The following is a 72,089-nucleotide window of genomic DNA, read 5'->3' as shown; positions in this document are numbered from 1 at the left end:
ATTTTCCAAGAAAACCCATAAACAATGCGAAAAGTCCAAAAATGAAACCACTCTGAATAAATTAGCAATAAAGTTACCAGCGGGAAAAACTGATTTATTCAGAGTGGTTTTATTTTTGGACTTTTCGCATTGTTTATGGGTTTTCTTGGAAAATTTATTACTTAACGGTTTTTTCCTGATGGAATTATATAATAAATTTTACCTCCAGGTGTCATTTTATCTTTTTTGTTTTGTTTAATTTCGATTTTTTGATATTTATACTATCTCTTGTTCCACGGTGTTGCTTTTCTCGGATGACTTCTCATCCAGAAGCTCACACCTCTTTTTATTGAAAAAGGTGTTCCTTGTAACACCAAAACACATGTCTGCAATTTTTGTGCTTTATGACGTTGGATTACTGATTTTTTGAATATTGCATGTAGTTCTGCCTCAGCCCTGGCTCAATTGCTGAAATTTATTGTTAAATATGAAGAGTTTTTTTTATTTTTTATTTTGTTAAAGTTTTTGAAATTGAATTTAGCCAGAAAAGCTTATTTTATTTTTTGAATATTAAAAAATGGCTTTTAAGTTTTGGTTAGTTTCAGTGCTAGATCTAGAGATCTAGTGACACATATCATGAAATAAAGAAAAAGAACCATTCTGAAAAAAATTGGTCATGAAAACGTGTCAATGTTGGATTGCTTAAGCAACCTAAACAAATTTTACTGTTACTAGCATAATTTAATTATTAAAAAAGTAGCACAGTAGTATATCTTTTTAACGCCGACCTATATAACGCAATTCCCTATAAACCGCACAACTTTTCAGAAGTAAACAACAGGTTTTGAAGTTTAAAAAAATCCCTCTGTTTTGCTTTGCAATCATAAAAATTAATAAGAAAATTAAATTTTGAAATTGTTTTTCATTTCTCATATTAATTCAAAGCTTTTAAATGGAAATTAATACTCACAGTAAACAGAAATTACTAGATGGCTCTTGAAAATGCAGCTATTATGCAAACCATGAAGCTAGCAGAAGTGCAAGATAATTCACTTGTGAAACATACTTATTTGTAAATTAAATGTGTATAATATTAGTACTTTAATACTCATTGCAGATAAAACTCATTCAGAAGTGCTAATATATAGCTATATTCTGAATATTAGTTTCAAAATTTGTGAAATGCTCTATATAATGCAAAAACCTGTATAACGCAAAAGCTCTGGTCCCAAGGTGTGCATTTATAACGGTCTTCTACTGTACAGTTAAAATTAAGCTTTCCAACATTTTTTCGACCTGCCCCTACATTTAAAATTGTGACGTTCCTCTATGGTGTTTATAGTTCATAGTACTGAAATAATGGATGTTTTAGCATAACATTAAATTATCATTACTTGGTTTAAACAAACTTTTAAACAGCATTTAAAAATTAGAAAAAAAGGAGAAACCTCTAAAAGTCAAAATAATTAATAACTCATTCTCATACTGTTTTTCGATAATGTCAGTGCACTCCACTTTCGATAGAAGTACAGAAGTACTAACATATCCCTTATTTTTATTTATAGGTATGGATTGGCTGAACACTAGTAAACCAATATCAGTGACACAAGATCTAAGTGGTAAGGTCGCTATACTTGACTTTTTTACGTTTTGTTGCATAAACTGCATTCATGTGCTGCCGTATCTGAAGGAGGTTGAAGATAAAATGGACCCCAGTTTTGTAGTTATTGGAGTGCATTCTCCTAAGTTTCCTAATGAAAAAGAGCTTAACAGTGTAACAGAAGCTGTTCGGAGAAACAAAATTACTCACCCTGTTTTGAATGATCCTGAAAGTATCTTGTGGAGAAGATTGGGTGTTAGTTGTTGGCCTACTGTTGTTATCATAGGTAAGTAAGTAAATCAGAAGAGGATCTTTTTTTCCAAAAACTTCTGTCAGGGGCGGATCTAGGCAGAATTCTCGGAGGGGGGCCATTTGGAAAAATATGATGCTTTGGAAATTTTGGAATTTTATAAATATCATAATAGCCCACCTTTAACTAAAGCATTTTTAAAGGAATTTTCACTAGGCGACAAAAGTTCAACATAAAGGCTGTAACCTTCCCAATAATTTTCTTATTTTCTTAACAAATATGTGCATATAGCGGCGCCTCAAAGTAGTAATTCTTTAATCAGTATTCAATACTGTTTGTTCTGAGGCGACTGCATAGGACTTCTGATTTAAAATGAAGCCGATATGAATCAACTGTAAGTATAATATTAACTCCAAAGTAAAGGGGACTCAGGGGATTTCTCCCCCAGAAAATTTTCGAGTTTGAAGTCTTAAAAACGCATTTTAGACGATCTTTGGTGATGTTAGGGGGAGAAGAAGTTTGGTGGCACTGCCCTGTCTATTTTTCGAAATTGTAGTCCTGAGAATGCAATTTTAGGCGATCTTTGATGATGTTAGAGGGAGGAGAGATTTGAAGGCCCATCTAAGGAAATTTTCCCGATTTGTAATCTTAGAAATGCATTTTAACCGTCTTTCGTAATATTAATTGCTCGCCTGCACCCCTCCCCCCTTCCGCCCATTTTTCTAAATTGAAACCTTAAAAACGCAAACATTACCTCCAATAATGTTAAGAAGAGGGGAGGTTCAGGGGTTCTCGGGCAGATTTTTTTTTTGCAAATGTACAGCTAAAAACTCAGTTTAATACGATCTTTTCGTGACGATACGTGAAGGAGAGATTCGAGGGCCCACACCATGAATTTTTTCTTACTTGCAGTCTTAAAGATGCATTTTAGTTATCTTTGGTAATGGTAAGGGAGAAGAGATTTGGGGATGTTAGGGAGGGAGGAGATCTTCCCCGGAAACATTTTAAAACTCAAGCGTGTAAAACAAAATGTAGGCCGATCTTAAAAGGCTGTTGGCGAAAAAGGTGAGGTGGGGGACCCTCCCCTGGAAACTTTTACAAGTAATTTTTTAAAACGCGGTTTGTAGACAATCTTTAGTCATATTAACAAGAGGAGTGGTTTGGAGGGTCCCATATTAAAAAAGAATGAAGAATAATGACATAACACAGCATTAAGTCAGGTTAAAACTGAAATCTAACTTTTACTTAATGCGCAATCATTAAATGTATTTTCTAACTTTTCACTAAAAAATTTTCGTTCGTCTGTTCGGATGGAATATTGAAACACGTAGTATAACAATTGACAGGCCAGTAAAAAAATACTTTTTAAATATTATGTATATAAAAAAATGTTTCTTTTAAAAATTTCCGTACAAATCTCTTTGTATCTTAAGCTTAGAACTACTTCATTTCCAAAATACATTAGCGTAGGTTTTTCACAACGCAAATTTGTAAGCAAAATTTGTAGTTTTAATTTGAACATTAGAAACGCTAAGTTTTTGAAATAAAAAAACATTTAAAATATGAAAAAGAACAGAACAAAAAGCGTAATATCATACAAATTCTTCGGACACAAAATTTCAGTGGATGGCAAAGTCTTTGAAAGCAAGTGTTTGCCATAGGAAGATTTAGGATTGAGTTCCTGGGGGGGGGGGGGGGGTAGGTTTTTTTTTGGAGCAATATTAGTTGTAATCAAGGCTGGATTTAGATTTAATGTGGCCCTAAGCTGTTTCAGCTTTTCTGGGATCTTTTGTAAACCCGGACAACTTTTCTGTAGGTGGCAAAAAAGGTCTAAGTGCCCCTTCCCCCCCACTATGCTTTATACATATGGTACATGAAGGGAAATTGTGTTCCTTTTAAGTAGGGAATATACCCAATTAGGTATACCAAATATAATATACCAATAGAATACACCCAATTTTAGGGGGTACGGGGGTTTCTCCCCTGTAGGAATTTTTGTAAAATATATAAAATTCTGCATTTTGAAGCCTTATAAGGGGTAATTCAAACCACAAAGTTATCTGAAAAAAATAGCAAAATACTCTTTTGCCAATTACAATAATACACAATAAAAATTGTTTTCGGGTGGACAAATCACTGGCAGCAGTCTTTCCTCAGAGAGAAAAAGAGAGGGAGAAGATGATAAGATTATGTTTTATTTGCTTACATCGGGCTGTTGGTTGAATTCAATTAGTTTTTGGTCACACCTTTAACCCAACCACAAATACAACAATGAATTAAATACAAAATGATCAATTATAAAAAATGCTTTTTAAAAAATGGTGTACAGATTTAGAAAATAGATAACAGAAGAGCACCATGCTGCTTATTTGGACAATTCATAATTTATACACTTTATAAGAAATTAAATTAAAGCACCCTTTGCTTAAGAATTTCAAAGACTCATCTAATCCATTTCAAGGACGCGAGACCAATTAAAATTATTTAATTACAAGCTGTGCAGAAAACGGAAAGGAATAGAGGTGGTGTTTTTTTCCCCCGTGCTGAACAGATTAACAATATGCAGTAGAAGTAAGATAGAAGCAAGCAATACAAAAGAATATCCGAAATACTACACTGCATTTGGGATTAAATAAACAGCAAGATGTGAAACATGTGAGTCACAAAAATTTATCTTAAGTAATATGTTAAAAAAACGTGATAACCATGATTTTTACATTTTTGATGCAGGATGAGGCAAAAACTGAATTTAACATAATTCAGCATTTATTCCTCTACTGTCTATCCCCTCCCATTTGCTATAAATGTTTAAATTTATGGTTTGTATCCAAATTTTTCAAGGTTTTCAAGCACTTTAAAATGAAATTTATTTTTTCAAGTCTTCCCCCCTTTTTTTGGTAAGCAACAAATCATGAAATTTGCTGGAGTTGGGGGGGCCTTCAACAAAGCGGGTGTCCTAAGCTATATAGCTTAGTTATACTATTTGCCTATAAACTATATAGTTTATAGGCAAATTCGTTTTTTTAAAATCTTAGTTTCAGTTTCTAATTTGTTGAAATAATCCTTGATTATTTTAAGTATTGCAGCTGAATACATAGCTCGTTCAGTCGATATTTTTGCTTATATACTTGCCCTAATAGCTTTCAGTTCAAAGTAGTCGTTTTCAACACATTGTAGCATCTCAGTGACCGCTTTACTACTTGTAATATATGGTACGGTGCTCTCCCCCCCGCACACACCAGAAAAAGACAGTCGCTATTCTCATCATTTTCGCTTCTGAACTATTCAAAAAAGAAAAAAAATCATGATTTTTTTAAAAAGATTTTGGAAGGTTTATTGCTACTATGTATAAAGTCCTCTCAAGACTGGAGGGGCATTGCCCCCCCCTTCGCCCCCCCCCCCCCATAAATCCGCCCATGGTGTTTGCCACATCCATTTCTCAAAATAGGATATTATCGAATTACATATGAAACTAGACAGAAATTTTGTATAGATTTCAAAATCGTGGCTGTTTTTTTATCTGCCATTAACAGCAAAAAAATGCTTACCTTCCAAAGAGACCATAAACCATCCAGCTCTTCTTGCTTGCTTTGTGAGAGTCTCTCTCTCTCACCACGGTCATAAATCTTCCTCAAACACTTCCTAACACATATCCCTGTTTTTTCACAATTAACCGAACTTCTCGTTAACTGATTTCGATGTTTACCGGATTTTGTGTAAGAAGACAAGTTTTTTTGTTTTTGTGTTTCAGAAAATATAGGAACTAAAGTACCCCCATGGGGGAAGTAAACACATCTAACAAGACGAGTCCATTATGCTAAATAAATCCAAATATTTTATATACTTGATCTTTTGAAATTTTTGTGGGGTGGTCATGCTCTCCCTCTGGCATTGTTTCCATTCTTGTTAGACTTCACATGAATTACAATACATTTTTTTTTTTAATTTAAGCTAGGAAAAAAGAGTTTAAAAAAATATACTTGACACTTCCTCATCGTCGTTTTATGGCTCTTCTGTGTTGTTTTTATATTCGTGTTCGACTTCACAATAACAAGGTTATTTTTTATATTTAGCTCTAAAAAGGTTTTTGACTATTTTTGGAACTTTCTTGGGGTGGCCATTCCCTCCAAAGCAGAATACTACTAAATTTGCGACGTACGTCGCAGAACAGATGCCTGAGCTGCAGAACAATTCTGTTCAAATGTGAGAGGAAAACTGATACATTTTCTGCAAAAATTCTGCGAATTTCTGTGAAATTTCTGCAAAAATCATGGTGCAGAAAATCTGCAGAAACGGCGGTGCAGAAAATCTGCGGAAACTACAATGCAGAAAATATGTAGAAACTGCAAATTTTCTGCAAATACCTTCCAACTCAAGATAGAATTTTGCAGAAATTCTGCAGATTTCTTAAAATTAGAAGAAAATCTAAAATTTTCAAATTACGATAATTTGGAGGAAAGCTAGCGATGTTGAATTCGATAAGTCCTTTGTAGGGACTTTCACGATCGATCTTCATCCACTGCAATTTCGTCCATACACATATTTTTTGGAAATATGCCAACATTGAAACACGTCCATCGCCGGAAATTGCGTGTTTTGTTTGAGATTTCAATTCCTTTGCATCCAGAAAATATTTCAATCATTTAGAAAGTTTTGAAATGTTTTATTATATGTAACCCGAACTTTTATTCCTTATTTTATTAGTTTATTTATTTAGGAACATTATTTTAATTGCTCCTTCATGCCATGTAAAATTAACCAAAGAAATGTAGTTGCCACCCAGGTTCGGATTTTTATAAAATTTTGTATCTTTGCTCTGTCTATGTACTTTAGAAATCGAACTATTTTTGGAGAATCTCAATCGGTTTAGGTTTGACACCTTGTTAAAGTTTTTTTGATTTTATAGTTTTCATGATCAACTAATTTTCCAAATTCAGTGTTCTTTAATTAGTGATTTGATTGAAAGCTGTGATGTTTCCGGAAAAATCTTATTTCCACAGAAATAAATAGCAACAGTCCAGTAAAAAAAAAAAACTCCGATATGAAACTATTTTGATTTTTGGCACCCAATTTGTGAAAAATGTCACGGTTTTTCGCATACAATGCTTGAAGTACTTTCAGAACAATTTTGGTGAAATGATTTTACGTTGCAGAACATCCTAAAGTATTCTGCTTTGGGGCCATTCCCCCCTCCCCCATTGTTGACCTTATTGTGAGACTTTGTATGCGTTATGAAGGAAATGTTTTGCATTTTTGATGAAAAAAGGGGATTTTAACTATTCTTTAAATTTTCTCGGAGAGGGCCATGGCCCCCATGGCCTGCCCTCTGGAGCCGCCCATGACTTCTGTAAAGTTACGACATGTATACTTGTACAAATAAAAATAAATTCTGCAAACAGTTGTTTTGAGGTTATAAAAGCAAACCTCTTTATCAGTGCATGAAGAAAAATGGATCACAAAGTTCGATAACGGACCATTTTTTTGTGATCCATTTTTCTTCTTGCTGGGATGAAGGGTGAAGCAATCAAAATTTTCAAACATCCCAACAATTTTAACAAAAAGGAAGAAGGAATTAAGATAAACGAACTATGACATGCTGCACTTAGACGGATTATCCCGAGAGATACTTTTAGCGAACCAGAAACAGTGACGGACGTCCAGCAGCTAATCCCCAACCAGAATGAAGAGAGCTCAAGTTTCAGCCAACCAGAAACAAGGACAAACGTTCATTAGCCAATCCTGGCCCAAAATAAAGGGAGAGCTATCTCTCCCCACATAAATTGTGACAAAACTTCGAAATCTGCATCAGTTGATAGGAAGTCGGCTTCCCTGGAAGCTTCGACCATGTAAACACTGAAGATGATCGCCGCAGATGCGGTTGAAATGTTTGGGGAAACAATACTCAGACCACGGCACAAAAGCCCGGAATCTTACAACATTATTGACACCGGCCGTGAAAGACTTCATTCTTACATGAAATGGTTTGCTTTTATGACCTGAGAACAGTTGTTTGCTGAAGGCTTAACCTGTAATTGACACCATTTGCAGAAGTTTGTATCAGCATTCTATGACATCATGTTATATTTTGTTTGTTCTGCTAAGATATCAAAAGCAATCTTAAGTATGCACGATAAAATTCAAATTTTTGAAATTAAGAATGCAAATCAATTCACAGGCCATCAATTTATTGATGCCAAAGAACCATCGATGACAGACTGCAGGAAGGCCAATGGATGTTATTTTTCAAAGTTCATTTGGAAAGGAAAATGCATGCTTTCAAAGTGTTTTCATTGAAACATGTATTTATGCAGGTTTTGGGAAAACTCGTTAAACCGCCACTCTCAACTTCCGCCAGCTTTTGGCCAGTCACTGAGGTTGGCGGTTTAACAAGGTTCGACGGTATGTTTGTTAAATAAATATAAGATTTTTTAAGTTGTAATATTTAAATCTTCACAAAAATTAACAGATAGTAAATGCTAAAGGCCTGTATACAATGATACTGTTAAATAATAAATAATTATTAAAATAAAAAAGTTTTCAATTTACCGGGGGGGGGGGGGTTAAAATGCACTAAAAAGTAGGAACAGATCCAGAACTTCTAGCAGATTGTTTGGAGAATTTGATTCTGGTTTTTAACAGCTATCAAAATATTTGTAGAGCATTTAAAAGGAAATACATTGGACGCACACTACAGATGATTGGTGCATTTAATAATTTAACTAACAATTTTATTGCTTTGCAAATTGTATAAACTGATGTTTATGTTTTCTTATTCATAACTACTGTTTTCATTTTTTAGTTATGTAGCACATGCACCCTATGTTTTCCCATTTTAAACCTTGCAAGTTTTTTTGATAGCTGTTAGAAATTCAATCATTAGAAGTTCTGGATGTGTACAGGGCCTCAAATCTACATGAGGCTTCAAAAAATTATACAATTTTTAGAGCGTTTTGAAAACATGGTTAGTTGAAATTTTTTTATTTCAGCAGTTATTTTCTGTTATTTAGTATTGTGCAATAGCAATTTTGCATTTGATGTTAAATATTTTATTAATAAGACCACGACAGTGGTATAATTGACATTTATAGAGTTTAGTTAACTTGTTCAGTTAATAAAATTAGCCAAACAAATAAAGCGAACAGTCAACAGCAGTGTAACCTGGAAAATATTTGGCTATACTTACTTTTTTATGCACAATATATCGTCGGCACCATGCTAAATTAAACGCATGTGAAAAGTCTCGATTTCTCAAATTCGATGGTTTGCCGTAGTATTAAAAAAGGGCTATCTGCAGGTTATACTTTTAAGTACTTCAAACGATAGTTTTACACATAAAGTTATTTATGAAAATTAAAACATTAAGAATAACTAAATGTTTCTGGCTGAAAAAAATTGTTTGGCTCTCTTGAAAAAGCCCAATTTTCAAGTTCGTTAATTTAGCATGGTGCGACAATAGGTTCTATGCAAACAGAGTATTTTTAATTTTTAAATGTAAATGCCAACCATACATATCTCTTCAATATAAAAAGCAAATGAACTGCCAACACTTAGTCAATCACAAAAGCATTGCCAGAGATGAGCTAATCAGAAGTAAAAACCCATATTTACTGAAAGTTAGTTCAACCAAAAACTTTATTTATATTTTGTCGTGCTGCGTAGCACAACAATTGCTCATATTCATGTAAATTTAAGTAGTAGAAAATCGTTATAATGCACACTTTGGGACTAGAGGTTTTGCATTATGTAGGTTTTGTCTTTATACAGATATATTTCATAAATTTAGAAAACAATACTTGGAATATATGAAGATATTTGTACATTAGACTAAGTTTTTGCTTCAATGAGCATTAATTGTGCAATTTAATATATAAGGGTACATTATAATTCAAATAAATATGTTTCATAATAAGAATAATAATAAAACTATCTTGCACTTTTGCTAGCTTCATGGTTTGCATAACAGCTATATTTTCTAAACCAATCTGGTTAGTAAGGTAATTAAGATGGGAAGTCGAAAAATTTGTTTGAAAGACAATATAGAGCACTTTTTTAATTAAAAAACTTAGTTTTGACTTCTGTAAAGTTGTGCATTTTATAGAAAACTAGAGGACCCAACAGACGTTGTTCTGTTCAAACTTCATAAATTGAAAAGTTAAAAAGTTTAAATGAACTATCAAGTGTTTGAACCGTTTTGTCGAAAAAAATAGGTAAAAAGAAAATGTTTTAAGTTGTTTGGTGTCAGAATGCATATATTCATTACAACTTGGTTTATCTAAAGCCCACTGAGCAGTTGTTTTATTAACTATTTTTTCTCTCGTACTTGATGGTTTGTTCTTTCAGCCATACTCAAAAGATAAAAAGCGTCCTCAGATATTAAGTGTAAAAATTAACTACCCATCTAGAACAAACGGGAAATTCCGCTGCAGCATCCCCCATATGAAAAAGATAACGTTTAGAAAAATGATAAAGGTAAAAAGAGTTCTCTGAATAAGCGAAAATCACTCATCCCTCCCCCCCTCCCGATGTAAAATAAACACATTCTTCAACTGAAATGACTAAAAACTCTTTAAAAACGAAAAGCAATTCTTTGCAATTTGAAATGATTTGCCAAATAAACAAAAAATACAATAAATTACATTAACAGTAGCTTTAAAATGCAAACAAATGATCACGCAACTCTATTGTTTATGGCCGAAGTCGCCAAGCCACCACATTACTGTAATCCAGTCGATCAGTGAGCGAAGCCAACTCCTATCGATTAGCGGTCCGATCTTTTTAACGAAAACTTTTAAAACTTCAAATATTGTCTAATTTGTTCTTTCCACCAAAGATAAAGATCTTCCACTGAACTGATCTTTTGTGTACAGAACTACCCTGTTGTAATTTATCTGGACGAAAATAAAATTTGTTTCGTCTTTAAATTCCATCATTTTTTCCTTTTAATAATGTTCTGATTAGTTAGATAATCTTTGAAGTATTCCTGACATTGGTGCCAAAACTCAGATGGATTTCAGCTGAGAAACAAATGTTGCTAGGTATAATACTTTCTGATCATTTGGTTAGGAAAAACTGAAGCACTGATCCGTTCACATGGTTCAACTACGACGACAGAATACACGTTTCGCGTGAACCTTGCAGTACGTTACTTTAAAATATATTACTGGACCTAAAATCGTTGCTTTCAAGAAATGAAGGCTTCACTCTCACTCTCTACGTTTTATCTATTCTCAGTTGACATATCACACTAGGAAATTTCATTGCAATAAGCAGAGCTGGCTTTCGCATTGTCCTTTGGCAACGGGTTAAATATTTATTTCAATTCTCGCTCAACAATAGGTTAAAATAAATATTAATCATTTGGGAGATATAACCATCCAATGTTTAAATTAATTAATTAATCAAAAACGTTTCCGATTCGATCCATCGCGCTTCGAAACCATGCTTGCCACCACTTAATTACACACAAAAAATTTGATCACAATCGATCCAGCCGTTAAAAAGCCTTATGGTGACAAACGTCCTCACAGAACATTTTTATATATTAAGATAGTGTTTTATAGGTCAGTGTTATACTGGTAATCTACTGTATTAAACTAGTGCATATATATTTCTTTACAGTTTGTCAGTATTGTGTCATTTTCTGCTGTTTTAATTTAATATGAATGGTATTTTGTAGGTCCTTCTCATGAAATTCTCTTTGCTTTGGTTGGCGAGTCACAAATTGACAAAATATCTTTTCTCTATGATTGCCTATTGGAGTATTACAAGATTCGACAGATAACTTTGAATTTGATTCCTTTTCCCACATCTACTCTTCAGGAGCCCAAAACAAAATTGCTCTATCCAGGAAATGTTTCTTCACATGAGGAGTTGATAGTTATATCCGATTCTGGCCATAATCGATTACTAATATTGGAAGAAAATGGACAACTGAAAGTAAATTTTCTTTTGGATAATTTTTTTGTAAAATTCTCTTTTTTGATGCTTAAAAATGATAGATTTTTTTTGGGTAATTGCTATTATTGAAAAAAAAATGCTTTTTTGGTATTTGCTATGTTTTTTTGTGCAAGATTAACTGATTCTATATTTAAATGCTTTACATTTTTCTAAATCTCTTGATTAAATAATTGCTTTTATATTCTTTCAAAATCTTCTGATTAACAAATGTTACATTTCTTAGTATTGATCAGGTGAAGAGGATTTTCGCCACTTCTTCTTTTTCACATTTTCCATAAATCAACTTTTGGAGAGGGAGAGAATTGAAGAGACCATGTTCACAACACACAACTAATTTATTTTCTACACACTGAAACAGTATACATGATGGGCAGCCAATTAGCCCTTTTTCTCCGAATAGCGGTCAAAATTATGCCATAAAATGCTGTCCCGCTATTCAATCAGGAGATTTTCCAGTCATGCTTTGACAACTGTCTATAGCCATATAACCCAGGCGCTCTCATGCATCTGCGCAGAAGGCAATCGCGGAAAGCCCCATTACGTAATTATGGAGATCCCAAGTTATTAATCTTGGTCCTATCCTGAATCCTGTCAAGTGTTATGCAATGTAACCGCGTGGAGCATATAATTTCTTACATCAGGTTTTGTATGATAAATATTAAGTGAAATCTGAATTGGTTCGGCTAATGCTTTCAAGTTTAGTTAAGTATGACAAAAAATAGCCAAATAATATTAGCTAATATTAGCCAAACCTGGCAACCCTGGTACCAATGTTTCTAGAATGATTTTTGTGAAAGTAGGGATTAAGGGTTGGAAAATTAGCCTGTATTGGCCTACGTATAGCCAACATATTAGCCTGCCTTGGTTTACGTAACGCCAAAGCATAAAAGAGTCGGGTTGAGCTTAAAAATAATGCTTTATTTTTAAATGCAATGCATAAAAATTGGTAGGTACAAGCAATATAAGAAACATATATTACATTAACACATACCTATTTACAACACCACATTTGGCACAACTAAATTACATTTTTTTTTGCTCTTTAAAAAATGTTGTTTTTCTGGCTGCCTTGTTCCATCATCACTACTCAACTGCTGTTTGGTGTTGAAAATGATTCTCTAAGGAACCATTTAAGTGAAATTATTAACTAGTCATTGATATTTAAAATTTTTGAAGGACTTCAAAAGGTATTTAACCAGATATATCTGACCAAAACTTATTTTGAACTTTGATATCATCAATGGTAGAATCATTGTACATGTTTAAAATGTCTTTGGCTTATGTACATAGAGAAATATTCGACTGCATAATGCAACTGTTTTCATGTTGTCTTACTAGGGGAATTAAGATTAATTTGGGCAATAATAAACATTGCAATGCTACAATTTGAACATTGGTCGATCAGATTTAAAGCAAAGAGCATCTATTTAGATTTTTGTAAAAAAATAAATATGAGTATTTTGTTATGAGGTAGAATTACTTTCTATTTTGATTGATGTAATTCTTCTGATAGAATGGTGCAGTTACATCATTCAACTTGAACTATGGATGAGATTTGCAATGGGACTGCGGAAAAACTGTAGGGATATGAGTCATGACAATCCAAATGAAATTCTTTCTCCTAAATGAATGGTGCTGCATAATGGTTAATTTTGAATATGGTTAGTGGGATTGATGATATAGAAAGAAGAACAACAAAATAGAGCTTAGGATCAATTTGGTCAAATTTATTTCCTTGTAGTCCAGGGAATGATGCAAACTGAGGACTTAACTTCCATTGCATCAAAAGAGAAGGTTGAACTATTTTTTCTTCACATTCAAGAAGAAATAGTTCAGCCTATAAAAAGTATCAGCAAGCCATCATTGTTCCTGATCAGATAAATTGAAGAGAAAGCAGGTACAGAAAGGAAAGGAAAAACAATGCTAACAGGACTCAAATTTTATAAACAGAAAGATGAAAACCACACACACACACACACAAAAAAAAAAAAAAAAAAACTGGACAGTAACAGAGCAATTGGTAAGAGGATCACCTTATCAGTTACATTCACCAGAAGAAAGGAGGATATCAAGGGGTGTCAGATTTTCAAAAAGAAAAATAGCTGCTAACTCTAATTGAACTTGGTATAGAAGACTATTTACTAAAGTGATGAGAATGAGATACCAGTCAAAGAGCATAATACTTAGTTACTAAAACGGCAAAGTCTCTATTATTTGATATAAGGAACAAAGATTCCCCTACTCTTTATTCCTTAAACATTGGTTGAAGTTCACTAATTACCAATTTATTTGGATATTCCAACCAATTTAGCACTCTAAATCAGCAAACCCCCACGGTCCATAATTTTGTAGCTAATTTCAAGATTGTAGGTGCTATGGGGTCTCCTGGACATGGAAGAGTGTCTGACACAATTTCTTTGACAAAACATTTTTTTTCTATGTATAGAGAAAAATTATAATTTTTTTGCAAAGGCAACACAACAAAATATAATTCTGGTATTGAGCTGCTTTTAAACTTTTCTCCGAACTTATAAAACTTTTTTTGCAACAAAATTACATAAGTGCCTTCTTTTAGTATATTTTAAAAATAATTTTGTTTATTATTATATTGATTAATGGAAGTTAATTATTTGTCTTATGTGTGAGATATTTGGAAAAGCAGCAAAACAAATAAAAATATCAGCATAATTTGAATATACATAACATTTAAAATAACATATTTATAATCTTACATGTTAAAAAATAATTAATATATAAATTAAATCATAAACCTTTCAAATATTGTGCAATATTTATTATTATTTTTAAAGCTATAGTGTCAAATACTATAAAATACGAGTAACTTACCTAACTAAAATCAATGAATTATCTAAATACTTAGTTCTCAGTTTAAGAGTTTTGATACTTTAGTTTACTATAGGTACTGGTGAAAAAGGTGACAAAGATGGCTCATTTAAATCATCTTCATTTGATAATCCCCATGGTACAACTTTCTTCAAAAACAACATTTATGTTGCTGATACTGGAAACCACAGCATTCGAAAGGTAAACATATTTGTTTTAAAGTCTGTAAATAAAAAGGGATTTAGCACAATAATTTGTTTTTGTAGGCCGTGCATACTGTACTTAATTTTCTCTTACGTAGTTAGTTTTATATTCTCTTGAATTCAAAATGCAATTTTTCCTGCATTCTGTAAATTTTACTTTGAACTCTGTGATTTGTTTGAGTTGGGTTGGTTTATTTTAAACTTGTCAAAGGCTTTCTGAAATCAATGAACCAGAATTAGGTTAGGTAGGCATTAATGTATATGATTTAAAATATAGTTTTACTGATTAAGAATAACATTGAGTGTTGCTTGTCTGCTAAAAATATTCATCTCTCCCAAATGAAAAGGAAAGATTGGCACAGAATTTGCTTGAAATAGGTTAACTAAGACATTAAACATTTATTTATATATATATATATATATATATATATATTGCTGTTTTTCCTGAATTTGAGTATTGAAAACTTGTAATTGACATGATCAAGCAGTAGTAGTAGTCATATTTTCCAACATCAAATTAATAGTTTGTTTTATTTCCCCATTTCAGTTGTGGAAGCACATCTATAGTTGGGATAATCCTAACCTGACAGTATCGCAATACTGTGATCAGGATCTGTGCATCCTTCATAATACTGCCAGGTTAGGTTTTCCCCAACTGTAGTCATTACGTATCAGCCAGTGTGATGGTTAAAAATAAACCTTTTGGAGTCTAAATCTGAAATTAATAAAATAATTACCAACAAATGCATGTGAAATTTTTTTTAATGAGCCCATTTTCATTCTTGTGTTCAATTTCAGATAGATTTAGAAAAGAAATTGGTTTATACTGTTTATAAAGAACCGGTGATCCATGAGGACAATGAAAATAATTCACATTTTCTTTCTCCTTGGGACATTTGTGTTGGACCTAGAGTTGGTAAGTGATTTAATATTCAAGCATTATTTAAAAACGATTTTGAATAGTTATTGTGCAGGATACTTCTAGCAATTTCTTTAAAACTAAACTTGGACTAATACAGTGTCCAAAATTATAGTTATGCCCAGTAAGTTGTTTAATTAGCTGTAACTTGACCATCCTCTGCTCCTAAGTACTGACTATTTCGATTTGGTAACTTTAAATTATCAAATTTTTTTTAAAAATCAATGTGTAATCAGCTTAAAATAGATTGTTTGTTATCAATTCGGTATTTTTAATTTTATAATAACAAAACTAATGAAGAAAAATGTTAAGTGCTCATTTAGAAGTAAAATTTAAATGCATTCAAATATTATATTATAATTTTTTTTATGTTGATACCAAATGCATTTATACTGAACAAATACTTTTTTGTACAGTAGAATACCTTTATAATGCTGACCTTTAAAATGCACAATTTTTTAGAAGTAAACAATAAGTTTTTCAGTTCCAAAAAAAAAAAAAAAACTTTGCCTTCAAACATAACAATTCTTTGGCAATTTAAATTTTGCAAGCTTTTTATCTTCCCATCTTCATTCAAAGCTTTTAAATGACAATTAGTATTTACATAAGAAGTACTAAATTATTCTTAAAAATTTGGCAGCTGTTATGCAAATCATGAAGCTAGCAACAATGCATCATGATTACGAAACATACTTACTTGAATGACAATGTAAAAATATTACAGAAGTTAGAGTTTTAATACTTACTGTACTAAAAACATTCTAATGTGCAAATATATTGATATATTCTGAATATAATTTTCTAAATTTGTAAAATGATTTATATAAGGTCAAAAGCTATCGAACTCAAAACTTCTTTTCCCAAGATGTGGATCTTCTACTGTATTTTATGCATTGATCATTTCTGAAGATGATTGTAATTATGAAGAAGAAGAAATTAACAATGAAATCAAATGAATCAGATGACACTAATGTTACTTTGCAAGGCTCTGAGAAAAAGTTTGCCATTGAAAATGATTTGAAAAATTTAATAATTTTTCAAAAAATAAACTTTAAAGCTTGGACTTTTTTCTAGAAAATTGTATTAAATTTTTTGGGTTCATGCATAAGACCATGTTATGCACCAAAAATACTGCAATTCAATCATATTTCTTTCATTTTGTTTTATTACACGGCTAGTTCTTCAATAGCTTTTTTCTTAGTTACATCATCTCCTAACTCATTTCCCATTGGTTCTAATTATTTTGTGATGCTTTAATCATTGAACAATTATTTCATTACATGAGTAACAATTCATGAAATCATGTATCTCAATTTTATGAATGGTTGTTGAAGTGAATAGTTACCTCAGGAGCTATTGAATGTTAATTCATGTTCACTATTTGTTCTGCCTAGAGAGCCTACATATTAACAAATCAATAACACATAAAATATAAGACTTCATAAAATTTTGGTAGCTATAATTTTTAATTTATTAAATAGGCCCTTTTAAAAAGTACATGTCCTCAGCTGATTGCAATGCCCTCGGATATTTACAGAGCTTTACAAAATTAATGTACTTAGTGACGAGCAATGTATTAAACTTGCTGTAAAAGAATTGACAATTAATTATGTAGGGGAAGTTTTATCTTTTTTTCCTTATGTGCTGGAATATTTGAGGATTTATTTTAAGTTAAGCATTTTAAAAATCTGCTTTCGATATTTATTTTCAGGATCTGACTTGATAGAATTAAATACACTCTATATCGCAGTTGCAGGTTCTCATCAAATTTGGGCTATGCATTTTAAAAATGCAGATTTGTCCAGTTGTGAGGAGTAGGTACAATATTTTCTGTTCATCAATCTTAATAATAAATTTTACAGTGAATTAAACTGTTGAAATTTTGTTTTAATGTTCTTGTTGTATGATTTCTAAAATTATATTTATTTATTTCTTAATACTTATGGCAATTATTCTTTATTAGACTTTGTATGACATTATAAACATTTTCAAATTATTAAATAATTTCTTGATTTTAACATCTTAAATTCGATTTTGGTTAATTTAATGTGTTTCAATGCACTACCATATATACTCGCGTATAAGTTGAGAAATTTATTACAAAAAGAAGTTTAAAGTTAGTTCATGGGGATCGACTTAAACGCAGGGCAGAATTACCGAAACTTTTCAACAAAAATTCTTAGAAAAAGAAAACACTTGAAAACGTGAACATTTTCCTGATTTTAGTCCATCCTTTTTAAGCAGATGCTAAAGAAGTAAGTACTTAAGTTTTACATGGTCTGACAGTGAAAAAAATGCTAAATAATTACAGTAAACGGCACACTATGCGGAAAGTGCGGGGTGAAGCGAATGGTGTCTTTTTATTGTAGTCAGATTGTATCTTTGCTTTGGAAGTGAGAGGATCGTCTGTGTTCATTGAGGCGTGTGCCTAACCCTTTCTGTTTTGATATATTTTGATATCAATTAGCTTTAGACTTCATTAATAAATTTATTTTAACTTTAATTGCCTGACTTCACTACCCATTTGGAACCACATTCGTATTCAGGGGATCGCCGTATTCGCAAATTTTCCCGAGAGTTGCTAATTAAAATTATTTTTTAAAAATAATGTAATATGGCTGCAGCCTAAAATTTTATTGATATAAAATCAAAGGAAAAGCAACAAGTAGAAAAAATCGTAACGGCAAAATCGAACCCTTTACAAAAATCGCTATCGAAAAAGTGAACCCCTTCGGTAAAAAAAATAAAAAATAAAATAAAAAATAAATAAATAAAAATCAAACGTTTTTAAGCATAAAAATTTCCATCACATTTCATTTTCCTCCTTTTTATAACATTTAAATTCAAAATTAGCAGCAAATCATTCCCAATTTTCTCAGAAAGTTGGGATTTGACTTATACGTGGGTTTTCAATTTTCCCTTCGATTTTCCTCCTAAAAGTAGGGGTCGAATTATACACAATATCGACTTATACGCAAGTATATACGGTAAGTGCAATGACATACCTATTTTTAAAATCCCATTCTTCTATTTATTTTTTTTTAAATTTAGGAAACCAAAATGTGTGGTGTTTGCTGGAAATGGCAAAGAAGAAAATCGGAACAATGCTTATAGATTACGAGCTGGTTTCGCTCAACCCTCTGGTATTTCATACTCACAGAAGAACCCTGGCTTTTTATTTGTTGCTGACAGTGAGAGTTCAACTATTCGCTCAATTTCTTTAACTAATGGTGCTGTGAAGACAGTTGTTGGAGGCAGTATTAATCCATTAGTAAGCAGTAAAGCATGATTTTTGCATGTAGAAGGATTTTTGGTTTGTGAGAAGGAATAGTTTGCAGTAGTAGGACAAAATAATCTGTAAATCTTATCTTTATTAAGATTCAACCCATTTTTGATAAGGTGCTGCATATTGCTCTTAGAATTTTTTCTTATTAGAGGGGAAACTTTTAATTCAATATTGATCACGTATTGTCTGACAAAAAGGTTAAACATTTTTTGGTGCAATAAAACTTTTGAGTGATTTTTCAGAAGGTTTCATGTTAGAGAGAATATTGCTTATCATACAATTTAATCTACTAAACGAGTGGTTTGATATAAGAGATCAAGTGAAGCGTAAAACCACCCAGGACTTGGTTTTATCTTTAACTGTTTTAGAGTTATGATAGATAGAAGGAAAAATGAGTCAGAAATATTTTTGCAGCGAGCTGCAAGCTCTAAAAGGTTGACGAAACTCAAAACTGAATTGTCCCAAAAAACTAGTAATCAGCATCTTTGAACGCAACCCTTTTGATCTAGAATCAGTCAAAGTTAATAAACACAAATCCACCTTACTAGTTTTTGAATGAAACTACTGCAAATTGTATTGGCATTCAAGTGTAGCCGAAATTTTGCCTTATTTTTTGAAAAATTGCAAACAGTGTGTGTACAAGAATGAGACCATGAAGTTGTCGGTCCTTTGGTGATCGCCAGTCGTGTAACTAAGGTCCTACCCACTATATGTCCAAAACACTACTTTTTAAGAACCATTAAAAAAAAGTGGGTACTTTATATTATGATACATAATTATTAAAACTAAACATATGTCAAACTCCATGTTGCAGGTACAAGACATTTAACCAATGTCCTAGACGCTTGCTTCAACATACTTCGCAGCGAACTTAAGTGTCAAAGACGAGAAACAGACCAAAGTTAAAAGCAAGAACAAAATTTATTGGAACTGATTAAAACATGTTAAATACCTTTGAAGTTACACACTCGTGAAAAAACTTCCTGACTGCTATAACACCAGTAGTTTTATAGATTGTTAAAACTCTGTTGCCACAAAAAAGTTAACATTAGAAAAAGTTTAACTTCATTTTGAACATGAATAAACTAAGACGAACACAAAAATATTTGAATAGAATTCTAAAATTAGAATTCTTTAAATCTAGTTCCGACATAATGGTTCATTATATTCAAATTTTTCAAAATTAAAAGAAAAAGGCTAAAATTCTTTAAAAAAAGTGCAAATATATACATAAAAATGTCTTACCTGTACAAATTGATTGCGCAATATTATATCATATTGATTGAGGGGAGGATTTTTTTTTTCCTCTAGATATTGCATGATTGGTAATGAACGTTTACACCAATTTTTAATGTTTCATTCTGAAAAGAATTGCGCAATGAATTGAACTGATTTTTCTATTTTAGGATCTTTTTCAATTTGGAGATGTTGATGGTAAAGGAAACAATGCTAAGTTACAGCATCCTATGAGTGTGTGTTCTCTTAAACAAGGTGTTCTTCTGATTACAGATACATATAATCATAAGGTACAAATTTGTTTACCATTTGAAACATCGTACTTTAAAGGTGCTTCTTTAAATTAATTTTATTTAGTAAATTTTTTTAAATCGACAGAAGATAGTGATTAAGTGATTCAGGCACAAATTGGATCCTCTTTGGAATTGCGGCTCCTTCACAAAATTCTATATCGTAATTTCATGTCTTAAAATTACACTTTCAGAAAATTTCATTTGTAAAAACAATTTTTTCATCGTTTTTAAGCTCAATCAATTTGTCTAAAATCAGTACCTATGTAAGGATAAAATCTCCAGCTTCTAAATAATGCCCAGTGAAGTCCTTTAGGTTGAAGGAATTTAGGAATAGATTTTCAATAACTAAACATGATTTGATACGATATGACAGGATTTTCTTTCGCAAAAAGTAAATAAAAGTAAAACACCAAAAAATATTTCTTTTTATCGCAAAAATAAAAAGGTTCACAAAAAAATCTCCCCTCCCCCCCAAATGTGGACTTAAAATAAAACGTGAATTGATCCCCTTTAATTTTTAAAAAATCAAAAGCCATTGATATGCCATTTTGTTGTGTAACAAATGAAGAAATGAGATATTATGTGTAACAATGATTAAATATATAACATCTAGGCAGTTATGTGTGTTTGATTCTTTTTGGTCAATCAAATGATTGAATCATAATTTTATCTGTACATATTCTTTTTGTTTAAATATTTTTTTCATGCAAATTGTAGGTTAAACAGGTTGAACTTGAAAGTCGAACATGCAGCACTTTGACTGAAATTGCAGTTAGCAACAATAACAAAGTTAATGAAAATGGTCAACCATTATTTAGTGAACCAAGTGGAATATGCACTACCAAAGATGGAAAAGTTATTGTTGCCGACACCAATAACCACTGCTTGAAATTGCTTGATGTTGACTTGAATATTATAAATGAGGTAAGTTTTCAATCTTTAAATTTATTTAAAAATTGTTACACTATTGATGCAACATGGAACAGTTACTTGAAAAGTGGTTTAGATTTGCTTGGATTAAAATAAGTTATTTGAAAAATACATCATATACAAGCAATTAGTATTGTAATGTGTGCTAGCAAAGCAGGTAGGAATATTGAAAACTAAGTACTGTATAAAAGAGAAGATAACGAATCAAGTTAAAATGGGTTTTGTATTTTTATGTTAGTTACTTGTACAACTAGCTACTTTTAGCGGCCAATTGGTTTGCCCAGTTAATTACCCAGTGACACCTGGGGCGGTAATTTCTGGCATCAACCCCCTATAAACGAAAAAAAAATGTTTCATAAAAACATAAATTTCATACAATTTTCAGAAACCACTACATTTATGTTATTACTAGCAGTACCGGCACAGCGATACCAGTGCTAAAAATTTAAAGAAAATCCATTAATTAAAGAAAAACAAATTACATCAAAATTACATTTGCAGTAGTTTTCAAATGTAAAACACTCCATAATTCATCGCCAAATTCGCCAAGCGATTTTGGCCAATCCGCCAATTTATTTTTCAGTTGTTCTTGATTTACCGTAAAACTTGCAGTCAAATCAATTTTTAATTGGTCTTGATTAGCCGCCATATCACTCTTTACAGAGTTGATTGCATCAAGAAGTTGTTTTAATTGATCATCCATTGCGAGAGTAATCACCATAAAAATAAAGTCCAAATTCAAACAGTCTTTATGAAAAAAAAATGTCCAAGGTCACACTTACTCCAAGAAAGTCCTGAAGAAGCCCCACGTTGGGTGCCACGTTGTTTGTTAAGAGTTCGTGATACAACTTCCAATTTTCTTGAAATGAAGACACAGTTCTTGAGAAAACACAGGAGATTTATTTACAGGTTAAGTTACTACAATAATTCTAGGTGAAGAACAATGGAATAAACACCGAATTTAAGCAGATTACAACATATTAATCATAAAAATAATTACTATTTACAGAATTTGTAACACTATGAAAGCTTTTTATATAACTTGCCCGTAGACACATATGTACAAAGCCATTGCGAAATCTAAAAAGTAAGGGGGTGTATGAAATTGATGTATCTAACTTATCTCAAACACAGGGGAAAATAATGGTTTTCAGTTTTTTGGTTTAAGAGGAATTCTCTACTAGCTCTAAGTTTTGACAATATGAACCTAATCCTGAGTATAATATTCACTCTATGATTTGCTGGTGAGGGAGTCCGGAGGAGAATGTTAAAATTTTGTCTTAAAAACGTATTTCAGCTGAATATTTTTCATAAACTTGCACTGCCCCCCCCCCTGCGCTTAGTGATGCCACTGATTCTTGGTATGTAGTGTGTGTCAAAGTGGTATAAGGTTATTGATTCAAGGGAATGATTTTAAAAGAATGAGTTTGGACATGAGTAGCAGTGACTAATATTTGACTTGCTTATTTTTAGAGTATGAATATGCTTTTTTTTTTGTCAAATGATGTAAAACTTAATCTAGCTTTTAAATTTAACATTCTTTTTGGCCAAAGATTTAATTATTATTGAACAAACTTAATCCTCTTTTTGGTAATTGAAGGTGAAATTTTTTAAAAAATAAAAAAATATCACTGACAATTTTTTTAAGTGCTCGAATGTTTCCATGACTTTTGTTTTATAATCAGTCCATCTTGAAAGTATTAAGTTGTTAAAAGAAAATGTGTAATCAATATGTTTATAGTATTTAATAAATAGCTTGATAGGATGTTTTTAAATGATAATTAATCATTAACATTGTTATTAGCAATAGTATTTGTAAATTTCATGAGTGATTAAAGAAGATTATATAAACATTGTTTGTTCTATGTTATTGTGTAGAAATAACAACTTGATAATTTTTCTAGGTTTTTAGGCATGCTTTCTAAAAGATTAAATTATTTGACTAGAAAAATTTGGCTTGAAATTATCTTTAGACACATTTTGCTTGTATTTTAGTTATAATATTCCATGATATATGTGTGTATGTGTGTGTTTTACTATGTAATGGAACTATTTTAAATCATTTTAGTTCCCCATTATTTCGTCTATGCAAGTCAAAAAGATTAAGCAACTGACTATAAGTAATATTGAATTTCTTCCTGAAAATGAAATTGATGCCGTGCATCCCAAATGTAATATTCACTTAACTTCAAAAGGAGAACTTCAGTGCTTTTTTCATTTGTTGTGTGACAAAAACCTCACACTGAGTGAAGAAGCTCCTCAACCATGGGAAGTATACTTCAAAGGTAATATTTTAAAACTATCTTTTGTGTTAAAACTTTGAGATCCGTTTTATTCCCATTATAATTTTTATTTATATATTTTATATTGAAATTTTAATATTCAACACGTTAATATTATGTTGAAAATTAAAATTTCAACATAATGTTGTGATATGTTTCAACATATATTTGATTTTTTTAAACCACTGTGAGGCACTCATTTAAGGAAACATTTTTGTATTGATAAAGCTGTTTTTAGAAGTGTCAATTTTTTAGAAATGCAACCTAATATGTATATTAAGAAAAATGAAGGGGAGGAGTGGTAAAAGAAAATATGCTAAAATAAATCAGATTACTTAATTTTAAAAGTAATTAATGAGGAAATTTATTTTTCACGTTTTAATATTGTCTATTTTTTGTTTATTCAAAAGACATAGTGTAATCTTTATACATAAAGGGCTAATCTCTGTCCGGATGTCCGGGGTAAACTTCAAAACTACTTGAGGGATTTTAACCATTTTTTCACCATAGATAGCTACATAATCGGGGAACAACTTAGGCTATAATTTATTGCTAAAAAACTTACTTTAAGAACGTCGTGTTCGAAAACAGTAAATGTCATGTAATTTCCACATCAAATGATTAAAGATTAAACCCATTGTTTCGAAAATTCGTTGCCTAACAACAGCAATATTAAAAGTAATCATAATGTAAATTTTGAATCAAGGCTTCTCTGGAGCAAGCATGGCATTGCTTTCTTAGGAATTGCATCCTCATCTTTATACATAAAGGGCTAATCTCTGTCCGGATGTCCGGGGTAAACTTCAAAACTACTTGAGGGATTTTAACCATTTTTTCACCATAGATAGCTACATAATCGGGGAACAACTTAGGCTATAATTTATTGCTAAAAAACTTAGTTTAAGAACGTCGTGTTCGAAAACAGTAAATGTCATGTAATTTCCACATCAAATGATTAAAGATAAAACCCATTGTTTCGAAAATTCGTTGCCTAACAACAGCAATATTAAAAGTATTCATAATGTAAATTTTGAATCAAGGCTTCTCTGGAGCAAGCATGGCATTGCTTTCTTAGGAATTGCATCCTCATCTTTATACATAAAGGGCTAATCTCTGTCCGGATGTCCGGGGTAAACTTCAAAACTACTTGAGGGATTTTAACCATTTTTTCACCATAGATAGCTACATAATCGGGGAACAACTTAGGCTATAATTTATTGCTAAAAAACTTAGTTTAAGAACGTCGTGTTCGAAAACAGTAAATGTCATGTAATTTCCACATCAAATGATTAAAGATAAAACCCATTGTTTCGAAAATTCGTTTCCTAACAACAGCAATATTAAAAGTATTCATAATGTAAATTTTGAATCAAGGCTTCTCTGGAGCAAGCATGGCATTGCTTTCTTAGGAATTGCATCCTCATCTTTATACATAAAGGGCTAATCTCTGTCCGGATGTCCGGGATAAACTTCAAAACTACTTGAGGGATTTTAACCATTTTTTCACCATAGATAGCTACATAATCGGGGAACAACTTAGGCGATAATTTATTGCTAAAAAACTTAGTTTAAGAACGTCGTGTTCGAAAACAGTAAATGTCATGTAATTTCCACATCAAATGATTAAAGATAAAACCCATTGTTTCGAAAATTCGTTTCCTAACAACAGCAATATTAAAAGTATTCATAATGTAAATTTTGAATCAAGGCTTCTCTGGAGCAAGCATGGCATTGCTTTCTTAGGAATTGCATCCTCATCTTTATACATAAAGGGCTAATCTCTGTCCGGATGTCCGGGGTAAACTTCAAAACTACTTGAGGGATTTTAACCATTTTTTCACCATAGATAGCTACATAATCGGGGAACAACTTAGGCTATAATTTATTGCTAAAAAACTTAGTTTAAGAACATCGTGTTCGAAAACAGTAAATGTCATGTAATTTCCACATCAAATGATTAAAGATTAAACCCATTGTTTCGAAAATTCGTTGCCTAACAACAGCAATATTAAAAGTAATCATAATGTAAATTTTGAATCAAGGCTTCTCTGGAGCAAGCATGGCATTGCTTTCTTAGGAATTGCATCCTCATCTTTATACATAAAGGGCTAATCTCTGTCCGGATGTCCGGGGTAAACTTCAAAACTACTTGAGGGATTTTAACCATTTTTTCACCATAGATAGCTACATAATCGGGGAACAACTTAGGCTATAATTTATTGCTAAAAAACTTAGTTTAAGAACGTCGTGTTCGAAAACAGTAAATGTCATGTAATTTCCACATCAAATGATTAAAGATTAAACCCATTGTTTCGAAAATTCGTTTCCTAACAACAGCAATATTAAAAGTATTCATAATGTAAATTTTGAATCAAGGCTTCTCTGGAGCAAGCATGGCATTGCTTTCTTAGGAATTGCATCCTCATCTTTATACATAAAGGGCTAATCTCTGTCCGGATGTCCGGGGTAAACTTCAGAACTACTTGAGGGATTTTAACCATTTTTTCACCATAGATAGCTACATAATCGGGGAACAACTTAGGCTATAATTTATTGCTAAAAAACTTAGTTTAAGAACGTCGTGTTCAAAAACAGTAAATGTCATGTAATTTCCACATCAAATGATTAAAGGTTAAACCCATTGTTTCGAAAATTCGTTGCCTAACAACAGCAATATTAAAAGTATTCATAATGTAAATTTTGAATCAAGGCTTCTCTGGAGCAAGCATGGCATTGCTTTCTTAGGAATTGCATCCTCATCTTTATACATAAAGGGCTACTTCTGTCCGGATGTCCGGGGTAAACTTCAAAACTACTGGACGGATTTTAACCATTTTTTCACCATTAATAGCTACATTATCAGGGAACAACTTGGGCTATAATTTATTGCTAAGAATCTTAGTTTAAAAACAGCGTGATCGAAAACTGAATGTCATGTAATTTCCACATCAAATGATTAAAGATTAAACCCATTGTTACGAAAATTCTTTGCCTAACAACAGCAACATTAAAAGTAAACATAATGTAAATTTTGAATCCAGGCTTTTCCGGGGCAAACATGAGTCTAAAGTCATTTAAACATTTGGAAACTCACTTTTTGCACACTTAGGTAAACATAGTAGAGAGCATTTTTTCTTTTTTTTTTTTTTGTGTGTGTACTATTTAAGTAAATAAAGCGCACAGTTTTTTTTAGTGATCTTTGTTTTTGTTAGATATATTTTGAAAATTCTTCAAATTTTTATATGCTTCAGTTTGTGCTTTCATTTCTAAATGAATACTCTTTCGTTCTTTATACTTATTGCTTTTTTTTTCATGGGTAAGGATGAAGCTCAATTTTTAATGACGTCAAAGCGGTGTGTTTTGAGTTCTTTCAGTTAAAACAGAAAACAAAAGAAAGTAGCGATTGTTTCTCACAATTATTACTGACCCAGGCAACGCCTTGTATTTTTGCTAGTTGGTTAACATATAGAAAATCAAAAAAGTAAAATATTTTATGTATTGCCTACTCTTAAATATAAAATTCTTAATATGTCCAAATGTTCATGAGCTGAAGATTTAAATTATTTTGCATGGTTTCTTCTTTTGGCACCGATTTTGTATTAAAAGTGGCTTTCCCAAAACATCAATTCTACTTTTAGCATAGAGTAAAATTCCAATCATCTAAAATCCTGCTATTCGAGTCACTTTCAGAATGTCGAAAAAACAAATTAAGACGGAAATGTATTGTGATTTGCAAAATAATGATTATGCCTATGCGCTATTCTCTTCGCAAATCTAGTCAAAGAGCTTATTCTTTGCCTGAGTTCAAGCCTGGAGTTATTAATTTTGGACCCCCCTGCAAAACAATCTGTTGGTCCCCCTCCGCACAGGCCTGCAGTGTATATATGCAACGTTAATAAGTCTTAGTGCAAGTTTTTTTTTTTTTTTTCAATTTTTTGTGCCCCTTAAGGACATGCCGCCCCCCCATTGTAGGGTTGGTGGGAACACAGATTCCGGCCTGCCTGAGTTATTCAGCAAGCAATGACTTTCATTCAAAGTATGGTACATGTTCAATTAAAATACTTTTTCAGAAAGAATCTGGCTACTTGAGTTTTTAATTTTCTGAAAAGGGTTCGGTTCGAATTGATCCAGATAATTGGAGTTCTACTGTATTTAATTATTTTAATACATCATGAGTTGTAAAGTGTTTGTGTTCTATTGTAAGCAAACTAAGTTAGCACAGAGCTCGTAAAGCTGCATTGGCTAATAAAGGAATTAAGATATAAGAGGAAACTAACAGAAAATTCTTTGGCTACTAAAATTTTTTTTTTGATAGCAACTAAATTGAAAATCATTTCTGTTGTGCCATGAATAGCATGCACAAAAGTGCATTAATTTAGATAATTCGGAGCATTTTTTCCCATGTTTTTTGAACTTTTGGTTTATATTTCTGGATTTTTAACTCCTTATATATTATCTACTATCATTGACTATGTAAAGCATGTTTCTGTCCTTTTTCACGTAAAGGCCTTTTCAAGCACTTTTCTTCACAATTTTTAGTTAACAAATAATAATAATTGGACACTTACACATTATAATGTTTTACATCTTAGATTGTACCGTAGACTTTCACAAATTCAGATTATAAAGATCCGGACTGTTAATGAGGAATAATTTTTTTCAAATAAAAAATAGATGAAACCCATGCAATTATTTCACATTACATGAATGATTTATTTTATTTATTTAATTTTATTTAATTAATTTTATTTTATGCCTTTGGGGCTTGGCGTTTCAACAAAATTGATGTTGTTTATGATTTGGTCATTGGCTACATTAGATTGGGTTTTTGAGAGTCTACTGTATAAGCAGTTTGTGAAAAATCAAAATTTCAATCCCAAAGTTTTGTTTAAAATGCTTCTTATGTTTTAAAATACGGTCAACTCTCGATAACTCTAAGTCCCAAGAGTTAGAAACCCGATGAAAACTTCGAGATAAAGAAATATTCAAGTTATCAAGATTTGACTGTATATGGTTATAGTATGTAGGAAATTCTGTTAAACAAATGTTATGATCTAAGCATTGTTTATTTTTCAGGTGATGGTTTAAAACTAATTATGAGAAGTAAGGAAATTATAAATAAAACAAGAGCTCCAATTATTTTAAAATATTGTGAAGAAAATTTTATTACTGGACACTCAGAAGTTTGCTTTTCTTTGAATTTATCATTATGTAATGATATTGACAAAACTTGTCGCTTGATGAAAGCAACCTTTAAATTCTATGTCACTATAAGTGATGATGGGAACGATGCTGTTGCTCTGAATATGAATTGTACTCTATGATATTTACTACTGTTTTATACCTATGCAGACTTGCCAACTTTTACGGATCATCCGTAAAATTTACGGATGTCACTTAAACTTTATGGTCTTATGGATAGACCCTCGATTTTCACGGTTTTTAGCTACGATTCCCTTTGGAAGTGTTTTCAATCAAATTACAACTGTTTGTTCAAAAAAATCCTTGAAAAAGAAAATATATTTCAGATTCACTTGAAAAGTAGCCAAATAAAGGTTTTGTTCCCCCAAGCTACCTCCTAAACACAACTGGCCATTTTGCTCGTCTTTGCTTCAGAGCATTTATGCAGCTGCTCTGTTGCCAGATTGCGTCGAAATCACCCAATAAGTAATTTTTTTCCCCCAGCTGGAGGCAGAAGGAAGCTGTTTTGTTTCATTGCCGTTGCTCTGTGGAAAAATCTGGCAACCCTAGCCACTCCGAGCTTTATTTCTGTAAGCTCATTGGTCGGCTCTATGACTGTTTTTGATCCGTGGGTAAAGAACAAGGTGGTGGGGAATGAGTTCTGAAACAGGACGTGTGTTTGTTTTGAATTCCGTTGTTAAAAAGGGTTAAGTTAAGAAAAGTTATTTTCAAACGGACAAAGAGTCATAATATGTCGCTGAATTTCCCTGCATAAAAAGTCGAAAAGAAAGGGGGGGGGAGAAATATGTACATTGCAAGATTTGTGGAAATGACTTTATGATTTCTTATGGCGGTCGAAATGATGTAGATCGCCATGTGACTAGAGGTGTCCATTTGAAAAATGTAGAACTGGCAGAAAAGAGAGTTTAATGAATTCAAAAAAAGTCTATTAAATTCAGCTGCAATTTTCTGCACATGCTGAAGTTGCTGATTTTGAAAATGTTTTTTAAATATTAATGCATCTATTTATCTTGTAAATTGCAAATAGTAGTATACTTTGTAAAAAGTTTTTTTTTTTTTAATTTGAAGTATCATGTAACACCAGCATTTGTTTTTTAAAAGTTTGCTAAATATAGTAAATTGATGTGTTATTTCAATATTTGCTGTATTATTGATTGGGCTTGAGCTTGTAATAAGTTTTTACTCCCAACTTTGACTTTTGAGAGGTTGAAAAAATAAATATCTTTCTAGGAGGTGAAACTATTTAAGTTATTGTTATATACTTCTAAAAGATTGCTATTGGGAAAATTATATGAACATTCATTTTTATATTTAATTGGATTTTGTATATTTTCTATAACCTAAAATTGAATTTAACGTTTAAATTGCAGTTATTAGCTTTATTTCAAAATTTGCAATTACATAGTCAATATAATATGAAATAATATAATAAATATAATAATCATATTCAGATATTAGTATTGCGCATGCATAATCTAATGTTATATTACATCAATTAATTTGTCTGGGTTCTATTAAATGCTCGCGAAAAGTTTTACTGATGCCAGTTTTGAAAAGTTGGCAAGTCTGCTATGTCAACAGCATGTCTAATCAGGGACGCAGAAAATTTTCCAAGCTTAATTTCCCCAAAAAGTAAAAGGTTTGCCCCAAATTTTCCCAAACTGTAAAAACTTAACTATCTCATATGAGGCAGTGAGAAGCAAAGGGATGTAAGTGGACAAGTTTCAAGTTTTGAGTAAAACGCGTTTAAAGATAACATCCTAGGTAGGCTTTCATTAATTTTTTTTTCCTAAATCATGCTGTATAGCAGCACCTACCATGGCTACTAGTACTTTCTCTTGCCTCAAGACAGATGAGAGGTTCACCTATTTGTACTGCTTATCTCCAAATTTTTAATTTTGCCGTTTACATCCTTTTGCTTCTCACTGCCTCAATTATGTTATTCAGGATAAATATGTTTGATATGCCTAATCAATCTCGGCTGTCAAATTTCTTATGTAAAAAGACAATCTGTAAAAATTAAAAGGCTTAACTGGTTAAAAAAATTTACGCTGTTCAAATATTTTTAAAAAAATTGCTCCTGAAGAGTTTTTTTTTTTGAAATTTTTTTGTGTATCTAGTTTGGTATTCAGACATATTTCTGTGTCTAATTAGTTCATACTCCAAATAGTTTGAAAATGTTAACTCAAATACACTCTATTTGGATTGTCTATAAAATAAAAAAATAATTCATTTGATATTAATTTAAACTTAATGACTTTTAAGCTGATTGAAATATTATTAAGACATGTTGTTTAAAATGTAGATGTATAATGAGTGTTAAGTTTATGTGTTTTGAAATTCTATGAATTATTCTTTTGAAATTTGAATGTTAAGAAATTCTACTACGAATCTAAAGATCAAAAACTAATTTATGTGATAACTTAAAAAGACATCACGTAAACCAAAATTCTTGTGCAATAACTGCTGCTTTCTAGGATTCAACGACTTGCATATGCCTGGTAATGACAGCAGATCTCATTGATAAAATATTTGGAATCTAATTTTGGTGCTGCTTTTTACAGTACAAAGTGCAGTGTAAACTTAGATAAGATCTTTCCCTTACTTGCATTAGCAGCTGAATTTTTGATGGTTTGGAATTTCATCAACCTGTTAGCTGGGTATAACGGAATATTCCATCATACAGATTGCTACTACTATTATGAAGAAAAGAGTCCCTATTATGAACAAATGTTAATTCCTCGGTCAAGAGGTTTAAAAATGCATTTGTCAAATTTGTATACATTTTGCTTTTCTGTTTTAAAAATGTTGTATATTATTACACTATTCCAAAGTAGAACTCAAGAATTAGAGCAATATGCTTTTGTGAAAAGTGTTAGCAACCTTGTAAGCATTAAAAAAAATAGTCACATTAGTTATTTATTTATAATCTTTTATAGTTAAAATGCTTATTGAAAAGAAAAAAAATGATTGAAATTAATTATTTGTATATGTTATACACAAAAATGCTTTATATGAAAAATGGTGTTGCACAAAATGATACTGAAGCCCAGACAGTATTCTGCGCAATTTTTCGCAAACCTTTTTACACATTTTTTTTTTCCGGTTTAATGTTAAATATTTCTCCTTGTATTTAGATTGTGCTATAAAAGCATTGTTGGTTGGTTTGTTTTATGGCTTAAAAGCCTCAACCATGCTAAAATTTGCTTTAGTTTTTTGGGGTGAAGCACCACCCTTGAGGACTTCTGGGGTAGTTGTTTTGCATTTGCATATCCAACACGAAAAAAACCAGAAAAACTCGCATCAGGCAACATGATGAAGGTTAGTTAAAATGCATCAAAGCAATCATTTTATATGTTTGCTTTTTTTTTTTGAAGTTACAGCTAATATTGGGTTCAGAATAGAACTTGGGACCTTATGGTTCAGAGAATCTAAGCCTTTTCCCAGATAGAATGTTTCAGAAAGTTTTCACTAAATTTGTGCTTTGATGTATGGAAATTTTTCGAAAGTACATAGGGGAACGGCACCAGTAACAGACATGCTTGAGACATTGCTCTCAGGTTAACTCAATTTTCTGAGACTTTTAATGTATAGTGGACTCGCTCTATTCCGAATACTCATGGCACCGATCAAAAGTGTTCAGATTATGGGGATGTTCATTATAGAGGGAGACTGGATAATGCATGTTTCTGTATTCTATTGCGTTAGTGGATTATATTCAGTATTTTGCCCAGTGAGTTGTAGCAGTTACTGAGATAGGGGTGCTGAATTTTGGATTGGCGGCTAGTGCAATGTCTAATTCAACTCAGTAGGATTGAAACTCTTGCATTTATTATTTTTTTTTAAAACTCAATAAGTTTAAGATAACCTTCCAATAATGAAGCATTAACCTATTGGTTCAATACTTGAAAGAAAAAAAAGTTATTTTTTATCCGTATTTGCATTATGTTTTCTCATGCAAGGTACATGTTATCATTCCAACTGAAAATCTTTTCGGGAGATTCTCAGCCACATTTTTCTTGATGGTAATCATATTCTAAAGGTCTTGACTACAACTTAATACAGTGGTTGGATTCTTGAAATAAAGTTCAGTGTCAGATACTTCAGGCTCATATTTCAGGCTCATATTGCTCAGCTGAATGATTTCATGTGATGTAGTATTTGGGGGGGGGGGGGGAGCAGAAAAATAATTTTTCTTCTTTCTCTCTCAATTTTCTCTTTAATGACATTCAATCATTATGATAAAAACGTGACTGTGTTTCAGGCTTTTCAATTTGATTCATTATTTCTATTTTTATTTGCTCCGTTTTGAAAAAATGTCCGACCCCAGTAAGACGCCGAAAATATTGATGATACCCAGCAACAGATAGGATAAGGAAAGGATGAGTAATGAACAGAATTCCCCTTTTCTCTTCAAAATGTGCAAAAGTTCTTTATTTTTAGTTCTAAAATCTTATTAAATTCAAATGAACATGAAACACCGGCAGACATTGTGGTAGCTGTTCATAACCTTCCACCACTGCCTTGTAAATACCAACTGGCTCATAAATTTTGCTCTGATAACACTTTGATGGTTGCACTGTATTCATGGGTAGCAGCAACACATCAGTTTTACCCGTCTAAAATTCGTATTATTTTAATCCAAACTTACAACTGTCTGTTACTGGCGCCGTTACCCTAGGTAGTCTTTATATTTTTAAGTTTATTATTGTTGAATGTACAGACTGCTGAATGAAACTGCCTTTAATAACAAATACCTAGTGTTTGTAAAACCCTATTTTTTCGCATTAAAATGCCTGACTTTATAATTTTATTGCTTAATACAGAGAAGGTTTGTAATGAATTAAAGATTAAACTGTATGTGCTTTCATTACTGGAAATTTTATAAATGTCATATTGAGTACAACATAAGGTTCTATGCTGCTTTATTTTTAAATACCTTCTCCATTTTAAATCATGATATACACTATAATGAGCAGCCTATTTTTTAAAAGATACTATATTTGTTGAAATAAAGTATTTTTACATAAGTTGTCTCTCATTCAATCTATTTTAAATATACTTTTTTTACTCATGCTAAGTGTAAAATTTGTTTGTGAGCATTTTTGACATTTGTATTTATTTTCTGGTAGTAAATACTAAACATGGTATAATCAAAATCCAGCTATAGAATTATAAATATTCTCATATTGGTTGCTTTATTTAGGTCAAAAATTTTGTCCCAAAATAGTTGCATAAAAATACTTTTAGATCAAATAGTGAAACTGATGATTTTATTTATTTTTTTGAGATTTCAGGGTGCAGTGCTATCAATCAACAACATTTACTTATCATGCTTTTCTCCCTAAATCAGTACCAAATTAGTTTCAGAAATGCACCTTCTCTAATTATCCCTTCTCCCATTTTTTAATGGCTCTCCCCAATAGCAAGCATGCATGATAAAGAAAACTGATCTTCCTGGTATATTGGTGATAGAGTCCTTACATGATGGGATGCAACTTAAGAGTTTGCAAACTATGGATTTTTGAAACTGATTTCTCTAAAAACGATGTTCAAATAAACTCATAAAACCATTAGTTTCAATAATTTGTAAAAAAAAAAGTATTCAAATGCAGCGACTAATTTGGGACAAAAGATGTATTATGTTTTTGCTTGGCTAAATTAGAATGATAAAACTCAAGTTGAAAAAAATCCAACTTGTTCTGTAATTTGTGCTTGAATAGAATCCCCATTATTGAAACATACCTCTCTACGTTTGAGGCAATTTATATACAGCATGAACTAAAGTATCACATAAGAATACGTATAAGTATTTTGTAAAATTTTAATACTAAGTACAAAAATAAGTTTATACAATATGTACAATTAATAAATATATATTCACTTAGGTGCACAGACAGTCGACTCTGATGAGTAAGATAAAAAATATCAAAGTGATATAATAGACTTTTTTTAAAAATCTCTACTTCATTGTTGCTTAGTACTTGTGTTATAATGATTTTATATGATAAATAATTTTGTATGACATTTAACAAGAAAAAAAAAAAACATTAAAACTGCCACTCGAATAATATTAAATATGAAGAAATGATTTTTCACTTTGCAAGCTGTTCAAATATTTCATGTCATTGCCACAAATACTGAGATTTTCTGAGCCTAATTTAGGACCTGAGCGAGGCTGCAAAGACAAAAAATATTATATATGATTTTTTTAAACATGTATTGAAGAAAATTACAAATATAAATAGGTTAAAGAATCTTACTTGATGCATGCCCGTCCTTTCAAAATTTGTAGAACTGCAAGATCTATTGGATGAAATAAAACACCATGAGAAAGATTAGCATAAAATTGAAAAAGAAAAGAAAAATAAAATCCCAAATATTTTAAAATTCTTTTATCTGTATGCGTCATTTTTCAGAACATAGTTTGAATGAAGAAATATGTTCACAATACTAAAATTGTTCAAGCTCTAGTAACACGATGGCTGTCTTTGAGGAGTTTTAGTAAAAGGGAAAATTATGGGCTTATGAGTTATCATTGTACAACTATAGCAATAACACCTCTCTTTTTCATAAAACGCTGAAAGAAAAAATTAATTATTTCAAGCTCATTGCTGGAACTATAGTTCTGTGGTAAAATCCTCAGCACCATGCTAAACTATCGAATGTGAAAAATCTCGAATTGCGTTTTTGAAATTCGATGGCTTGGCGTAGTACTCAAAAACAGCTACCTACTGGTTATAACGCTTTCAAACGATAGTTTTACACTTCAAGTTATCTGTAAAAATTGAAACACTGAAAACAACTAAACAAGGTTAGGTGGAAAAAAAAAATTGTTTTGGCTCTCTTGAAAAGTGCCCATTTTCACATTCGTTAGTTTAGCATGGTGCCCACGAAATGAACACTAAAAGGAGCCAAAGATCTTTTCAGCACCATGCTAAAGTAACAAATGTAAGAAATTACGTTTTTTAAATTCGATGGCTTGCTGTAATACTCAAAAGGGACTACCTTCTAGTTATGTTATAACTCTTTCAAACGGCAGTTTTACACTTAAAGTTATCTATAAAAATTAAAACATTGAAAATAACTAAACATGTCAGGTGGAAAAAAATTGTTTTGGCTCTCTTGAAAAGTGCCAATTTTCACATTATTAGTTTAATATGGTGCTGACAATATTTCAGTGCAGTCGGGAAAGAGGACAAGTGGAACTAACTATTCATATTAGATGTTCCCATTCATGTTCAAAACTGAACCGAAAAAGGAATGGATTATATGGCAACACCAAAGGTACAAATAATTTAAATTCAGATAAAATCACAATGTACCTGCAAGGTTTTGTAGGCAGCTTGGTGTAACAGAATGTGCGACGAGAGCAATCTTTACAACGGAAAAACCTCTTAATTGCTTTGTGGCATTTTAAAGGATGATTTTCTGCCTTACATCTGTCAACAGCATGATCTGCAGTATATTTACACTGGAAAGAAAAAGTTTTGATGCAAATATTAGACTTTCCCTTTTTAAAATAAAATGTACATAAAATGTTTAGTCGCAACTCAAAATATTACTAAAATATTATACTACAACACAAATAATTCATTCATGTACAACATGCAGTAATTTGTGTGTACTTGCTAATATTTAATATTAATAATTTTTCATTGGACTTGTTCAATGAACTCTTTGGGCTCATGAAAACTTTTTATGGAAACAAGAGTTTGTAAAATGAAAAGCATTAAAAACCAGGTACTGAATATGCTATGCATATTTCCATGGTAAGCGGTAGTAATAAGTTTTTGAGTTGAATAAATCAAATGTAAACTTCCACAATATAAGTGCATGCAATTAAGACTATTTCTCCTTTAAACAGTCATTAATTTTAGCTTGCTTATCTATACATATAATAAAACAAGATGTTTGTGTGTGTGTGTGTGTGTGTGTGTTTGTGGCGCGCATCCTGGGAAAACGGTAAGGCCTAGAAAGATGAAATTTGGTACACAGGTGCAGTTTTTGCTGAAAATGTGCACCTCGGGCTTCGATTTTTGATATTTTAATTAGAAAAAAAGTTATTTAATGTTTTATGTTATTTTTAGCACTTTTTAGTACTTTTGACCTCACAGATCCCGAACCAATCGCGCCAGACGGATATTTTTTGTACTATTGTGTAGGAAATTTGATTTTAAATATGATGAGTGAAAAAATTTTGAAGATAGAGCAATTTTTGTATTTTTTATTGATTTTTGAAAAAACCTTTATTTTACATTTTTTTCGGGGTTTAGTTTTTTTCGAAACCCATCCTGCGGCAAGTATTGAACCCTCAATTCTAAAATTTTAGTTGGTAATAGTAAAAACATTCCGCCCCCTTCAGAAGAAAAAAGTTTTGAAAAATACGCAATAGTTTTTTTTTTACAATTTTTTTAATGCAGGACACAACGGGAGCTGTTCGCTTGCCGGCTGAGTTCCTAACTTACCTCATCACGTGATCCAACTGAAATCGTTTGCCTTCTCTTCACCATTTTTTTTTTTTTTTTTTTTTTTGCGGACTATTTTGATTAAATAAATAAAGCAAGCGATTTTTTGCATGATCTGTGTTTTTGTTACGGATTGGCGGTTAGGTTAGGTAGATACAGAGATAGAGATTGAGTGGAAAATTTTTTTTTTTTTCGAATTAATACTTACATAAATAAAAAAAGATTGTTAATTACTGTCAGAGGTAGATAGGCATAGATCGTACAGACAGACAGACAGATAGATAGACAAATATAGAGGTCGATATAGTAGATGGACAGCAAGAAAGAGACATGCCCGTCATTTAAAAAACTTCAACGGGGTGTCAATCCCCCCCCCCCCCCACACACACATCATGACTTTGAAAAAACAATGCTTTCACATAAAAGTGAGAGTGGTTTTTGATATTTTTCGACAAAATTTGCATGAAGAGTACACCGTTTGTGTCTCCCCTCCCCTCCTTTAAAAGTATTCCAAACGACGGAACTGAAGATAGGTCTAGAAAATATTTTATTCAAACTACTAATGATATAGATAGATATAGATTGATTGATATCGCCACGAAATTTTTTAAGCAGCTGCCGAAGGCTGCAACATTGGCGTAAAAAGGCAAATGATAATGTTGGTATATAAAGAAAAACATTGATTAATACCGTCGCTAAATTGTCTAAGCAGCCGCCGTAGGCGGCAATCCTGGCGCAAAAAGGCGAATGGCGTAAAAAGGTGGACCAGCTTGTCGCCGAAGGCGGCTAGTATATAATATTTTGAATGATAAATTGTATTTTATCCATACTAATAGGCATTTCATTTTTGTTTTGCCCTAAAAATAAATAAATAATAAAAAAAAATGTATCAGCCCGTATATCCAAAATTTCAGGTCTTTTGACCATTTTAAAACTATTTAATTAACACGAATAAAAGCAATGGTGGGGAAAGATGAGAAGTGAGAGGGAATTATTAAGAAAGAGCTACTTTGACTTAATGTTGAAGAATAAATGATTATTCTTCCAATGCAAGTTTTTTCAAGACTAGTGAATAGTTTGTAAAGTGGAGTGTCAACTGGATACATATGAGGGTACAAGGGAAAATCCCCATTAGTCAAGAAAAGCCAAAAACACATTAATTTTTTTTCCATTTCATGGAGTATCCAGTACCACCTATTTCCAAACAAACATTTCAGCTGACAAATGGAGTTTTGTGCAAAGGATGATAAGTATTCTTCAGCAACCAATAAATGGCATTATTATTTCGCTTCTTTGAAAAAACGGACTGACAGGATTTTCCCCTGTACCCTTCCTGTAGTAAAAACTGCATCACTTGTGCGAATATATAACAGTCTAGATATCCAAAAATTTAGATCATAAAGTTAAGGTCCTTTGACCATTTTAAAACTTTAATTTCTTTGCTTAAATTTTATTTTTACAGAAAGTGACTTTAGAATTAGTGGATATGCAAGATCTAATTTTAGCACCCGTGTAAAATTAGGTACCCAAAATTTGAGTTTTTTTTTTTTTTTTTAGTTTAGATAGTCTAACACTTAGTTATTGATAGTCTTACAATTATGTTTATTCTGCATTTGCTGGAGTGGCACATATGAAGAAAATCTTATTTATTTTCATATTTGAAACAACTAGTTGAAATTGAGTACTACAATTATTATTGAATTATGCAAACTAAATTCTTGAAGAGAATCAACAAAATTTTTGCACTATTTGTGTCCAAATTCTTCATGCAGTTGAAATTTATTGTTTTTTACTTTTATAAACTGTTGAATTAATATAATTATAATTCTTACAAAAAGCTGAAAAATGTGTTTTAAATTGAATCTAACGATGAATTTGCACACAACTAATCAGGACTTAAGGACAACTAGTAAAACAATAGTTGTTACGTGATAACCTTAATTAAAGCATTGAAACACATTTCAAGTTATTATTTTCAAGCTTTTGACATTTTTAAATTGAAAACACGCAGAATAAGGAGAAATAAAATGAGACAACCTAAATAAAATTAAATAAAAATATGATAAAATATTTTAAAAAAGAGTGGCTGAGTTTATAACCTTTTTTTTCGTCATTGTTATTTGTAATTTTATTTAAGTTCTCTCACTTTACTGCTCACAATTCAGTACAACGTTTCGACTGTTTTTCTAGAAACAAGCAGAATAATTCAAGGAAATTTAGCTGCAGGCAAGGATATTATTTAAGCACTCTTAATGAGGGAAACCAAGTTATTTATTTCAATGGTTCAACATTTGATAATTTCAACAGAGTTTGGAATTGGTTGTAATTCAAAGGACACAATTATGTGCACTGAGGTTAGATTAATTTAGGTGGGCTCATGTATGCAATAAAAAACCCAATAGAAAAAAGAAATTCACTTTTCGAAAATAGAATCGTGAAAGCCATATACACTAAAAGACTGCAGAAGACAAGTTTCACTCAATATTTTAAAGAAAGAAAGTCTTATTGCATATTGAATTCACATTTACAAGGTTGCCAACCTTGGAGGAACAATTTGAGGAGCATCTGTGGTGATTTTGAGGAGCAATTTGAAAATTTGCGAAGCAGTTTGGTATTTTGTATAAAAAATCAATAAAAATAACTAAAACCACTAAAGTAAAATTACTTAGAGCTTTGATAATCATTTTAAGTACTGATATAAAAATAATTATTTTTAAAATTAATAAAACAGCTAAACAATATTACAATCTTTAAGTGTAAGCATGTTTAATTTCCCATATTGACACAATAATACCAAAGTATAAGCTTGAAAGCATTCGGCTGGGAAATGCGGAACAAAACAGCTTTTTTTGCAGAGTCCCGGAGTTTTGCCATTTTTGTGGAGCAACTCCGCAAAATGCGAAGCAGTTGGCAACCCTGCACTTATCAGCAAGGGCGCCCATATAGGGGGGGGGGGCAAGAGGGGGCTCAAGCCCCCCTTAGAAATGAGAACTTCCTTGCTTTTAGTGCTTTTTTCTTTGCAAAAATGTATAAAAATTGCTTTTCCAGCCATTAATGAATAAGTTATTAAAAATGTCAAATTTCAATATCGCTAATCTGTAGTGAAATCGATTTCCATGGGGAAAATATTCTGCTAAACCATAAGGAAAATTTTTGAGCTCCCCTTAAAATTTTGCATATGGGCACCCTTGCTTATCAGTTAAAGTTTTACTCAATATTTTAAAGATAGAAAGTCTTATTGCATATTGAGTTCACACTTATCAGTTAAAACAAAACTGATAGAAGTCTGTATGTAATGCATTAAAAGACATGCTTACTTGTTTGCAAGAAACAACATCACAAACTATTTCCATAGTTGATGCCATTTTATCTTCCATTTGCTCTTTCTTTTCTAGACGATTAAAGTATTGCTCTTCTCTTTCAATTTCTTCCTAAAAAATACATATGATGCAATTATAGTCAAGACAAAGCTGCTCATGGGAGTAATGGTTGAAATTGTAATGCAAAGCCATTAATCTGTTTGGTGATGAGTTTAATTTTTATTCATCCCATCCTAAAATTAATTTGTGCATTCATTCCATACAAATTAAAATAAAACAACTTGTTTAAGATTTTTGGAAGAACTCAACATTCTTTTTTTCATGCTAAGAACTGTCTAAAAAATTCATTAGTTTGCTTAGAATTTTTCTTTCATGCATATATCTTTAAAGACTTTGCTGCTAATATATAGCACAGGTAGAATGAAGGTGCACAACTCAAAAATTGCATTTTTTGGAAGCATCTTTATTAAGCTTTACACATGAAGCTGACCTTTTGTTATTCTGGTAATAACAGTTGCTGCTAGATATTAGTTGATGCTCTTAATATGCTGCCTACCATGGAGGGAGGATGAAGTGTGACACAGGCACAACTTATATAATAGCTATTTCGAGATAAGCCTCTTTCATTCTATAGCCATGTTGGCAAGAGACTTTTGTACCTTGCATTTCCCCGCTCTAGCTCCATAAAAACTAGTTAGAAAATTCACCGGTCACATGCGAAAAAAGCTTGTACCCTGTTTCCGAGAAAGCGGTTTTACCCAGCATCTTTAGTGGCTATACCCAACTAATAAAGAAACTCGTTTTGTGAAGTGCATTCTGGGTAAAACCCCCACATTTACCCCAGTCGAAAGCAGGAGGAAAAAACATCCACATTTACCAGGGATATAACTGGAATGCGGTTTAAAGCAGGTTTTTTCTGCGGTGGAAAAGGTCCGTGTGAACGGTTCTTATGTGTGCAATATGTTCATAACAATTATGAAACAAAATCCTCAACTGTCAGTCAGACTTTTCCTGTTTTCAGGCTCAATGGCTTTTGTGTTAAAATTCACGCAACTGTTTTTTCTAATTTAACCAACTTGTTGCTAAAAATTCCAGTCACATGCACACGAAAAGTTTCTAACTGTACTTTTAGAAATTTTACATCATATGCATGTCTCCTAAAGTCATACATTTTTAAAATCTTTCTAATAAGAAAATTGTTTCAAAGTTTCCTACTTAAAAATTCTATGTAAGAAACTTTCACACTGCAAGTGACTAATGTCTGAAATTTGCTAGGGTATTGAATTGATTAAAAAGGAAGTTAAATTTGTAAGTTCAAGGCTAATTGGAGGATGTGCGGGGCAGTGATTAATAAAAGTATTGGTCTTTTGTTTTCATAGTTTTGCAACAGGCTTCTTTTACTCATTCTATGAAATTTCCTAATGTTATCCACACTTTCCTGGTATTCTGGTATTCACAAGAATTCTTAGTGATATTCTTAAAACCCATGGGTTGTTTGATTTTTCTTTTTTAAATCTTTATGAAATATTTATCTTTGCAAAACAGTTGGCCTTGCTGTATTTTCCTACAAGGCACTTTTATCTTTAGAAAACAGACGTTAAACAGACTTCATTTTATTATGCTTTTAATGGATAGTATGGTAGATGGCCCAGGATGGCAAAAAATTGTTTTTCAATAGAATTTGTTTTGTGAGTAAAGCAAGGTTAAACAGAGAGCCAACTAATTGAACCCGTAATTTTATTAACTACATGCCTGCATTTATTTTTAAAGTTAAATGGGAAACAATTTTTTTTGAATATTTTTGAGTTCTTACTTATTTTTGTCAGTAGAATTTTTGCTAAAATACAACAAATACAGTCATACCTTGATATCTCGAACCTCCTTATCTCAAAACCCTTGATGTCTGGAAAAAAAAAAAAAAATTCCCCAGCATTTTCTATAAAAACCCCTATGTGTCTCCCATAGTTATCTCAAAATTTATTTTTTGAAACCCTTGATGTGTCAAAATTTTTGCACAGAAGCAAGCTTCAATAGTTGTTTTTCTTTGGCAATTTTTGTTGTAAAGCCAGTTCCAGGGACAATTGCTAAACGTTTTTCATCCCTTTTCTAGAAAATTTTGTGAATAGGGCATTGGGGCAAGATAATAGGGGAGTGTTGGTGTTGGTATGAGGCAAGTGTGCTGTTTTTCCCCAGAGTTTAAAATTTTTGTGCATTTCTCTCGAACATGTCGTCCACTTTGAGAAAAGGGGGTCAATTTTTCGTCTGTCAGTTTTCAAGCAAAAACGGAAAATGGCTGCTGAGAACTTTTTGAATGTGGGGTTACTGAATGATTGAAAATAAAATTAGAATTTTTAAATTTTTAGGTGAAAAAAACCCAAGTTGGAATTGTTGTTCATTTCAAAATCTCATCCTGTGCACTTTTGACAGTTATAAAATTTCAAATCTAGTAAAATATTGAAGACTACTTTATTGATCGTGGTCCCATAGCACATATATAAATGCATATAGCATATGTGTGTGCAATTGTGAGAGAAACTAGTGAAATTTTTTTAAAACCTTGATATTTCGAAAACTTGTTATCTCGAAAAATTTTCTCGTCCTCAGAGATTCGAAATATCGAGGATGTACTGTATACAAAACACTGAAAACTAAATTGGATGAAAACAATACACCAAGTCTATTAAAAACATAAAGTTTTGACATTGTATTGAGTTAAATTTTATTATGGGAAAGAAATCACTAACCGTTTCTACTTCATATGAGTGACTGGATTTCCTATTCATTATTTCCTTAATTCTTTCTTGATCTAAATTGATTCCTAATCTGCTAGGCTGTGAAAGAATTTTTTCATCTGCATCCATTGCATCTAAAACAAATGTAAATTGAAAAATTGAAGCTATCTAAGTAATAATTATAAAAAATAAAACTACCTCAATATAACAAAGTAACTTACCTAGCTCTGGGTGAACTGAATTATTAAGAACACTTTCCACTTTTTTCAGCCCTTCAGGAGAAGTTTTTACAGAATTGGGATCTTTTTTTTTAAGTGGACCATTCTGTTGGATTTTTTTGATGGCCTTTAACTGTAAGTAAGTATTCAATAATGACCTTGTTTCCAATCAAATCCAATGAAATTATCAATTTTAAAACATCAAATGTTATATTTTGAGGCTTAAATCAAGGTTTTCGCATAATTCCATATTTTACATTATTGTAAAAAAAAAAAAAAAGTTAGCATTAATAAGAAATTCCTCATTAATAATAAAAAAAAAATACCATGCTTATAATTATTTAAAAGCATTTTAAAAATAAGATTGTACAAACAAGTATCTTATGTGAGACAATCAATAACAAAATTTTTATCATAAAAAAAAAAAAAAATCTAAACCATCCAAAATTTTCAGAATAGAGCTAAATGCTTGGGGAGGGGAGGGGGGAGGGAGCTGGTACACACTATAAGTTACAAATGGCAGCATTATTCAAAACGTTCAGAGCCATAAAATTAATAACAGATAAAACCGCATTGCATACGCTTTTATTATTTCACATTATGTACTCTTGTCGTTAATTATACAGTTGCTGTAACTGTTATGATTATTTCAAGAATCATATTAAATGATGATCAACCAGACAAGATTTGAAAAATAATTTTAAACTTATTCCATCAAAAACAACATATAATAAAACAACAATTAACAGGGTCTGCTAAAGTCCTCTGTCACCACAATAATTTCTGAATGGCAAGAGTTAGTCACAAAGGTGAGGTTTAGGTACAGTTAAGTTGCCATGCACTTTCAAATTGAATTTACCATGCACTTATAGAAATTGCTTTCAGGGTCACCTAGTGGCAAGGAAAAACTTGAATCTCCCAAAATTAAAATTAAAAATGTTGATAACTACAGTCAAGTCCCGACTTACACGAGGGATGCGTTCCAAGACTTCTCGCGTAAGTCGAAACTTCCCAATGTGGAAAAATGTATGTATACATATTTTTTAGAAACATAACTAATTCTTTTAGACACTTATAAACATCCCTCAAACTGCTTTAAAGCATTCCTCTCAACTGTAAATCACAGTTTCCATGAAATATTTTAGGATGCACAAAATGAATGATCAATGTGAGGGAAAGACTTAAATAAAACAACACGGTACGCACAGTATGTAATAATAATAAAATGCTGCACTATAACAGTACTGTTCAGTTAATAGTATCTTATATACAGTGAAGCACCGTTTATACGTTTTTGAAGGGACTGTATGAAAAAAGCGTACAAATGAAAAAACATATAATAGGTATAGGTTAAAGCGTATTAGACTCTACAGCCCGGTAGCAGAAACTGCGAGACGCGAGACGTGCATCGCAGATTTTTCAGCAGCCTGCAGACACTTTTACAAAAGAACAAAAAGAAGGAAAGAAAAAAAGAAATAAATAATTAAAAGAAAAAAAAAGAAAGAAATACAACTTGGCAAACATCGTTTAGAGATCGTTTTTTGACTGGAATGGCGATGGATGCTTTCAGCTAGAAATATAGTCGCCATATTTGGTCATTCACAAGATCGAAGTAGGTAGGATGCTTAAGTGCCTAAGTTTTCAAAAACCAAGCAGAATTGGATGATTTATTTAACAGCAAATTAATGAAAATAGCTTAAAATGTGCAGTAAATCGTTTTTTTTTTAAATTTATTTATATTTTTAAAGTAATTTTCTTGAGAAATGAAAAGTTTTTTGTTTAAAATTTCACCTTATCCTCATTGCTTTGAATGCAAAAGTGCTAAACACTTAAACTAAAGTGTAATCTCACAAGGATGGTTTTTTTTTCAAATTACTTTTTTTTGCTACAAATTCAAAAATTCATATCTTAACTTTCGGTGTAGTCGCCATGTTTGGTCATTCCCAAGCTGTTGGTAAGCAAGACACTTCAAGTGCCTACGTTTTCATGAACGGAATGAGATGTTTATTGCAATGCAAACTGGGGGTTGAAAATTATGCAAAATGTGTCATTTTTCTCAGGTAATTCTTAGTTATTATCTTGGAAAATTGCAAAATTTTATCTTTAGAATATTATCTTATCTTCATTGCTTTAGAGGCTAATGTGCTAAAAACTGACTATTTCATCTAAATTGTAGTTTTTTAAGATTTTGAATTTATTTCTACTTTTACGTAACAAATTCAAAAATCTATTTCGAATCATGCATTTTTCGCATAGACGACATGTTTGGTCATTCGCAAGATGGAAATAGACGACACTATTACTTGCCTAAGTTTCCAAAAACAGAATTTGATGTTTACGTCAATACAAAATATTGAATATTACATAAAATGTACAATAAATCATGTTTCTTTTCAAATGATTTTCATAAAAAATTCGAATTATTATCTGCACAATTGTATTTGCTTTAGAAGCTTTCTTATAAACTAAAACATTCATCTAAAATGTAGTTTCCTGCCAACTTCTAATTTACAAATTTATTTATTTATTCATTTTTTGAAAAAAAAAATCAAAAACCTATTTTTACCTAAATTTTGCACATTTAAATAAATATGTATTGAATAATTGATTTTCATAATGCGCAGAGTTCTATTTATTTTTGTGAAAGTAGTGAAAACTGTCCCCCTCCCCTCTTTTTTTGTACTTTAAAACTCGGCGACAGTGATGGCTACTAAGTTTTTCAGGTCTAGCGGCAACTGGCCAGATGTAAAATTACTGAGTCTGGATCTTTACTTGTGTATTTTATGAAAACTTAAAATAAAACTGATAATAATGCTGCACATTATTTTCAACTGCCCAAAATAGTGTTGCAGACTGGCTAGAAAGTTTCTGCTACTGGGCTCTAGAGGGACCAATTATAAAAACGTATAAAAGAGAAACGTAGAAACGGTGCTTCACTGTAATTAAAAACTGAGTGTATGTATCTATGTATGTATGTCCAAGTAACGTCTCCCGAATGCCAATGAACTGACCATCGTGCCAGGTATCGATGGATTTGTAATCTTCCCATCTTCATGTTTGGCTATTTAACATAATCCTCTGATAATAATTAGCGGAGATATCAGTTAAAAACTATTAATTATGACTCTTAGATTTCAAAATAAAATCCCTATTTTTTGAAGGCTTTCCTCCATTCAAATTATTATTCAGTGCTTCATCTCAATTTTCCGTAACGATGCTTTTTATTAAAATTTGTAGTTGTAGCGTGAAGAAAATCGTTAAATGAAAGATCTGTTGCCATTTTTTTTCTCGAATAAAAAAAAACAAAATTTTGGTTTTTGTTTTGAGGCTTTTCCTGCAATTGGGGTATTTAAAATGTTTACTTTTTGGTTACTTTCCAGCAATCTGCCACAAAATTTTACTGATTTTTTTTTTGTTCAAGTCTGATTGTTGAACACGCGTCACTAGACATAACTATTATTTTTGAGGTGGATCGGGCAAGCAGGGCCACACAGTTGTTTATGAGTTAAAAAATGAAGATGATGATGCTCCATGATAAGATTGTTTTCTAATACATTTTAAAATACGGTTGCTTTGCATTTTCTTTTATAACATTTCCGTTTATAGCAATAGCCTCTCTTCATAATCTCTTTAATCCACAATACAAGAGTATATCTTCCATTCTTAGCTTTGCTAAGACATTATTCTGCAAGTTTCAATATTGAAACTAAGTTTTGAACTTTAAAAGATATCTTTTTATTTTGACTTTTAATTGTACATATGGAAGATGAACTCATATTTATTATCGTGCTACCGTCGACATTTTGTAGCTGCTCAAGCATATTGAGAATCTTAACCCTTTTTTTATTTGTCAGAAACTTTCTTTTTCCTCCCATCTACACAAACAACACCGCACTAAGATGCCATTATATTTCATCAACTTTAATATTTAGAATGAAAAAAAGATAAGTATGAAAGATAGTGAGTGGTTATTTGGTGCACTAACAGCAGAATGTGTACACCAGTTTGGTGTGGGAACTTTCGCTGTCAGTGATGCTAAAGGAATGTAATAATATTCACAAAATCAGTATTTAGTAGCCAATCACAAACTTCCTTCAAAAACAATTCATGTTGTGGATGAGGAAATCGCATTAGCTATAAATTTGTTACTCGTGAAAAGTTTGCTTTATAGCCATTTGGAGTAAATCAAACCGCTTTGTAGCAAAAGCCGACCGTATTGCAGTAAAATTATAACCTTTATTTCTCATGTGGAAAAGAGCTTGAGAAATCATTTTAAAGATTTCCAAGGTTTTGAAATGTATTAACTCCTTTTCTTTTTGGAAAATATTAAAAACATATTTGCTTTAATACGATTTTCATAATTAAAATTACTAGATGCAATAAAGTTTTCGAACTAAACAACAAAAACACAACCTTTGCATAATGCTCAGGCGTAAGGGCATTGAATGCTTTCTGAGATGGACCATTTAAACTGATTTTTTGTCCTGGATTCAACCCTCGGCCCAGCTTTGGCATTAAATCCTGCAGAATTGCTTGGTCAGTTTTCTGCTTAGGCTGGGATGCTTTGTCTTCAAACTGTTTCTTGTGAATTTTCAAAAGTTCCTCAGGAGTAATAACACTAACTTTTTGCTCTATGGTAAAGCAAAGAAATGAGATAAATGCGTATGGTAATACAGTAAAACAAAATAGCAAAATAGAGTTATAAATCATAATTTTATAGCTCAGATAAATGAAATAGAAATCAATGACAATAAGTTTTGTCTATGGTAAATTTAGTTACACACAATGAAAATTTGTTTCAGTTGGGGATTTTTAATGCTCCATTTAACAATGTAGATTTGTATGTAATTCTATTTTAGTTGGAAGATAACCTAATACGGAAACAGATTATGATTGACAGAGTTAGCCTTTGCCCCTGACAATGTATACTCAAAGATTTGAGGTTGAGAAGAGTTTATATTTTATGTGACATATGAAGTATTGTTACAAGCAAAAATGTTTCTTTAAAAATAACTTCAATCTTAATAGTAGAATAAGAACAGCAGTTTAGGCAAACTCACAGGCATTCATAACGCAATAAGTAATGAAAGAATCATGATAAAAAAAATTCTAAATAAAAACCTTTCTTCTCTATATCTTTCACCATGTAACGCAGAAAATTTCTGGATCCAACACTGGGAGTTGACAGTTGAGTATTTCTATGGACAAAAAAGAAAAAAAAATGTATTTCAAGTTCAAAAACAATATTGATTCTTAAAGAATACCATAAAGATGAATAAAGAGGCAACTTACATAAACTCTGAATTACTTGATGCAGCTTTTGCTACTTCAGGACCATAGATTTCTGATATCTTTTGAATGCTTTTTGCTCGTTCGTCAGTTTCTACTGCTTCAGCTTTTCTTTTTAAAGTCAAATTTGATAAAGTCAATTTATCTTTACTTGTAGTGATAGAAGATTTCTTAATGCTAAAATAATTAAATATATTGTTCTTAAGTGCCGAATAAAATATTTAAAGACAAATAGTAAAACCACAGGGCTTGTTTAAAATTTAGATCAGTTCATGCTAAACAAAACAAATTGCCGAGAAAAATAAAGAGTTAGGATTAACATTTTTTCCCCCAGAAGTTCACGTATTAGTAAAAAATTAAAATGAATATTACAGTAAACGTACTTGGGAGGGGGAGTATACATTTGGCCACCGTAGAAAACATTTTGTCCTTTTAAAATTTTGTTCTTCAAACATGGTTCTCCTCTTCCAGAATACCTTAAAAGAGAAATAAAAGTAATATTGAAATTATTCTTAAATAAAAACCAACAGTATTTACAGACTTTCAAAAATATAGCTTCTTGATCTGTCAAGAACATTGAGGTCGATAGTACAGGACAGAGAGCTTTCCAAGAAATATAAAATAAACAAAATTATGGGTTTCAGAGATTAACTTATACTTAAATAATGTAATTGTTTTTAAAGTGAAAAATGACTTAAACAAAATGATGAAAGGAAAAACAATATTTTTCTGAAATAAAAGTTTATGCACATATCCATTATCTAAATAAATATTGCCTATGCCAGAGACTTGTTAAGGTTAATCATAACAGTCCTCACATGTATATGAAGTATTGAAATTGGCATTAGATTTAAACTTGCTGATCCATGAGAAGCATTCGTGTTTGAAATTTATAGAACTGCTGTAAAAATACATATTTGCTAAGTAGAAAATTACTGGGCGCAATAACTCATGAACTACATTGCGATAATGACTTAAAAAATGCCTAATCTGTCAGAGTGCAGTATGCTTAATGGAGGATGGATCAAGGAGCCAAAAAATGTGAAGAGCATTCCCGCTGTATTAATTTGAAGGACTAGGATCTTATAGGCAAAATGCATACTTTAAAAATGCTATAATGGCAGGCCACTCAAACAGAGGTTCAATCCCAGGACCGTTTGATTGAAAGCTGAATGCTCAACTGACTGAGCTACCCAACTCTCCCTTCTGACAATCCAAGTAGAAATTTGTAATCAGTTAAAAGACCTATTCCTCAGATGATTTTAAATCTCAAATTTAAGAGAAGCAGTACATTTTTAGACTGTGGGTATCTTTTTGTCACGGCAGGATAAGTTTTAAAATGACGGGTAAACGATGGAATTTGATGGAGGAATAAGGAAGGTCTTGCGGGCCAACAGAAAAACAGGCAAGAAAAAAGATTCAAAGGCTCTGGGGTGGAGGACTGACATCAGAACCTGACCTTTTCATTGCCCCTCCAATTGTTATAAAAATATTTTTAAATAAATGTCACCACTTTAAAGTAACACTTCATTACCATAAAGACAATGCATTATTTATTGAATGCAATTCTTTTTAGGATAAAAATATTGAAAAATAGTAAAAAGGAAGTAATTGATCTAAGAAACTTACGAAGATTGCACAGCACTACGCTTGGAGCTAAATTTCTTGTATTCATTCTTCACATGGTAAGTGCAAAATTCACATTGCTGACTATAGCAAAAAATAAGTAGAAAATCAACATGTATATATACCACAGAAAAACAAAATTTCATACATAATTCATAAAAAGACAATTTAAATGTTTGTTTAAAGAAAAATAATAAACAGGTAATAATTCGTTTTCCGGGGTGTGGGCAAAGGGAGTTAAATTTGATCAGAAAACTAAAAAAAAAAACCATGCCTACTCATATGTATAATGATCAATTTTTCAAAGCTTGGAAGGGGGGAATTGATCCCTCTAACCCCTCTAAATGATGGGCCAGATAATTAACTTGATTTTCAGCTATAAAATATGTTCAAATGTCAGCATTATGTTTGCAACTAATTTCTCAAATAAATGAATAACAATTCATTTTTTTTTTATTAACAGAACTGAGGCTTTCAAGTAATGTCAATAACATACTTATTTTCTGGGTTTGAAAAAATGTTTCAATCAGGATGTTTTCCAGTACTAGTGTACATCATTGTTTATTTACTGTAAAAGCACTTATTTTCGTAAACCTGTCCTAATTGTGAAAATTTAAGCAGCACGAAATTATTCAACTTTATATATAGAATACACTTTTGATTCTGTTTAGGTAAAATTCGCGAAATTTTCCAATCATAAAATCACCGATATCTTCATTTTCTCAAAAATTACGACTCACAAAAAAGAGTGCTTTTACAGTAATAAAAAGTCAGAATGAAGACACATGCATATTTATTGCAGAAGTAACTTTCTCTGTATTTTTCAAATTAGTTTATATGTTCAGATGGAAGCAACAAATCCATTTTTGACAGTCAAAAGATGTCTACCACACACATGCCTTTCAAACAGAGTTGCAAGGTGTAAACAATAATTGAACAAGACTTAGTAGAAAAGGTCCCAATTGACTCCATTAAAGCTTTGTTCTTTCTGGAAAAAATGTGGCATGAAATAATAGTTTAGGATATTTAGGACTAAATTCAAAATATCAGAGCATTAAAAGAAATTTTTTTTTTTTTTTTTTTTGTGAAATTAGGATTATTGTTCTAAGGACCATAAGAGAAGAAAGAGACCAGTGCAGGGTAAATATTTTGTGAATATTTTTTTAATTCAATTTTTTGACACTTATTTAGACAAGTTGGAGATCCAATTTGAGGACTGGGTTATTTAAATCTGGTCAGAAATAAAACACATCTACTAAAAATCAACATAGCACAGAACTGCAATAAGTTAGTATGCACAAAATTCAATGCATTTCGTCATGTGAAAATAAAATCTTACATGTTAACAATAACATTGCATGAACTGCCATCTTTTCTAGGAGCTTTGCAGTGTCCAAAGTCTTTTGAAGTACCCATAATCATGAATTTCTTAGGATTATCAACTGAGAGACTAATTTCGTTATTCTGCAAACAAAATAAAATAAATATAACAAAAATAAAAATTTAAATTAAAAAAAAAGATTGACATTTGTTTTTTAAGTATTCTAAGTCCACACAACTTGAAACTAATGAGCCTTAACTTAGCACCACAGCATTTTTCGACAGATTATATTGTAAACCTATCATGTTCAGCACACAAAACTTTTTTCAAAGAAACAAGTACAAATTATAAGTATGGGTCTTTATGAATGTAAGATTGTTATGCATGTCTTTTTTTGTCTCAACAATTCTCAAATAAATGATAGATGAATATAAAAAAAAATGACTGATTAAATAAAACTAAACTCTATTTGCAAGAAACTAGTATTTTACGTAACATAAAAAACATGAGTTTAAGTCTTGCATAAAAAGCTAAACATATCGAAATGCTTGGTCAATGCTGATAACTTATGAATTTACAAATTTTCGAAAGGAATGTTCAGTCACATTAGTGTCATAAATAGTTGCAGCTGATTTGCACTGAAAAACTTTTTAACATGTATATATGGGGTTAGAACTTTCCCTTTAAACTACATATCATTGCATCATTGCACCCAACAAAGCATCAGTAAAAAAAAAAGATATTTCCCAAACTCCCTTGATGAAAAGGCAGTCCATCATTTACAATTAATTGTGATATCTAAATAGGGTCAAAGTGAAAGTATGTTGAACCTGAAAAGTTGGTTGAACATTGAGATAAAATTTAAGGTTTGGCATTTATGTGTGATAATCACTTAAAGATATTTTTCCTCTGCCCAAAAATATGCTTAAACTCATTAGGTATTAACATAACTGCTAAAATTAATAAAAGGTGTAGATAACACAGTAAGTAATATAATAAAATTTATAATAATATCAATACAGCCACATTTTAATTTTTCCTTAAAAAATGAATTTCATCACAATTTATATCTCAAAATTTCCTTGGATCAAATTTTTCTCCTTATCTATGAAATTTGAGATAGATAGATTCAATTACATTTTACTTTATTTACATCCTGTAAACTATTTCAGGTTTATTAATATTTTTTCAAAAACAACAGGAGTTTATTTTGAGTTTTGAGAATTCTTTTTTCAGATCAGAAATGAAATATAACAGTTGCATAAATAAGAATAAAAAGCAATACTCACTTCCTTGCTGGGCATGATGGAAGGATTTAATATCCCTACAACTGTTCCTACACTTGTTTTCCAATGTTCAGTATGTGTTGCTCCAAACAGGAAAACACTTACTATCTTATCACAATCATGCAAATCAGTCATTTTCCAAATTGAAAATGTTTTTCCCTGTGACAATGAGAAAAAAAAAGATCATATAAGCTGCAACAGTATATAAAACTGTTCCGTCTCTCTCTCTCACATACACACAAAACACAAATACATTCAAATATATGACTTATAAAGGGCAAATTTATTTACTAATCACAACTAAGTTTCTTTTTCATGTTAAATTTTTACACACTGTCTCAAATACTTTAACATCAACAAAGTTCTCAATATAAAAATACGATAATTCAAAAACTTAGTCTATCTGTGCATTTTAAATAAATAATTTTCAAAAACAATTAAATTAATTTTATAGCAAAAGATAAATGTTTCTGTTTTGCATAATACTTTAGCATGTAGCTAATATTTTTGTGGCCAGCTTCATTGACTTAGTTCTGAGGTCAGGTGCTTCGTACTTCTAGAGATGTAAAATTTCCGCAAATTTTGGTGGAAAAAAACCAGTTTTTTCGGGAAAAATTGGAAAATTTGATTTCTTTATGAATAAAATTTGGGTTTCTTAATAGCTCTGTGTTTCTTGTAACATATAAAGGGTTAAGCATTAAAAAATATATGCTATAAGCACATCTTCATTTTCTGCTTGACAGAAATACACTTAAAGGTAAGATTAATTAGAAGAAAAAACCTTTTTGTTTTATAACTGAGTAGAGGGCTTCATAGTCAAACCCAGAAATAAGTCAAGTCGTCACTCAAAAAATAATATTGGGTAATGTGTGTCTAATCATAACTATTACATTTTCTATTTCAGATTGCCTTTGAAACTTCTGAAAATTTCACCTTTCAAACATGATTGATATTTTTTTTGGAAGAAAAATAAGACAATGCTACTGTCTGAAAATGAAAGCTATTGAGTTTTGACTTTTTCCAATCTAGTCTAAGTCCAAATCAAAACTAAATTGGTTTTTCTTAAGCTGAACCAAAATTAAACTGGAGTTTAAGTTTATTCATACGGCCGTGCTAAGCACAGTAGTTAAAGTAGTCATACCATCCCTTTTGAACAAATTTGAGTTATTATAACCAAGTTGTTCTCTGTTTCGTACTTTACTTAATAAATAAAATGTTTTAGGGTCATTTGATCAAGAGCTATTGTTTTGAAAAATTCTTTAAAAAAAAACATCTGAATCAAATATATGAAAGAGTCACACTTTAAAATAGAATATCTCAGATTGAGCCCAACTGCAAAGTCCCATTTTTTGTTTAGCACAGCAGTATACAGGGTGCGGTAAAAAAAATATCGGACAAAAATTGTATCATCGAATGGAAGAAAAGTAATTTCATTTTAATGAGTACCTAATTTATTTTTGTTTATCACTTAATTAGAAAATAATTTACAATATATTACCTAGTTTATGTATTGTTTTTCGGTTTTCTTACAGTTTTAAGCGAAAAACCTGCTATTTTAAGTTGTTTAACCAAGTAGTAACGAGGCACAGTCCGTTTGCTTGCTGTGCCTCGACAGTATTTGAAACGGCATGCCGTTTCAAGTGGCTTGGAAATGATAGTTGATGTCCGGAAAGTGTACAAAAACGAACTTGAACATTTCAGTTTATCGTCAGGTCATCCAAAAGTGAGTTCAATGAAATCCTCGAGTTTCCACGAGAGCAGTCGTTTGTGGGAATTTGTGACCGATAAGTGCGACTAAGGTAAAAAAACAGCTCAAACAGAAGTTTAGCAAGTTCCAAAAATTCAGGCATTCGTATGACTCTAAAGATGACAGAAACATTTGAGACGGGCCCGCATATCCACGCTGGAAGAGATACCTTTCACTGATTTACTGTTCAACCGGTTCATATCTCCCAGAACCATAGGATTTGGTCTGTAGACACCATAGGGCCCCACATAGGGGGGAAAGTAGGAGCTCAAGCCCCCCCCCTTTGGAAATGAGAACTTCCTTTTTTCTTTAAAAATGTAAAAACATCCTTTCTCCAGCCATTAATGAATTAGTTATCAAAAATGTTAAATTTTATTAGCTCTAATGTGTACTAAAGTCAGTTTCCAAGGGGAAAATATCCTGCTAAACAATGGGGAAAATATCAGAGCCCTTTCCCCTCCCTTAAAATTTTGCATATGGGCACCCTTGGTAGACTCTCCAAGCACCTTAGAAAATGTTAGATATTGCCAAATCCAAAGTCAGGCTTGGTCTGAGATGGAATCAGGACAAGCGACAAAAAATCTCTAGTTTTTTGTGGATGAGGGCCGTAAAAAAAATTAAAAAGTGAACCAGAAAGACATTTTAGAAGTTATTGTACTTCTGTGGGCCTAAGAGCATTTCAGCATTGTAGACTGGACATTTTCCTTTAACTCCACACCGATTCATATGGCCAAAAAGACAAGAGTGGTGCAAAGCGCATTGTTTTTGACAAGATATCATCTTTTGAGTGTACGCTGTACTCGCTCGACCTCAATCCCATTTATTACAACGTATGGCCTATTTTAGAGTCAAAGTTTAATTTTATGTGTAGTCCCTAAACTACACATAAAATTAAACTCTCTAAACTAATTGCTTTATAGGAATAGGATTGATAAAAGGACTTGCTGCCCTTGAATGAAAATTTCAATAAGCAGTTGTATCTCTGTATTACTGCAAAAGGCTGCTAGTTTGAAACCAATTAAATTTAATGATTGCTAAAGGTCTTCTCATATTATTATTTTTTGTGTTTTGTTAGTTTATTTATTTTTAATAAAGTTTCTTGGAAAATTGCTTGTCCGGGTTTTTTTTTGCCGCACCCTGTACATTTGGTTCGCAGTCAAAAGAAACATAGTTTTGTGATTAAAGTTATGCTTGTTTGTTTTATGAAGAAGGAAAAAAAAATTCTTCACTAAGGTAATTGGTTTAAGCTTTTTTGTAAAAAGTATTATTAAACATTTTTTGATCTATATGCAAATTATATTGTCATACAACAACTTGCATTAACGTTAGACAGTATTTTAACGTAAAACGGGAGGGGGGAGGAAATTGCATCAGAATTTAAGCGTGAGAAATTTCTAATTCCTTTTTGCAGAAAATTTCAATTAAAACCCTGAAAAGTCGAAAAAATTCTTTTTTTTTTTTTTAATTTTTCTGAAGTGGAAATTTATTCCTTCGGGAAAAAACGTTTTTTTCCTGTTTTTTCGGAAATTTTCCGGTTTTTTTCCGACTGTTTTCATCTCTAGGTACTTCAGGGTGGCGACAGGAACTGTGAAAAAAAGTTCCCTGACTTTTCCCTGATAAGGTTCACCAAATTTCCCTGATTTACGTTACCAATGATAATGGTTTGCTTTCTTTGCTCTACTTGAAATCCATTGTATGTTTGTATAAAATGCAGTATTTTAAACGTTTTAAGTTGTTTAAACTTGTTGAACGAAAGATATATTTTAAAAAGATGCTACTTTTTTAACAAAATGGTTCAAAAAACATATCAAGTCAATTTTTTTGGGAAAAAAACCCCTACAAAACAGTACATTAAATTTTTCTACAATGGAAAGATTATAGAAAAATACTTTACTTCCAGAAACCACTTAGCATAAGAATTTTAAGAAACTATTAAAATTACTCTTAAAAACATGTGTATTTATGATAGAACTAAAAAGTAATTAAAATTATTTTGAACAAAGTTTTCAAACAGTATAATAATTTTTGCAAGAATAACAAGTAATAGTGAAAGAATAGAAGTAATGTAGTTATTCTTATACAACTAATTGACATATTTATTCAAAACAGATGAAACCATTTGACATCCATTTATAGGGAGCTTTTCTCTAATCAAGAACATAGGTTTTAATGAATGAATACAGCGCATTTTAACAATAAAAAAAAAAAAAAGATATTTACTTAAGTACACAAGTTAACTCGATTTCAAATGATTTCGGTATGTAACGAAAAAAAAAACTTAGATTGCTTTTGTAACAAACAATTTTGAAATGCAAGGAAAAAAAGAAAAAAAAAAACAATTAGTTAATTTCAAAATGTATAAAAGAATACAACTTGTTATAAAATTAAAGAATCACTTAAGCCTGAAGAAAAGAAAACCTTTATAATCTGCGGTGACAGCAATAAGTATAACAGCAAAAAACAAGGTTTTTTTTAATTGAAAGTTCAATTTTAGCAACTAAATTTAAAACGCGAAGAGGTAATAGCTTTTAAGCTTTTAAAGTATTAATACAAAAACCAAAGATTTCATCTTGAAATCGTGATTACAGTACGCTAATTACTTCGAGACAATAGAATAAAGGCAAAGGAGCTAAGGCATTAATGAAGGCTTCCTCTTTGCCTGTATGGTTGTTTATTTTACGTAGCATTGAAAGAGTAAAAGGAAATTTCAAGCTAGGTAAAATAAACAACCTAACAAACATAGAAGCAATCTTAGGAAGTTCATCCTGTGGTTAATAAGTAAGATTCAATACTTTGACGTTGAGGAAAAAAGATGCACAAATATGCGGCAGTGTATAATCGCACCTCATTAATTTTACTTTTTTTTTAAAAACAGATAATTGGTGGAAAATGCATAGGGAATTAAAGTACTTTTGTAAAAAAAAAATTCTTCATAAAATCAATTTTTCCTGATTTTTTGTTATTTTTTCAAAATTCCCTGATATTTCCCTGACTTTTCCCTGATTAATAAAGTTCCCTGACTTTTCCCTGATTTCCCTGATCTGTTGCCACCCTGTACTTCACAAGTGAAACAACCTAGATTTGCATGCATTGATGCTAGTAAATAATAGTGAATGTCTGGGTTTCAGGATCATTATTTTACGAAACAAAACCTTCCTCATGACCACCTACATGACCAGTATCTCCATACCAAAAAGCTAACAAAGAGCTCAAAATAGATTTTAAATAATCTTCCATATAACATATCATTAATGACTGTTTCTATAAAACTTCCAGGAAATAAATGAGGTTTTTTTTTTCTTCAAATGCAATAATACATCACAATATAAGCATGTGAATGCAAAGTTGAAAAGATATGACTATAGAACTATAATACTATGATATATTACTACCTAATTTCTTTAAAATAAATATTCTAGTTTTAAAAATGTATGACATTGTGTAATAGGAATGCTCATTCAGCATTATTGGATAACAAACCTAACATTTAAATCAAGTTATCAAGTTTTAGATGCATGCTGTGGAGAAAAACTGATGAAGAGAAAAAATAATATAATAACAAGGGAAAAAATTTACATTTTTTGAAGTCTTGGGAGGAACTTTTTGTACAACAACTCCAACAGTGACCCAGTCACCTTCAATATCACCTCCTCTTATAAAATTTTTAATGTAAGTCATTTTAATCATTTTCCGATTTTGCATCCTTTGCTTCATCTCATCAGGCATAACAAGTGGATTCCTAGAAAATTGATGAAAACTTAGTTTTTGATCAAACAATTTGGAGCTTGCTGAAAGTTAACATTTAGTCAGGCAAGAAATACAATAATTTTTTTACATTCACAAAATGTTAAGGTTCACAAAATGTTAAGGATTGATATTCCATCAAACATTATTAATTTCTCAAGAAATAGGTATCAAATAATTAGAATAGAATACAGTACAACCTTGTGTATCTGGACTAACTGGGACCAAAAGCAATCTGGATAGTCAAAGGTTTGGGCAATCCATGTAAAAAGGAAAACAAATCCTTAAGAAGCAAAGGGATGTAAGTGGCAAAATTTAGAGATAATCAGTACAAATAGTAGAGGAATCTCATCTGTCTTGGGGCAAAGGATAGTACTAGTAGCTCTAGTAGGTGCAGATGTACAGCATGATTTAGAATAAAAATTCAATGAAAACCTACCTAGGACGTTATCTTTAAACGGGTTTTACTCAAAACTTGAAAATGTCCACTTACATTCCTTTGCTTCTCACTACCTCATTTCTTAACAAAGAACTGGTCAACTGTCTTTTGTGTCATATGTGTGTGGCCTTTGAATGAAGTACAACTATGCAAACACTTTATCATTAGTAGTTTAAATGGAGCGGTGCCACTCCAAGTAAGGCACTTTGTTTGGTAGGTTATCATAATTTATTATAAAATCTACGTAGGATTTGCTTATTTTTTTTAAAAGTGAATATTCAGTATACTAATATTTAAGTTCTTAATATCATAATTTCATATTATTATTTATGTGAATGTAAAAAATTCAAAAAGGGTCTACAAATTTGATCAGAATAAACAAAGATATATTACTTAACTTTTGTATGATAGTATATATAAAAATATATAGCACACTTTTTGTTACATCAGGAAAAAATTTCATTTATTTTAGCATCATTCATCTAAATATGTTCCAATTCAATTATTATTGTTATAAAAATATTTTTCAAATTAGTATTTAAAAAAAAGATTTCTAAGGATTGTATGAAATATAAGGATTTTTAAAATCACAACAAGCTTTAATGATGTGAAAATCTATTAGAAACAACAAAATCAAATAATTATATTTACTGCTTCAAAATTTTACTCACATAATTCTAATGCCAGAATATTGGTCAACAATAAGACTTTTATCTTCAGAATTATTCTTAAATTTTCCTCCATCTTTCCCTAGAAAAAAAAATGATAAGAAATAAACAATTTTGATCACAAAAATAATTTTAAAAACAGGTTAAATAAATAAATAATGCATAAAAGTAACTTACATGTTTTTATTTTTAATTGTGATTCCTGAGGGGGACAAGAAAGCTTGGACACCCTCTTCTCCACTTTGGTTTGAGAAACAGGAGGGTTATTCTCTATGTTTTGTGGGCTTACATTATTCACTGATAAATTTTTTTGTATAGATGATTTGCTGTTGTCCATTGTAAGAGACTTGCTTTCTTCAGCAGAAAATAATGATTTACTGCTGTTAAATATGTTCAGGGACTTTTGTTGTCGCATTTTGCTGTTGCTAATACCGTTAACTTGACTTCGATTCTGAAGTGGGAGGAGATCATTTTCTAAAACAATTAAAAATTAAAAATGAAACATACATTGAGAAATAGCAAAAATGGTAATCATGAACAAAAGCTACAAATTATTTCACGTGTGCATATATTTTAGATGTTCTTTTACCCATCACATATTCTACAATGGAAAAGTAGCTCTTTGTAACGCCAAAACACATGCAAAACAAGGTTTATGCTAGGACACTGGATTATGAAAACTTTATAATATTTTCCAAAATCCCATTAAAAAAAACTTTGCATTCAGTTCCCACAAAGATCTCACTTAACTTTTTGGTGAAGTTTGGAAATCTCACCTTGGATTTTTCCTTAGTGTGAACCCAGTATAATTACAACAATTTGGAATTTCTGTGCTTAATTAATGGTGTTTTTATTCATTTATATTTTATCCCAAGGACATTGCTTTATTTCTTACATATCAAGAGTTTAACAATGACATTTAAAATATAAAATTTTCTCAGAATGCAAGGACAGCTTTATTTTAACCCGTTTGGGATGAACGACGCGTCTTTGCATCAGCGCTAGGTGGTTCTTCAGAGACGAAAAACGCATCCGTGCGTTACGGTAAGTAGTACGCAGCCGGCCTAACGACGCTATTCTGCGATTTGGAACGAAATGTTTACTATTAAATGGCGTTACTATGTTCCATTCAAATGATTGCTCTCCTGCATTAGTATTTCTCTGTCTGACGTCAGAACGAGGTCGGTCAAGAGTCTGTGATTTATTGGATTTCGTGAAAGAAAATATAAACATGTGCTCGCAAGTGAGAAGGGAAACGTATACTCATTTTGAAGTGGCTCTTCCTAGTTTCGGTGCTATTTATAATGGGATTGGAGGGGAGATATTTTAGCAAGGGGTTTTACTTTTATGTTCATTTGGTAGCCATGGTGAACACGTTATCTTTCCGAGGAGGAAATATCTTAATTTATGACTGATCCATCTATGGATCTTTTGGGTCACATTGAAAGAACTATAAATTATTTTTGTTGGAGTTCATCATACAGTAGTTACTTTTGAAAATCATACGCTGAAAAAGAAGGCAAGGAACTTAGACGGAGATGTGTAATTTGCTCAAAGCAGAATAAAAGACGTAATACTACGTATGAGTGTAAAATGCTCAATGCGCATTTATCTGTGCTTTCCAATTTTTCATGTGGCTTTAAAATATTAATTGTTACAATATTCTTCAAGTATTTCATAATATTAAGTGCAAATATTTTTCCTGTTTTGTAGAAAATATAGTTTAATTTTGGTATTTTTAGTTATTGTAAAAAACAATATATTTTGCATTTTATTGTTAAATATCAATTATTTTCATCCAATTTTTTGTTATGATTGAAATTTTGATATATTTTATCATATATTAAAAAATGGTTTCATTTCTGCATAAAGTATACATTTTATCCATTAATATGTATGCGTACTTTCTGAAATTGCGTATTAGGCTTAGCAGGAGAAATTGCCAAGGCCAGAAGCACAGTCCGCGTGTAACAGCTGCCGTCCTGAGGAAGCGCTATCTTCTACAGACTGCCATCGGGAACGGGTTAACACATTAGCTACCATCCAACAAAACATATTTCGAGGTTCGAAAATATTTTACACAAGAGCATTACATAGTCCATTAAGAAGAGTTTAAACTGCATAATATTATGACATCACAGCTTCTAGAAAAAATCAACATTTTTTATGAATTGTGAATAATGAAAGCATTGCCTGTTTTTTACTTATGCTTTTATTGTTTATTATGGGGCACAAACTGGCATCCCTTTCTATTTTTATTGTACCGCAATACATAAATGTAGTGCAATAAACCATAGAAATTTTCCTCTCCAGCAATGAAATTTTTAATGTTAGCCAAAAAAATGGACACTATTAGAACATTAGTTGAACTGGTATTTGGGGTAAGCCAAAATATGGATTTTAGCCAGACTAAGATGCTAACCCCTATCTTAAGAAATATCTAAACATTGAAAATTCTGATTCAAGCTAAGGATGCAAAATTCTTGTTAATTTTAGCATACAAGTGCTGAAAATGTACTAGAAATATGTTGCATGGAAACAATTGCAACTTCAGGTAAATAAATGCCATCATGTTTTACAGATGCATATTATTGACTAATAACAGTAACTGAATAATTCTGCTTTAGGTTTAAGCTGTATTTTCAGAATAATATTAGAAGTTACAATAGAACAATAATTGAATAATTCTGTTTAAGGCTTAAACTGTATTTTTGGAACAATATTAGAAGTTATGAATCAAGAACAAGTTTTCTCAGTTTTACAACTGTGCATGGATACTGAATCTAAAACATGGGTGCAAGTATGGTGATGTGTTCAAGACGGAAAATATTTTCAGCTCCGCCTCCCCCGCCCGCATGCGGGTTTAAGGAAAAATTTGTGTATAAATGTTGTAGATTTTAATAATGCCAGTTTTGGAATCTGGTTTGATTTAAAATTTAATCCTTTAAATTGTAATATTTAAGCGTTTTGGCATCATAATTCCAAAAAACCTAATATCCAGCAATAAGGGGGGGGGGGGTCTGGGGGCTCTACCCCAGACATTTTTCCAAATTTGAGTCCAAAAAACGCTATGGTAGGCCATTTTGATAAAGTTCCGGAAAAAGAGGGGTTCAGGGACTCTTTTATCAATTATTTCAAACTGATAGCCCGAAAATCACAATATTGGGCAACCTTCAAAAAATATTAGAGAAAGGGGGGTGGACGCTCTGGGCTCTCCCCGAAATTGAAGCTTTAAAAACAAAATTGTACTCCATCTTTCATAACGTTTGTACTCCCTTTTGAATGCACTATTGAAGGGATGGAGTTCAGGAACCCTCCTTCGGCAATATTTCGAAATTGAAGTTCAAAAAACGCAATTTTAGACGATGTTGGATAATGTTAGGGGTAAAAACCTTCGCAGCTCCTCACCATTAGTTTTTTATTGATCGTAAACATTTTTATTGTAGCAATAAAATCGCTTAGGACATAAGATTTTCACTTTTGCAACATAAATCAGTTCTGATCGGAAAGTCTACCCAAGGTAGCGCCAACAAAGCACAAAAGAAGGAAAGGTGTGGGAAGGGTATGGTTGACTAATGATAATGAACTGGCACCATTCCCCCCACAGTCTTCATTTGAAAAAGAATTCTTTTATAAGATAGCATGTGGTGAAATTAGCAATAAAAAAAAGCTTCAGTGAAGTAGATATATTTTTTGAACAAGGTACCCTTTCAAATATTCATTAATTAAAAAAAAAGTAATAGGGGAACTGAATCCTAACCCCAGGCAGGGTCCCCGAATCGCATCCCTCTTAAGGCACTCAAATATAGCCTAAAGTGGCGCTTTAAATATTTCAGCATCAAAATATTTTCACTCTGAGTTCACTACAAATGTCCTAAATTTCAATTTTTAAGGCTTCAGTTCCTAATTTTTTTTTTGTAGGAATAGTACCCCCTTTACCTATAAACATGACTTATGACCGCCTAAAAAATTTTAATACTTTGATTTCGGAAACTTTTTGAAAGAATCTTCCAACACCCTTCCCCTTAAGTCATCCAAACATAGCCCAAAGCAAAGCTCTTAAAATTTCAGAAATGGAAATATTTCGGGCTGGGGTGCGGAATCGGAATACCCCCCCCCCCCTTCCATTGTGTTTACTAAACGCAGTGTAAGTTTTTGTTTAAGATTTATTTTTCTATTGAGAGAGCAACTCCCCTCCACACATCGCCATAGACAACCCAAAGCTTTAAGATATCAATTTCGAAAATGTTTCGAGAAAGGCCCGTGAATTCCCTAACTCTTAACTCACTCAAAAATAGCCAAAATAACATTTCAATACTTCAGCACGGAGAAATTTTTGGGGAGAGAGACCCCCCCCCCCCCCATCGAACTCCTTCCCCTAAGTTCACTAAATTTGACTTCAATTCGCGGTTTCCACTTTTCATCACCGAAGATTTAAGAATTTAAATTATAAATTTATTAAGATAAAAGCTTCGAATTCCCTCTTCTTCAGTCTTCCTAAGATTACCTAAAGCTGAGTTTCAAATACTTCAGCTTAGAATATTTTTTGGGGAAGGGGAACCCCGAACCCAAAGACCTCCTAAAGTTGCGCTTTTAAGACTCCAGTTTCGGAATTTCGCCCAAAAAGAGCCCCCTCCCTCCCTCTTGACATTGCCAAAGACAGCCTAAAAGTTCTAAGACTTCAATTACAAACACTTTCCGGGAGAGAGTCCCAAATGCCCTTTCACTTAAGTCATTTAAGTATATCCTCAAATAGTTTTAATACATCAGCTACAAAACATTTTCATGTTAGAACACAAAAACCATATATAATAAATTCACCAAAGATTGCCTAAATTAGTGTTTTTAAGACTCCAGTTTGAGTTTTTTTAAAAAATTCCCCCTCCCCACTTTTACATCATTAAAGAGAGTCTAAAACTTTTTGACTTTTAAATTTTTAAGAGTTTTGCAGACTAGAAATATCGAACCACTCCTAGCTTCAAAAATGGTTTTCAATTCATTTTCGATATTTTATGCTGGAGTCCTTGAGTAGCCCCCCCCCTCTCAGATTGTCCAAAATATAAACGTGTCAAGACCTCAGTATCGTGGGTCAATTTGCGGACTTACCCTCTTTGCAAGAGCAGCGTTTTTTTCGCAAACTCGTGCTGCCATTATTTCTCTCCTTTCCTTTCTCTCCCCCTCCCCATATTTCTATTCTAGCGAGTATTAGATTCAATGACATTGGAATTTAGTGATTCCTCAAGTCTTTGTCAAAAATGCAGGAACGGTTGCCCATCGGTGTTTCCAACCAGCTTGAAATTTTTCCCTGATTATTTCCAAAATTCCCAATTTCATTAAAGTATAAAAAATAACTGAGTTTCCGTTTTACCTGGTATGCGGACGCCCTTTGCTGTGGCGAAAACATTTCATCTAGTCAGCAATCACTCTCAATCGGTGATTCAGATTCAACTCTTAAGACATTTTAAGAGCGTACATAGCTTTCATAAATGCGTGTAAAATTTGCAAAAAAAAAAAAAAAAAAACACCCTCAAATGAAAAAAAAAAACGAAAGGATGATTGAAAATAGCATAAGAAAAGGCTAAGTTTTCAATTAGAACCGATTATTTCGAAAAATCAGGAAGAATAGCGAGCAACTCCTCGGTCTGCAATGCAGAGAGTTTGAAATAGCACAGCTATACCTAAAAAAAGACAAACGGCGTGAGTCGAAAAATCACTCCTCCAAAAGCAGGTTGCAAACAAAACAAGCCCATGGCGGAAAACCGAGAGAATGTCGATGTAAATTCATGGTTATGAACGGTCCAGTAATATATTAAAGCATATTTTTCAAACACTCAATATTTCTTTTTTAAGTAAAAATTTAAAGAAAGTCAGCGAATTTCTTTCCGTCCCGACCTCCGTCTCGGAAATTTTGTCCAAGACGGAAATCCATCCTGAGACGGAAGGTCTTGCACCCATGATCTAAAATGAGAGTTTTGACTACAATAAACAACAATATAAAAATTCTTTAAAAAAAATTTACCTTTTTTACTTCCTTTACCAGCAACAACAACATTTGATGTTTTATTACAATTACTTGATGAAGTTACACCACTGCAGCTGAAAAAAAAAGCAGTAGGTAATTGAAAGTTTGCACACATTACTGATTTTTTTTTAAAAGCACTCTTAATGAAATCAACAATACAGCATTATATTTAATACATACATTATACAAAATTTGCAAAATTATACAAACAATTTTAAATACATTTCAATGAAAGTACATGCAACCTAATATAGTGTTTATTATCTAAATGGGTGAAAGAAGGACCTGTTTTGCATTTTCTGTGTCATGTTCCTTTCTGTATCATGTAAACATTTACAAAATTATCAATTGTAAACATAAACACTAAACAAAATAGTAAAAAATAAATAAAAATAAAAAGAAAGAAAGAAAACTTTAAATCTTTTCTAGCAAATTCAAAGCATATTTTTTGTGACCAAGATTGAGATTGGTACCTCTCAAAAAATTTAAAAAAAAGAACCTTTTGAGAAATATTGAAAATATGCATTAAAGATTTCATGTCTACTCAAGCTACATAGTACTAGAATAAATATAGTAAAAGACAGCATATAATGGCTAAAAAAAAAGAAAAAAAAAAAAAACACATTAGAACAAGAGCAACAATTCCACAAAAACCTCATTAGAAAATAATGTCTGCAATAGGAAAAGAAACACAGCTCTTATTTACTTGAAATGACTTTTTAAACTATTCTCCAACAAATGCCCTGCAACTAAAGATCAGAAAAAGAAGAGAGAGAGGAAAAAAAAAAAAAAGAAGTAAAATTAGAAATAACAATGTCAACAAGCCCAAATTGCAGATTAATGCAGACATTTGTTTCGCCGTTACAAGGGAGACTATTCTCAATGCAAAAGAAATGAGCTTAAGGAGGAAAAGAAATCCGACAGAAGATACGTTCCTTGTAACGCCGAGACACGTGTCTGCACAGGGGTGCCCATCCCCCCCAAGCACAATGGCGCAAAGTCCCCCCCAAAAATTTTCTCGCTTTTGAATTGGATTAAACATAACAGTTTTTAGAGTGTATAATTTCCAGTCAAATTCACGGGGGGGGGGGGGGGGGGGGTAGCGCTAACAAATACCATTTGAACTGAAATTTTGTTGGATTGTTGACCGGCCTCGCCTTCCCTAATTTTAAAACGTGGACCTTGAGTAAACAAGTTTTGGGTACCCGTGCTACACCTTTTTTTTTTCAAACGTATGAATAATTACAGGGACAACTTTCTGGCTTGCGATGGAGACATTACTAGATGTATACAATATGAACCAGTGGCGTAGCTAGACCCGACTTTCGGGGGGGGGGGGGGGGTTACTTCTTTTATATATATATATATATATATATATATATATATATATACATATATATATATATATATATATATATATATATATATTTATATATATATATATATATATATGTATATATATATGTATAATATATATATATATATATATATATATATATGTATAATATATGTATATATATATATATATATATGTATAATATATATATATATATAATATATATATATATATATGTGTGTGTAATCGCTTGGAATTTTTTCCTTTCTCTTCTCTCTTCTTTTTCTCTTTTTTTTTTTGAGACTAACTTTTCGGGGGGGGGGGGGGGTTTTGTCCCCAAAACCCCCCCCTTAGCTACGCCCCTGATATGAACCGTGAAATGGAAATGTATTATCATTTTGCTAGGGGGTCCGGGGAGTTTCTCCCCCGGAAAATTTTCGAAATTGTAATTTTAAAACCACAGTTTTACACCGTTACCCATTATCTCTGGTGATGTTAGGGGAATAAAAGGTTTGGTAGCCTCCTTCCGAGTAATTTTTCAATATTGAAACTTTAAAAGCGCAATTGTAAATAGTCGACCGTTGTGTTAAGGAGGACATTCCTTTGTTTTCAAAATTGTAGTTCTAAAAACGCAGTTTTAGAGTATCTGTGGTAATGTTAAGGAAAGAAGAAATCCTAGGGCTCGCCCCCGGAAAATTTTCAAAATTAAAGTCTTAACAATGCTAGCTAATGCTAAAATCGCAATTGTGGCCGACCTTTGTGACGTTAAGAAAAAGAGTTTTCGGAAGCTCTCCCGGAATTTTCTCGATATTGAAGCCCTAAAAACCAAATTTAAGACGACTTTTTAATAATGTTGACGAGAGTGGGGAGGACGGAGAGGGGCGCTTCTCTTAAATTTCCGAACTTGTAGCTTTAGAAAGGCAGTTTTGATATATCTTGATAATGTTAGTGGAAGGTGAATTTCGGTGCCATTCCCCCGGCAATTTTTTGAAATTGATACTCCAAAATCGCAATTTTAGGCTTGTCTTTGATCGTGTTAAGGAAAGAGGGGGAATCAGGGGCTCTCTCCTATAAATTTTTCAAAATTGCATTGCTAGAAATGCGGTTTTAGATAACTCTTGATAATAAAGAGGGTGTCATTCTGGCGTTACAGTGGGGGCGCTCTCCTGGAAGTTTTCGAAAATTGAAGTCGCATAGCCAAAAAAGATGGATCACATACACCATGACAGATATTTTTCGGAAATCTTCAAAAATGGATTCAGCTATTCTTCACACATCGAAAATCAGAACTCGAGAATTTTAACGAATCAAATATTCTTCTATACATATCAGATATGGAAGAGAGTAAATATGATTTACGAAAAATAATTTAAACATCTTAAGAACAGACTGTTCTACTTCCATCAGCAAAAACCAACATCACTGTAAGTTTTAATAAAAATCATCTAATGATAAATTGAAACAATCAGTTTAAAAATGGTAGAGAAGATGGAAGTAAAGTGAAATGAAAAATTCTTCATAAGCTTAAGCTAGTTAATGAAGAAAATATATAAATTGTCGATTGGAGGGATAAAAAATATGTAATTCGCAAACTTCAAAACTAGTTCTTAACGATTGTCAAAGTGCAAATGAATCAGTGAAAGACTAGAGCATACTGGTCAGAATTATAACAATCAATAAAACATTTTTGATCTCCATCCCTCTCATCACTGTCACATGTATTCATCAATTCATCATGCAGAATTGTGCTACTTCCAGTAAATTTATCAGATATTGAAAAGAAATCAAATCGTCTAATCCAGCTTTGAAACGAATGCCAACTCCATGCCGTCTGTGATGCTCCTTTCATTGAAAAAGAGACACGGTCATTAAATTTTGGAAAGAGTAACAGGATCGTCGCAATTTCAAAAAACTGGGGGGGGGGGGGCGCTTTTGGCGGCCCCTTATTTTTTCAAACGTATGCTCGAATATGCAGAGAGAGTGAAGATTTGGCTTCTGGTTTAGCAGGGATAGTCATATTAATAGTCATATTACTAGACCTTAGTACTAGTAAAATAAATAATTTTAAGGATAATATTCAATCAGAATTATTGGGTGTCGGAGGGCTACCTTCTTGCATTATTTCGTAATTTGAAGACATAAAAATGAAGTTTTAAACTATATTTTAAGTTTGGGGGAGGGGGGGAGAGGAGTTCCAGGATAGCCTCTCCCGATAATTTTTCCAAATTTAAGTTCCCAACACAATCGTACGTTTTATTATGTTCAGAAGAGGGGGTCCGGGGGGTGTCCCTCGGGAATTTTCAAGACTGTTATTTGAAAAACAGAGTTTTAGATGATCTATGGTGATGTTAAGGCAGGAAGAGACTCGGGGTCATCGTTCTTGTTAAGTGAGCTCCGTGAATTTGTTATGTTGCTTGAAGAATAATTAGAGATCCAGATGCATTTTTACTTGTATTTATTTAGAAAAGGACAACAACGAAAATATAACGAAACTACAGCAACGACCATTTCAAATATAGTAAAAGTACTAATGTGTTGCCACAATGGTAAAGATAAATGTATCATAATTTAACACGCCTCCTTACAATTATCTTTACCAATTACAAACATAACAGAAATATAATTTTTTTTTACTACGTTCAACGTTTTTGCACAAAATGTCCAAATTATTAAATAATATATATATATATATATATATATATATATATATATATATATATATTTTATACATATAAATCCAAAACGTTGAACTAAAACGTAAATACAATTTAGTCTTCTACCAAAAACAAAATTTATATCAATTTCAACATTTTTCTGAACTTTGTAAATTTAATTTTTCCTAACGACTTAGTAAAGATATCAGCAATGTTTGACTCTGAATCTATCTTAAGAATTTCAACAATAATATCATTAACAACATTTCTTACAAAGTTTGATTCTGTCATAACTTCAGATAATGCAATATATTCTGCAAAGGTAGATGACTTAGTTACACAATTTTTTTTTTTTTTAGATTTCCAATAAATGGGATTTCCAAATAATTCAATTACAAATTCGGTAGTTGACTTCGTATCATCTCCTGGTTTTCTTTTGAACACCCATTTCACATATACAGTGCCTTTATCCTCTGGTTTACTCACTAGTGTCCAAGAATCATTTTTGTCAACACTGTTCATATCTATGTCCTTTGCCTCTTTCCGTCGAATAGCCTCATTGCATTTTATTGCCACTTCGAAGTTACCTGGAATTGTAGCATCACAAAGATTCACATAAACACTATAATATCCGAATTCTTTATCGAATCGAACGGGTGGTTTGACTTGCCTTTTCGGTCTCGTTTGACTTTTAATTTCATCATCATTTTTTGCATTGTCTTTGAAACTCTTCTTATTACTTTGCCCATTTGACACTTCTTCAGATAGTGTCCTATCATTTGTATCATGACTGTCATCTTCATCACCATAGTTTACACACATACCGTCTTCTTCAACAATGTCAACATGTCTGGCAACTATTATTCTATTATTGACCAAAACTCTGTATCCAACTTCCGAATATCCAAGCAAAATTCCAAATACAGCCTTTTTATCCCATTTGGTTTCTCTTAGTTCATCTGGTACTCTGACATACACTTTACTGCCATATAGTTTTAATTCTTTTGCAGAAGGTTTTTTGTCAAAAAATATTTCATAAGGTGTCTTCCTCTGTACAGTATTTGTCAATGTCCTGTTTTTCAGATAAACAGCTGTTTTAACTACTTCAGGCCAATAACGCCGATCAACTTTTGCTTCTGCTAGGAGACATCTAGCCATATTCATTATTGTTCTGTTATATCTTTCGGCTGTGCCGTTCAATTCGTGTACATATGGTGGACACGGCTTTATCTGTATTCCTTTTTTTCTTGCAAAGTTATATATCTTGTTATTCATATATTCTTTACCATTATCACATCTCAACTCTTTTATCATCTTTCCAGTTAAATTTTGAACTTCATTTACATATTCAATAAAACAATCAAAGACTTGATCCTTCGACTTAATACACCAAACTTTTGCCAATTTGCTATAATCATCGATAAAAGTAACGAAGTATTTTTCCCCATTGCATCCAGTAGTTCTGTGAGGTCCATTTACATCAGTGTGTACAATCTCCAATATATCTTCAGCTCTTCTTCTATTATTCTTAAAGGGTAAATTATGCATCTTGTTTTCAATACATATAGCGCACTTCATAAATTCTGTTTCTACTTCTTTAGGTATTCCTTCTAATAATTGATTTTTACACATAATGTCCAAATATTTAAAATTTACATGTCCAAATGTACGATGCAGCTTTTCTTTTAATGTTAGTGTTTTATTGGTAACATTCGCAAATATTTTATTTGAAACATAACTTACTATTTTGTATAATCTTTCCTCTTTCTTCGCTATTGCTAATAATGTGCCATCAAAATTATAAATTTTTCTGAACCGTCCTTTTGAAACTATTTTATGATTGTCTGTAATCTTCGAATAACTTAATAAATTTGCCTTCATTTCTTTAACATAAAATACATTTTTCAAAGTTACTTTCGATTCAATGTCATAAACAGGAAAAGAGACTTTAATATTTCCAACCTTTGTCGCTTCTAACAACCTTCCGTCTCCAACTTTTACTTTAATTGGGTCCTTCAATGTTACTTGCTCTTCAAAATATTCATCACTATTTATTATATGATCGGTACACCCACTGTCCAGCAACCAGTTAATTTCATTTCTCTTTGTCATAATACTTTCATCAGAGCTTGACATGTTGCTTTCAATTATTGTAGTATGGAAACTTTCTTCTAACTGATTATTATTTACACTGTGGTTAAAGTTCGCTCCACGTGCGCGATGATTACCAAAACTTTG

The 72,089-nt window shown here is 31.7% G+C and overlaps 2 protein-coding genes across 2 annotated transcripts; one reads left to right on the top strand and one right to left on the bottom strand.

Moving 5' to 3' along the window:
• The first annotated feature begins 1,546 nt into the window (after positions 1–1,546).
• Positions 1,547–28,867, top strand: LOC129223184 (NHL repeat-containing protein 2-like). Its single transcript, XM_054857751.1, has 8 exons — positions 1,547–1,865; positions 11,506–11,765; positions 14,697–14,831; positions 15,632–15,749; positions 18,632–19,023; positions 20,445–20,564; positions 21,285–21,491; positions 28,856–28,867. Exons 1-8 carry the CDS (start codon positions 1,547–1,549, stop codon positions 28,865–28,867), a joined length of 1,563 nt encoding a protein of 520 aa, XP_054713726.1.
• A 5,988-nt stretch (positions 28,868–34,855) lies between these two features.
• LOC129222405 (protein MCM10 homolog) lies at positions 34,856–60,202 on the bottom strand. Its single transcript, XM_054856911.1, has 16 exons — positions 60,017–60,202; positions 59,843–59,921; positions 58,565–58,727; positions 53,245–53,400; positions 51,974–52,098; positions 50,638–50,718; positions 49,392–49,484; positions 49,012–49,185; positions 48,841–48,917; positions 48,133–48,350; positions 43,723–43,852; positions 43,514–43,635; positions 40,767–40,880; positions 36,307–36,455; positions 35,245–35,287; positions 34,856–35,159 (listed from the first exon to the last, which is right to left on the bottom strand). The coding sequence occupies exons 1-16, from the start codon at positions 60,174–60,176 to the stop codon at positions 35,055–35,057; spliced, it is 1,989 nt and encodes a 662-aa protein (XP_054712886.1). The 5' UTR covers positions 60,177–60,202; the 3' UTR covers positions 34,856–35,054.
• Between the last annotated feature and the right edge of the window lie 11,887 nt (positions 60,203–72,089).

This window comes from Uloborus diversus, chromosome 5 (assembly GCF_026930045.1).
Source record: "Uloborus diversus isolate 005 chromosome 5, Udiv.v.3.1, whole genome shotgun sequence".
Lineage (NCBI taxonomy): Eukaryota > Metazoa > Arthropoda > Arachnida > Araneae > Uloboridae > Uloborus > Uloborus diversus.
The sequence above is the reverse complement of the archived record's forward strand: the minus strand, read 5'-3'. Positions and strand labels throughout refer to the sequence as shown.

Coding starts and splice junctions, on each gene's coding strand:
- LOC129223184 (XM_054857751.1), top strand. CDS start 1,547: ATGGATTGGCTGAACACTAGTAAACCAATATCAGTGACACAAGATCTA. Junction 11,766..14,696: donor AAGAAAATGGACAACTGAAA/GTAAATTTTCTT, acceptor TTGATACTTTAG/TTTACTATAGGTACTGGTGA. Junction 14,832..15,631: donor GAAACCACAGCATTCGAAAG/GTAAACATATTT, acceptor GTTCAATTTCAG/ATAGATTTAGAAAAGAAATT.
- LOC129222405 (XM_054856911.1), bottom strand. CDS start 60,176: ATGGACAACAGCAAATCATCTATACAAAAAAATTTATCAGTGAATAAT. Junction 59,922..60,016: donor ACAATTAAAAATAAAAACAT/GTAAGTTACTTT, acceptor TTTTTTTTCTAG/GGAAAGATGGAGGAAAATTT. Junction 35,160..35,244: donor AAAGGACGGGCATGCATCAA/GTAAGATTCTTT, acceptor TTGTCTTTGCAG/CCTCGCTCAGGTCCTAAATT.